At 46.6% G+C, this 61080-nt stretch overlaps 3 protein-coding genes across 3 annotated transcripts; 2 read left to right on the top strand and 1 right to left on the bottom strand.

Annotated features, from left to right (window-relative positions):
• Nucleotides 1-30266: 30266 nt before the first annotated feature.
• Leutx (leucine twenty homeobox) lies at nucleotides 30267-34674 on the bottom strand. Its single transcript, XM_051207698.1, has 4 exons — nucleotides 34644-34674; nucleotides 33484-33635; nucleotides 31977-32066; nucleotides 30267-30596 (listed from the first exon to the last, which is right to left on the bottom strand). The coding sequence occupies exons 1-4, from the start codon at nucleotides 34672-34674 to the stop codon at nucleotides 30267-30269; spliced, it is 603 nt and encodes a 200-aa protein (XP_051063655.1).
• Nucleotides 34675-49294: 14620 nt separating this feature from the next.
• Eid2 (EP300 interacting inhibitor of differentiation 2) lies at nucleotides 49295-51045 on the top strand. Its single transcript, XM_051207662.1, has one exon. The coding sequence runs from the start codon at nucleotides 49333-49335 to the stop codon at nucleotides 49972-49974; it is 642 nt and encodes a 213-aa protein (XP_051063619.1). The 5' UTR covers nucleotides 49295-49332; the 3' UTR covers nucleotides 49975-51045.
• Nucleotides 51046-58212: 7167 nt separating this feature from the next.
• On the top strand, nucleotides 58213-58990 carry Eid2b (EP300 interacting inhibitor of differentiation 2B). The gene has a single exon (XM_051207663.1). The coding sequence runs from the start codon at nucleotides 58230-58232 to the stop codon at nucleotides 58683-58685; it is 456 nt and encodes a 151-aa protein (XP_051063620.1). The 5' UTR covers nucleotides 58213-58229; the 3' UTR covers nucleotides 58686-58990.
• The last annotated feature ends 2090 nt before the right edge of the window (nucleotides 58991-61080 follow it).

Here is a 61080-nt window from a genome sequence, read left to right as displayed (position 1 = left end):
GTTAGTGTGCTCACAGCTGGTAGGAGGGTGTGTGGGATGAACCATTTATGTTGCCTCAGGTGTGTGGATCTGAGAAGTGGGTAGGAAACTCTGCCCTGGAGGGCATCCCTGTAGAATCTAGCAGACTCTGAGCTGAGAAGGGCTCAAAATTAGGTCAGGGGCATTATAGGCCCAATTTCTTTTTTCCCACAGTCATTCCTGTGAGCCAGACATAGTGATGGCAGGGCCAGCCTCTGCCTTCACAGAACACGCCAGTCAGTAGGAGGACAGCCCACTGGCAGACAGTGGTCAAGGCTGAGCTGGGGAACGGGCTTGGGTGGGGCATGGGGCCAGGATGGAGAGGTGTTTTTCTTTATGGCGAGCAGGCTGCCTCTGTGGGGTCTGTGTTCCTGTCTCACTGAGCATCTTGACAGAACCTGGCAATGTGGCCAGGCCTGCATTTTGACCATTTCTCCCTGCAACCAGACCCTGCCACTTTGCTGGCCCAAAGACAGCGCCCAGCAAGTCCCCATGACTTCCCACTTTTTCCCACGTAGGGCTGTCCTCACCCCTGGGCTGTCTCATGCTTACGGTCTCATTTCCGGCCTATGCTGGTATTGTCTTCACCAGGCTCTGAGGCCTAGTAAACACCCTGCCCCTGACGATCTTGAGCCCCGGCTTCTACATGCTGCCTCACTGCCCTATCGGAGTGGCCCTTGCAAGGTCACCAGAGAGAACCTGGACCTCATTCTGAACCCTTCTCCTTCACCGCCCAGCATGCCATCAGCCCACACAGCCTGTCCAGCGGAGCTTCCATCTCCCTTCTGTCTGTCACTCAGTGTCATCCACTGCCACCCTTTCCCATCCCATCCCCACCCCCCTTTTTGGCCCGTTTAGACTTGGTGTGATGAGAACTTCCTGAAGAAGTTGCGAATCGTTTAGCCGCCAGGAGAGGACCCTCCCGCCAGCAACTGCTTCGTTTACTACAAGGCTTGCTGCTGGGTCTGTCGTGGTTGGGCATGGTTAACACATCCACACTGAAGCTGCCGGCACATGCCATTCAGCTATCCTACCAGGCATCTTCTTCAGATGTCACCTAACTCGAGCCAGGCCCCTACCACGTGTCACAGCATCTGGAGTGGCTGATGGATTCCCTGCGTGTTGGCCCCCTTAGGGCGCCACTGTGGGGTCTGGCTGTGAGGACAGTGGGTCGGTGTCCACGAGCTGTCAGTGTGGCCACTAGAGCCATCTTGGAGTGGTCAGTGTGGTGAACACATGTTAACAGTGACTGCCTCCAGGTGTGGTGAATCAGGCCTGTGCCAGCACTTGAGAGGTAGAGGCAGGAAGATGACAAGTTTGAGGCCAGCTGGTCTCAGAACCACAAAGGGCAATAATAACTGCCTACCGTAAGTAGGCAAGCTCTCCAAGCCGGGCAGTCCTGGGCCCTTTGTAGGCTTGCAGTTACTGCCTCATTTTCCCAGAAGACAAGCTGAGAATAGAGTCCGGGCCTAGAGACTCAACCACACCACAACCAAGACCCAGTCACCTTGGAACAGCCCCTAGTGGGTAGTTCCCTTTGCCTTCCCAGGTTTTCAGTGAGACATTTGGGGTCTAAACGTATCACCTATTTTGTTTTGCTTAAGACAGGGGTCTTGGGACTGGAGAGGCGGCTCAGCAGTTAAGAGCACTTGCTGCTTTCATAGAGGACCCACAAGGAGGCTTAAAGCCATCCATAAGACTCAGTGCTCCCTGCTGGCCTCTGCGGGCACCAGGCACACATGTGCGCATACACCCAGGCAAGCAAAACCCTCATACACAGAACATACATACTTTTCCAAAGCTGGATATGGTGGGCCAGCCTTTTAATTCTAGTTTTTGGGAGGCAGAGGCTCTGAATTCAAGTCCTACCTGGTCTACATAGAGGATTCCAGGCCATCTGGGGGCTACCCAGTGAGACCTGTCTCAAAAAGAGAAAAGACAAGGTCTCCTGTAGCCTAGGCTGGCCTCAAGCTCACTGTGTAGCCTGACCTTGCCTCCTCCTCGCTGGGATGCAGGGCCAGGCTCAAGCTTGCAGGGTTCAGATCTGATGGCAGTTCTCTGAGCCCTGGTCAGCTGCCCTCCCCCACACCTCTGAGAGGAGGGGTCAGAGCTCTGGTTTATGGCTTCTCCCTTTAGAAGGAACTTCAATGCCTTCCTTCACCAGTGACTAACACTTTCCAGAGTCCTCAGTTGTCTTGAAGAAAACAGAATACTTCTTCATTTTAGGGAAACTTTGAGACACACAAAAGCAGAAGCCCTAACACCCCTGTGTCCCCCAAAGCTCCCTTTATCTCCTCAGATGTCAGAGCAAACTCATGTATGTGTCATAGAAGAAAGTATTTTTGTTTTCCTTTTTAACATGGACTCAGTGTAGTCCTGGCTGATTTGAAACTCCCTTCACAGACCAGGCCGATCTCGAACTCACAGAGATCAACCTGTCTCTGCCTCCTGAGTACTGGGATTAAAAGCGTGCACCACCAAGCCTGTCTAATGGATTTTTTAAAGAAAGGTTCACCAAGATTCTTTGCCCCCAAGTTACTCTGCTGGCCAGGCTGTGCCTCCCTGGTCCCTGGTCCCCTTTATCCTACTTTTCTGAGCATGGTGTCATGTCGCCCTGGAGATCTTCCTGTAATTTTATGCTTGGGTCCTGTCTCCTTGCCTCTGTACAGCTTGAAAGTGAGCCTTCTGAACCACGGGCCAGGTTGCTTGGCAGTCCTGTCCCCTGCCGTAGGACATTTAATCTGCTCATGGCTGCTTGCCACAGCTGTGGCCTCTTCCCTTATTTGGCTTAGTTTCTGGATCCCTGTCCACACTGGCCAGGTCAGGCCTCCTGGGATGCTCCTCGAGCACTGTAACTATGGGAGGCACATGGCATCCTCACTGATCAAAGGGCACATGGATGATCACTGTTGCCTGCCTGGGAGCTTCAACAGGACATAGGACAAGCCTGTCTGCCTGCTGTGTTCCCAGCACCACCCAGGTCACCCACCATGGGGCCTGGCACTCAGTGCTCAGGGACCATGTGTGGAATGAGTGACATTAGGATGATGTATGAGTGTGGATGGATGGATGGATGGATGGATGGATGGATGGATGGATGGATGGATGGATAGATGCCAAGCTCAATAGCTAGGCACTTACCACAAGAGCAATAGGCAGCCACAGAAGTGTTTGCAGCAGACCTGGCCCATCTCCTCAGTTTTGAATGTGCATTTGACTTGTCTGGGATCTGGGAAGGGCCCAAGATGCCATACTAGGAGGGGTCCAGGATGCAATAGCCTGGTATAGTGAGGGCCTTGCTGTGCTGCTGAGTCAGTGGCCACCAGGGTCAGTAGGGCTTGGAGCACTTGAGAATATGGCTTGTGTGAATTGAGATGTATTTTACGTGTAAAATACCCACCTGATTTGAAAGATATGGTACAAAAAAATAATTTTTTATATTGCTCACATGTTGATATGGTAATATTTTGGATATCTTGGGTTAAATAAAATATATTATTAAAATTAACTTATACTGTTTTTATTATGAGGCTACTAGAAAAATTAAAATTAGGGCCAGCAAAATGGCTTAGCAGATGAAAATGCTTGCTGCAAAGCCCAATGACCTGAGTTCAAGCCCCAGGACCCACATGTTGGAAGGAAAGAACCAGTTCCCTCGTTTGTCCTCTGACTTCCATACGGGTGTACACAAAATGTAAATTTTTAATGCAATAAATCTTTAATAATAAAATTACATCGGCTGCTTGTGTTTTGGATCTGCTCCTGCTGAGCCACGCTGGCCAAGGGTTCTCTGTCTGGATCCTCTGTCACCACAGATTTCAAGCTGTCCCCTCTGTTTGGTGCATTCCTCTCCCTTCTTAGTTCCAGGTGTCTGAATTTGCCATCATTCTGTCTCTTCCTGTGTAGGGGTGGCACATGCCTGTACTCCCAGTCCTCGGGGAGACTGGGACAGAAAGATGACAATTTTGAGGCTACCCTGGACTACATGAGTTCTTGTGTCAAAACAAAAGGTCTCATCCAGAGACTCCCCCACAGCCCTCCCAAGGAAGCTTTCAGGGGCTGCACGGGTTTCCACAGCTCCTTGAGTTCCTGACCCAACCCTAGCCATCTGTGTGTGTCTTCACGGGTGGAGGTACCCGTGCATTGTGTACATGAGTTGGCATCTAGGGCTCTCACTTGAGCCCAGAGCTCACAGATTCAGCTGCTCTGGCTAGACAGCTCGCTCTAGGACTTCCCATCCTGCCTCCCAGGCCTTGGGATTACAGGCAGCTGCAACAGACAGACAGCTTAAAGTCACCTGTCCGGTCCGTTAGGAGCTGGTTAAATGACTCAGTGTTTAAGAACACTGGCTGAGGGAAAAAAAAAAAAACACTTGCTGTTCTTGCAGAAGACACAGGTTTGGCTCCCGGTACCTACATGACTGTTAACAACTGTAAATCCATTTCAAGAGATCTGATACCCTCTTCTGACCAGAAGGCACGTATATGGTACACAGACATACATGCAGGCAAACCACTTACGCACATAAAAAATATCCATTTTTCCCTTTGATAGTCTTGTTAGTCATTGATGTATGTTCAGTGCATTCACTCTGTGTGTGTGTGTGTGTGTGTGTGTGTGTGTGTAAGACAATCTCAGGTGTTCCTCAGGAGCTGGCCACCTTATTTTTATGGATTTATTATTTATGTGTCTGTGTGCTTGTGACTGTGGAGGGCAGAAGAGAGCATGGGGTCACCTGGAGCTAGAGTTAGGCAGTTGTGAGCCACCTGATGTTGGCCCTGGGGAAAAAAACCTAGGTCCTCAGCAAGAGCTAAACACCAGCAGCCCCACCTTTGGGTGCCTTAATTCTTGTATGTTTCGATGGGTGCTGTCACTTTGCTTACTAGTATCCTTGCTACTCTGCAACCTGTGCAGGCTTTCATTTCATTTCTTTTTTTATGGGAAGATGGTATGCGTGAGAGAGCACATACAGGAGCCATGGCGGCCAGCCCCCTGGAGCTCAAGTTCCAGGAGGTTACGAGCTGCCTGGGATGTGCTGGGAACTGAATGCAGGCCATCTGGGAGTGTGCTCTAACCACTGGGTCGTCTCTCCAGCCTTACTTCAGTCTTGAAAAGCCTAAGAACCTGGAAATACCCAACCCAGAGCCCAACCACCAACAGCAATTGCAGTTGGAGAGGCAGGCCAGTTTAGTTAGCTCAAATGAAATCATCGACCTGCCGAGTGGGAGGTCTCACTGTGTGCATTCCCCCAAAGGATGCTCAGCTCACAAGCCTGAGCTTGTGAACCACTACCTTTGGAGCACGCCTTGGAGGCTGGGCTGACCTGGGGCATTTCCCGGGAGGACTGAGTGATGCTGAGTGGTCCTCTTGGTACAACGGAACACTATGCTGTGCGAGCTGTTTAAAAAGAAGAAATTCTTCAGCGTCTCAATTTTGTAGGCCAGGCTGTCCTGGAACTGACTAACATGGCTCAACCTTCAATTTGCAGTCCTTGCTCAGTTTCCAAGCCTCAACACAGGGCCTGCCACCTACAAGCTCCCCAAAAGGCTAGCTATGATACACTGACCTGTGGACACCAGTCAAGACCTGTTTGGCTATAGATAGAAGAACCTGACTCCAGATGGCTCAAACCAAACATTTCTCCACCCAGATAGCTAGACACGGGGCACATGATGTACAGATGAGCAGACACACAGATACACCCAAACACACACACACACACAGTAGGGTAGAGACATTGCTCAGCAGTTAAGAGCATTTCTTGCTCTCACACAGGACCTAGTTCAGTTCCCAGCACCCACACAGTGTCTCCCAACTGCTTGTTAACTCCAGTTCCAGGGTTCCAGTGCCCTCTTCTGACCTTAGAGGACACAAGGCACATGCATGGTCCACATATGCACATGCAAACGAACCAGCTATACACAGAAATGTAAAATGTTTTTAAATGTTTAAAAGATACTCAAGGGCCCTAGGGCACAGCCTGGGGTCTCTTTTAATGAGGTCTAAAGGAAAGAGGTGTTGGTTACTAAGGGGTACTCTCCCAAATGCTGGAATTAAAGGCTTACACCAGCATGCCCAGCCTGGGTGGTCCTCTATTTTGATTAATAGGTTAAGGTTATATGATAATTCCTCTACTGCATATGCCCCATGATGCATCTGATTTTAATCATATGCATGCTCCGTTTTTGCAGAATCATAAGTAACCAGAAGATGCTCCCTAGGAATTCACTTGTGAACACTTTTTTTTTTCCTTATCGCACATATACCAGAACCAGTTCAGGCTGGATAGGCCTTTCTGGTCTCATGCAAAGATGTAAGAAGACAACTGAATGGAATCTTAAGTATGACGGTCATGAAGGGAAGGAAAAATTTACCCCCTTGTTCAGAAAAGGGTTGTGCATGCAGCTGGACACAGGTGTGGCCCCTGTGCTGCTTGCAATTTGCATGAGTAATATAAACCTAGAGTCAGTTATTGGGGTTCAAGCTGAAGATCAGTTGAAGCAAAGCAGCCAACCCCTTGAGAGTTCTCACCTCTACCAATGCTCAGACTGAAGGGGCGAGCCACCAAACCTCAGATTGCATCTCCAGAGTACACTGGATTTGGTGCTCCTCACCAAATCTCAGACTGCTGAGACTGCACTCAGCTCCTTATATTCTCTCTAGTGCTGGAATTAAAGGTGTGAGCTCTGTGTCTCTCTTAGGCTGATTCACTCTCATGTAGCCCATGGTGGCCTTGAACTCAGAAATCCATCTGCCTCTGTCTCCTGAGTCCTGGGATTAAAGGTGTGCACCAACACTGCCCAGCTTCTTTGGCTGTGACTAGCTTTCTGATCCCCAGGCAAGATTTATTAGATCATAACAATATATTGCCACAGCTAGGTGCACATGCCATAAGAGCCTCAGGCTGACAAGTGCATTTATTGTTAGAGAAGGGGTATGGGCCAGGCGTTATCGGCGTACACCTTTAGTTCTAACACTCGGGAGGCAGAGGCAAGGGAATCTCTGTGAGTTCTAGGCCAGCCTGGTCTACAGAAACCCTGTCTCGAACCCCCCCCCAAAAAAAAAAAAAAAAAAAAAAGGAAAAGAAAAGGAGTTTGGCCCAAGCCAAATGAGTCCTGAGATACTCAACTATTCCCTATGCTTCCTTGCTCACCAGGAAACTCCTGATTTACAGAGCTGTTATGTAAGTCGGTGAATTCACAGAGGTTAAAAAGTTCAAAGCAGTGCCTTGTATGAAGTCAAGCTCAAAGGGAGATCAGCGATTTCCAGACTCGCTGGACAATGAGTTCGAATGAGAGGGCTTGTTAAAATACTGACTGCAACTGGGCACACTGTGGTCCTAGCATCCAGCTGCCAGAGGCAGGGGGATTGTGAGTCTGAGGGAGCCCACGAGTCAAAAAGAAAAAGGCAGGGATGAGAGGAAACTAAAAAAGGACAGGAGAAAAAGTAACCAAGAATACTTTACACACGCGTGTGTGCGCGTGTGTGCGCGCGTGCGTGTGCGTGCGTGCGTGTGTGTGTGCGTGTGTGCGTGCGTGTGTGTGTGTGTGCGTGTGTGTGTGTGTGAAACTCAAAATTTATTAACAGAACAAAAATATAAATTATCAAATAACAACAACAAAAACACCAGTTCTGGTAGCACAGTCCTGTAATCCTAGGTACTTGGGAATCTGAGGTAGAATGATCCCAAGTTCAAAGTCTGTCTGGCTGTAGACAGATTGAACTCATGAATATAAAGCCAGCCTGGGCACCTTAGGGAGACACTGGTTTGTTTGTTCGTTTGTTTTGAATTTTAAATTTTTTTCAGGCAGGATGGCACATGCTTTTAATAATCCTAGCACTTGGGAGGCAGAGACAAGTGGATCACTGAGTTCAAGGCCAGCCTTATCTACATATCTAGTTAGAGGCCAGCCAGGGTAGCATAGTAAAACCCTGTGTCAAAAACATTAAAGTTTTAAAAACCTTTAAAAATGTTTTCAAGGGCTGGAAATGTAGCCTAGCAGCAGAGGACCCGTCTAGGATTCCCCAGTGAGGGGCTGGGAGTTGGCTCAGTGGTAGAGCCCCTGCCTAGAATCCCCCTGTGAGGGGCTGGGGGTGTGGCTCAGTGGTAGAGCCCCTGCCTAGAATCCCCCAGTGAGGGGCTGGGGTGTAGTTCAGTGGTAGAACTTTGCCCAATATCCAGGAGGCTGAGTTCAGTCCCCACTGCTGGGAAGAAAGAAACCAAGAAGATAATGAAGAAAAGATTGATGCCCCTTCTGTTCCTCCCTAGAGGAAGCCTGGAAAAGCCTTTCTAGCAAGAGCTCTGGTCAAGCTCTGGTCCTGCTGACCCAGGAAGTCCCATGGGACAACCACAAGATGGGGTGCTCCAGGGCACTGGCCTTCAGCTGCCGCCGAGTGGCTCTCCAGTCACCTCGGGTGCTCCGCAGCCAATGTTTCCCCTGACTCAGGCCTCCGTCCCCTGCTCTCCCTCCCCTCTGGCATCAGCTGTCATGGTTGGATTCCCACAGCTGGTAACTGGAGCTCTGAGCCAGGCTTTCCACTGAGAGTCGCCCCAGCCTCCACCTGTTCAGGGCACCTGATTGATGGCTCCCGCCACCACTGCTCCTTTTTTGGCGGTTTTCAAAACTGTGTCCAGCTTTCTTATATAAGGAGACGCCTTTCTTCCCGAGCCCTGGGAAGCTGCAGTTACCACATCATTCCTGGAACACCAGCTGTCCCACCCCAGTCCTTATTTGATCCCCAGAGGACCGGCTAATTGAACCGTCTTAAATAAAGGGCCAATTAACCCCTCTCCAAGAAATAGCTCGGCCTTCCTGGCTGGGACGCGAAGGTCAGTATAGCAGGGGCTCAGAGCGCGAGCTAGGATGATCTGGTTGGGTTGCGGGTGGAATGGAGCGTGCAGGTTCTGTGGGTCTGTGGGCAGAGCTCCAGACTGAACCTAACAGTGGCCTCTCTTTTTCTTTCCCTTTTGTGTTCCAAGCATTTTACCTGCAGGTATGTCGGTAAGCTAGTGCAGTCAGTTCCCACAGAGGCCAGAAGAGGGCGTCGGATCCCCTAGGACTGGAGCTACAGATGGTTGGGAGCCACCACGTGGGTGGTGCGAACTGAACCCAGCTCCCCTGAATTGCTGAACTGATCCCCACGCCGTCATTTTGTTTTCTTTGGCTCTTTTTGTTGTTGTTTGGTTGGTTTGTTGTTTTGTTTGTTTCTGTTTTTTTCAAGCTAGGGCCCCTGGCCTCTGTGGGTATCTGATGCATTCAGATGAACACAACCACATACACACAATTAAAAGCAAACAAACTAAAAATATAAATAAACTTTTAAAAAAGTAGAACAAGTTGCAAATGTGGGGCTGAAAAATAAAACCACTGAGTCAACATTAAGGAGTTTGTGGATCCCTGGGGAAAAGACCAGAGACCAATTGGAATTAAAAATGTATTGATTGGCTGCTAGCAGGCCGAACAATCTCTGAGCCAAATTTGAGATTGCCATGGAGGAGGGGTATGGGGAAAAGATTTTTAAAAGGCAAAACCACGTGAAGACCTTCACTTCTATGCAAGCAAGTAAAATCCGTTCTGTTCTGCCAAGTGGTTATGGCAAACTCAAAACAACCTTTGGACGTCTGCGTAAGCAAGTTACAAAAGCAAAAAAAAAATAATAATAAATAAATAAAAAAGGTCATACCACAACAAGTAGATAGTCATGCTATACATTTTTGGTGGGGGTCACTGGTCACTGAGTCAGGGTTATGGGGAACTTACTTTCTAGGGACTGGAGTCAGAGACAAATGGCTGGTGGGTACCACAATGGACGCCTAGCAGTCAGTGGAGCGTCTTTAGCCATGGAGCAAGTTCTCTAGAGGCGTCAACAGTAGAAATATCAGGAAAATGTTATTCAAACTTCAAAATAGCACAAAGTCTAAAGAACCGAGAGAAAACAGTGATGGCAAATGAGCAAGCACTACCCCCAAAAACGTGGGTATCATTACGGAGAAGGAATTTCCATCCTGGGAGCACCAGGAGAGGAGAGGGAGACAGGATACACCTGAAGCAGAATGTGGTAGCTCACACCTGCAACCCTAGCAATTTCAGAGGCTGCAGGAGGAGGATTGCCCTGAGTTCAAGGTCAGCGTGAACTACGTATCAAGACCCTGTCTCCAAAATCATGATTTTAAAAGTGTAGCTGAACATCACAGATGGATTGAAGAACTTGGTTATAGCTACCTACCAAGATCAGTGAGCACCCAGGAAAAAAAGCAACGGAGGAGAGCAGAGACAGCTCAGAGGCTAAAAGCACTGGCTGTTCTTGCAGAGGAACTGGGTTCAACTTCCTGTCCCTTTACGGTGGCTCAAAATTGTTCAAAATGCCAGTTCCGGGGGCATCTGACACCCTCTTCTGGCCACTGCAACTACTCTGCAAGAGCAGTCAGTGCTCTTAACCACTAGCCATCTCCCCAGGCCCAGATTTGTGGAGCTTTATCACATGCAATTGATATACTACAGACCACTCACATCTGAAGTAAACGTTTTAGCGGCAGACTGGGAAACAACTCATCTGCTGTAACATTCACTGTCGTAAGTCAGGCATGGAGGCCTTTGTCTGTTCTCCCAGCACTTGGGAAGCTAATTGATACAGGATGATTGCCATGAGTTCCAGATCAGCTGGGATGCAGAATGAGACCCAACTCAAAAACACACAACACACACACACACACCAGTAAATTCCAGTTGTCACAGAGTCTTGCTGCCATCAGCAGTAATTTGCAGGTTGTCATTCTCTCCCGCCACCCCCCCACCACCACCACTCACCCAAAACAAATCCTGGACTCATGGGGCCGGTCATTCCCAATGCCTAGCCTGAAAGCCACATCCCCCGAGTCTGTGGGGTTACTTAAGGGTAAGTAACCTCAGTGAAATCACAGTGTAGAGCTGAGAGCATGAACCCCAAGCCATCACCACAATGAAAACCATGACTCTGAGCACATTCCACATTCTGGAACCTACAGCTTTATATGTCGGTATTCACCCAAGAAGGAGTAGACACAGGAACCGTCACCTTCTACCGTTGTCTGTTTTTAGTATTGTGTGAGAACTGTCACCCCTCCTGGTAGAGTAGTCACAGCAGGGGTCTTCTCTCTAATACTGTCTATGCCAGAGAAAAGACGTGAAAACCAAGTTCTAGTTCAAGTTCAAAAGCCATGAGCCGATGCTCTTGTTCTCAAAATGCTCCTGGAATCTTCTAGATCTCATGTTTCATTGTGGGGAAAATATAAGAAGTCAAACTGAAGACAGCAATGTTTTCTCTTCTCCTCCAACCCCCTGTGGTCGTAGGGATGGAACCCAGGGTCTTGTACTTGTAGGCCGGGGCTCTACCACTGAGCCACACTCCCAGCCTCTCACTGGGGGAGTCTAGGCAGGGGCTCTACCATGAGGCAGAAGGATCATGACTTAGAGATCAGATTGGACTTATACATTATGATATTGTCCCAAGAAGGGCAGAATGGATCTGAATATTCTCTGCAAACCTCCCAGCATGCCTCAGGCCAGGAAGGGATGTCAGCCTCCTAGATAGGGTAGAAAACTGAACATTAATTGTCCTGTTTCAAAAATGCCTCAGAAATCCTTCAGCATTATTTCTTTCCAATAACCAGGGCTGCCTAGGACCTTGGACAGGACCACCCGTAGCTGGGATGGGACATCTAAGGTGCCCATTTGCCCCAGCCTCCGTAAGTATGGGGAGCATATGGTGCCATTGACACTCTCTGAAATTATCCCCTCCTCTTTCTCTCCAGGTACGTGTGTGTGTGTGTGTGTGTGTGTGTGCGCGCGCGCGTGCGCAGTGGGCAGCAGACAAGCATCCAAGTGGAGGTTAAGATTCAGCATAGGCTGTCACCTTCAATAGGTCTCTGTTATTTTTCGCAGCAAGGTCTCTCACTGAACCTAAAGGCCACCAGCGCAGCTAACCTAGCTTGGCAGCAGCCAACAAACAGCCTCCTGACTCCACCCTGCTGCAGCTGTAGAACCAGGTGCAAGCCACACCTGGCTTTTATAAGGGTCCTGGGACTCCAAACTCTCCTGTTCATGCTTGCAGAGCAAGCTTTACCAGATGAGCCGTTTCTCAGACCCCAGTTAGTTGTTTTGAGTGATGGTGAAGATAGGACCCTGGGTTTGGTTTTGTTTGTTTGCTTGCTTGCTTGCTTGTTTTTGAGACTCTATAGCCCTGGCTTTTCTGACAGTACTCACAGTGAGTCCTCTGCCTCATCCTCCCAAGTGCTACGATCACAGACAGGCACCACCACACCAAGCTCCCAGCCCTTGATTGGTGTGCGGGTATTTTTTTTTTTTTAGGAGTTTTTTCTTGTTTATTTGTTTGTCTTTCAAGATAGGGTTTCTCTCTGTAGCCCTGGCTATCCTGAAACTCACTCCATAGATCATGCTGGCCTCGAACTCACAGAGATCCTCCTGTCTCTACATCACAGGTGCGGTGTGTGCCACTGCTGCCCAGCAGGATTTATTTATTTTATGTGCATGGGTCTTTTGCCTGCATGTGCATTTGCATTCAGTGCCCTCAGAGACCAGAGGAGAGCATCAGAGCTCCTGAGGTTACAATGCTTGTAAACTGCTATGTGTGCGCTGGAATCCAACCAGGGTCCTCTGCAAGAGCTGCCAGTACTCTTAACCGCTGAGCCCCGAGAAACACTATCTGGTTTGCAGCTCAGATTGGCCTCAAACTGGTAATCCTGCCTCCTCCTTCCCATGCTGGGATTACAGCCCAGCTGCAGTCAACTCTGGCTCTTGCCTCCCCATCCCATAACCCTTAAGAATACCAAACAAACGGCCACCTAACGGTAGCTCACTTTCCGCTTCTCTTAGATTCTGCCTGAGCATAAATGGGAGCTCCAACCGGACTTTTGGGCGAGTTCTCTATGCTTCCAGGTCACATGTTGCCTTTTGTCGTCTCCCAGTGGCCACCTTTGCACACTGCAGCTTTTCTAGCCCCATTCACTGAGCAGTGATCATGGGTTCCCTAAGCTGGCTAAGGAATCAGGACAGAGGTTAAAAACTGAGGTTGCTTTTGGATGGAATGTTCTATAGATGTCTGTTAAGCTCAATTGAGTCCTAACTCCTGTTAGTTCCTTTGTTTCTCTATTAAGAGTGGGGTATTAAAGTCTCCCTCTATTAGTATAATGGATTTTATGTGTGATTTAAGTTTTAGTAATGTGTGTCCTTGTATGTGGAACATAGATGTTTGGGATTGTTAAGAATTGATACCTTCTTCTCAGCACCCCATGGAACCTTCTCTAAAATCAACCACATATCTTGCAACATAGCAAACCTTAACAGATTTTTTTTTAATTGGAATGACCCCTGTATCTTTATTGGAACACCATGGTTTAAAGTTAGGATTCAACAACACCCCAAATTGCAGATAGTCTACAGACTCATGGAAATTGAACAATGCCCACCTGAATCTCTCCTGGGTCAAAGAAGAAATAAAGAAAGAAATTAAAGACTTCCTAGAATTCAATGAAAATGAATGCACAGCATCCCCAAACTTATGGGACGCTTCGAAAGCAATGCTAAGAGGAAAATTCATAGCACAAAGTGCCCACATAAAGAAACTGCAGAACTCCCACACTAGTGACTTAACAGCATATCTGAAAGTTCTAGAACAAAAAGAAGCAAACTCACCCAGGAGTAGATGCCAGGAAATAATAAAATTGAGGACTGAAATCAATAAAGTAGAAACAAAGAAAATGATACAAAGAATCAAGGAAACAGTTGGTTCTTTGAGAAAATCAACAAGATCCACAAACCTTTGTCCAAACTATGGAAAGGCAGAGAGAGAATGTGTAAATCAACAAAATCAGAAATGTAAAGGGGGACATAACAATGGACACTGAGGAAATCCAGAGAACCATCAGGTCATAGTTCAAAAAACTTGTACTCCACAAAATTGGAAAGTTTAAAGGAAATGGACAATTTTCTGGATAGGTATTACATACCAAAATAAACCAAGAACAAATAATTTACATAGACCTATAAACCCCATTGAAAGAGAAGCAGTCATCAAAAGTCCCCCAACTGAAAAAAAGGCCAGGGCCAGATGGCTTCAGTGCAGAATTCTACCAGAAATTCAAAGAAGAGCTAATACCATCACTCCCTCAAATTATTCCACACAATAGAAGCAGAAGGGTCATTACCAAACTCTTTTACAAGGCTACAGTTACCCTGATACCCAAGCCACACAAAGACACAACTAAGAAAGAGAACTACAGATCAATATCCCTCATGATCATTGATGCAAAAATACTGGCAAATCGAATCCAAGAACACATCAGAGAAATAAATCATCCACCATGATCAAGTAGGCTTCATCCCAGAGATGCAGGGATGGTTCAACATATGGAAATCTGTCAACATAATCCACCATATAAACAAACTGAAAAAAAAAAACTACATGATCATCTCATTAGATGCTGAAAAAGCCTTCAACAAAATCCCCATCATGATAAACATCTTGGACAGACTAGGGATAACAGGAACATAAAATAAAGGCAATATACAGTAAACCAACAGCCAACATCAAACAAACTAAATGGAGAGAAACTCAATGCAATTCCTCTAAAATCAGGAACAAGACAAGGCTGTCTACTCGCCCTGTATCTCTTCTACATTGTACTTGAAGTTCTAGCTAGAGCAATAAGACAGCAAAAGGAGATCAAGGGGATACAAATTGGAAAAGGAAGAAGTCAAAGTGTCACTATTTGCAGATAATATGATAGTTTATATAAGTGACCTGAAAAATCCTACCAGAGAACTCCTACAACTGATAAACACCTGCAGTAATGTAGCAGGATACAAGATTAACTCAAAAAAAATCAGTAGCCAGCTGGGTGTTGGTGGTACACACCTTTAAACCTTTAATCCCAGCATCGGGAGGCAAAGGCAGGCGGATCTCTGTGAGGTGGAGACCAGCCTGGTCTACAAGAGCTAGTTCCAAGACAGGCTCCAAAGCCACAGAGAAACCCTGTCTCAAAATACCAAAAAAAAAAAAAAAAAAAAAAAAAAAAAATTACTAGCCCTCCTCTATATAGATGATAAACGAACTGAGAAAGAAATCAGAGAAACTTCACCCTTCACAATAGCCACAAACAACATAAAATATATTGGGGGTAACTCTAACCAATCAAGTGAAAGACCTTAAAGAAGATACTAGAAAATGGAAAGATCTCCCATGTGCTTGGATAGGTAGAATCAACATAGTAAAAATGGCAATCTTGCCAAAAAGCAATCTCCAGATTCAATGCAATCCCCATCAAAATCCCAGCACAATTCTTCACTGACCTTAACAGAACAATACTCAACTTTATATGGAAAAACAAAAGATCCAGGATAGCCAAAACAACCCTGTACAATAAAGGAACTTCAGGAGGCATCACCATCCCTGACTTCAAGCTCTACTATAGAGCTATAGTAATGAAAACAGACTGGTATTGGCACAAAAACAGACAGGTAGACCAATGGAATCGAATTGAAGACCCTGATGTTAATCCACACACCTTTGAACACTGATTTTTGACAAAGAAGATAAAATTATACAATGGAAAAAAGAAAGCATCTTCAACAAAGGGTGCTGTCTTAACTGGATGCTGACTTGTAGAAGACTGCAGATAGATCCATATCTATCACCATGCACAAAACTTAAGTCAAATACCTCAACATAAATCCAGAAGAGAAAGTGGGAAGTACTCTTGAACGCACTGGTACAGGAGATCGCTTCCTGAACATAACACCAGTAACACAGACACTGAGATCTATAATTAATAAATGGGACCTCCTGAAACTATGAAGCTTCTTTCTGTAAGGCAAAGGGCACAGTCAACATGACAAGATGGCAGCCCACAGAATGGGAAAAGATCTCACCAACCCCACATCTGACAGAGGGCTGATTCCCAAAATATATAAAGAATTCAAGAAGCTAGTCATCAAAACACCAAATAATTCTATTAAAAAGTGGGGTACAGAACTAAACAGAGAATTCTCAATAGAGGAATCTCAAATGCCCAAAAGGTACTTAAGGAATTGTTCAGCATCCTTGGCCATCAGGGAAATGCAAATCAAAACAACTCTTACACCTGTCAAAGCAAAACCACTAATGAAAGCTGGTGCTGGAGGGTGCTGGAGAGGATGTGGAGAAAGAGGACCACTCCTCCATTGCTGGTGGGAGTGCAAACTTGTACATACACTTTGGAGATCAGTATGGTGGTTTCTCAGGAAATTGGGAATTGATCCACCTCAAGACCCAGCAATTCCACTCTTAGGCATATACCCAAAGGATGCACACTCATACAACAAGGACTATGCTCATAGCAGCATTATTTGTAATAGCCAGAACCTGGAAGCACCCTAGATGCAACTCAACCGAGGAATGGAGGAAGAAAATGTGGTACATTTACACAATAGAATACTACTCAGCGGATAAAAAATAATGTCATCTGAAATTCGCAGGCAAATGGATGGAACTAGAAGAAACCATCCTGAGTGAGGTAACCCAGTCACAGAAAGACAAACCAGCCTACAATCCACACCTCCAGAGAAGCTAGGAATCAAGGAGGACCCTAAGAGAGACACACATGGACCCCCAAGAAAGGGAACCGGACAAGATCTCCTGAGTAAATTGGGAATGTGAGGGAGGGAGGGAGGGAGGGAGGAGAGAGGAAGGAAGGAGGGGAGTGGACAGAACATGAGGGATCAGGGAGGTCGAGTTGGGGGAAGGACAGAGAAAGAGAGCAAGGAAAGAGATACCTAGATAGAGGGAGCCATTTTGGGATTAACGACAAACCTGACACCAGGGACATTGCCAAGAATTCACAAGGATGATACCAACTAACAATCTAAGCATAGTGGAGAGGCTACCCCTATAATCCCCTATAATGAGACTGATGACTACCTTACATGCCACCCTAGAGCCTTCATCCACTAGCTGATGGAAACAGAAGCAGACTCCCACAGCTAAGCACTGAGCCAAACTCCTGGAATCCAGTTGCAGAGAGGGAGGAGGGATGAGCAAAGGGGTCAAGACCTTGCTGGAGAAACCACAGAGACAGCTGACCTGAGCAACCCAGCATAAGACTGAACTAGGCCCCCTGAACGTGGGTGTCAGTTGGAGGGGGGGCAGTCTATAGGGCCGCTGTAAGTGGAACCAGTATTTATCCCTGGTGTATGAACTGGCTTTTTGGAGCCCGTTCCCTATGAAGGGATACCTTGCTCAGCCTAGATACAGGGGGGAGGGCCTTAGTCTTGCCCCAAATGATGTGACAGGCTTTGATGATTCTCTATGGGAGGCCTCACCCTACCTGGGGAGTGGCTAGGGGGTGGGATGGGGAGATGGTTGGGTGAGTGGGAGGAGAGAGGGAGAGGGAATTGGGATTGGTATGTAAAATAAATTTTTTTTAATTTTTTGTTTGTTTGTTTGTTTTTGTTTTTTCAAGACAGGGTTTCTCTGTATTGCTTTGGAACCTGTCCTGGAACTAGCTCTGTAGACCAGGCTGACCTCGAACTCACAGAGATCTACCTGCCTCTGCCTCCCCAGTGCTGGGATTAAAGGTATACAGCACCACCACCTAGCATAAAATTGTTTTTAATCTAGATTTTTTTAAAAAAAATTCTCAACAAAAAAATATTAGAGATAAGCAAAAAAGAATAAATTTATAAATCTTGAAAAAAAATTGAGTTTGCTCCCAACCCTGACAAACCTAAAAGAACCACTTTTAGCCAGAAAATATGATATTCAAGGTAAAACCAAAGTGAATTAAGCATTAGACACTGATGCTCCCAGGACTCCAGAAGGTGTTGGTTCCCACAGAGAAGTCAGGAGTCAGTCATGGGAATAGAAGCTGCTAAAATACAACAACCCACCCACTGCTCCAGTACACCCAGGAACAGACAATTCTGGAAGAGTGAGGTCAGTGTTGACAGCGGTAACAAACCCAAGCAAAGCCACAAAACTGGGTATGGTGGTGTGTGCCTGGCATCCTGGTACTTTGGGGGTGAAGGTAGGAGAATTAACTCAAGGCCAGCCTCACCAACATTGAAAGTTTGAAGCCGGCCTGCAATACAGGCTACTCTATCACAAAGTTAAATCTGATAGCCAAGCTCAGTAGCACACACGTCTAATCCCAGCACTTGAGAGGCAGAGGCAGAGGAATCTCTGTGCATTCCAAACCAGCCCGCTTTACATACAGAGTTCCAGGACAGCCAGGCCTGTATAATGAAACCATATCTAACTAAATAAATACCAAATACACAGGTAGGGGCCCGAATAATTGAAGTCGCTGGAATTTGAAATCTTGTTCCAGGCTGTCCTCTGCCCCAGAAACAGGAAGACACTGGGAAAGTGAGCTTTGCAGCCTTGAAAACAGGACATGTGGGGCCCCTCTGGTCCAGACCTTGATGATCGCAACTCATATCCCAACGAGAATAATGGTGGGGATGGGAACTTGGAATGCTTCCCGGGATCCCTGTGCGCACCGGTCAGTTGTTGCTAAGAATGGACACAGCCCCAGGAGCCCCAGGAGGTCTTTTCCTTGGGATAATGGAGCACACAACGGTGCTGACAACTAAAGCTCTGACAGATATTCTCTGTGTGTCCGTGTCGTGGGTGAGCCTGTGCGTTCCGGTGCCGCGGAGGATGTCACATTCCCTGGAATTGAACTTGCAAACAGCTGTGTGCCACCTTGTGGATGCCGGGATGCTCACGGGGCTCTCTTCCAGAGCTGTAATCCCTCTTAGCCTTTGAGAAATCTCACTAGCATAAAACTAATTTTTTGTCTTGGCTTTTTTTTTTTTTTTAGGGAGGGGGCGGGGTTTCTCTGTGTAACCTTGGCTGCCCTGGAACTCACTCTGTAGACCAGGCTGGTCTTAAACTTGGAGATCCACCTGCCTCTGCCTCCCTAGTCCTGGGACTAAAAGGCATGGGTGTTACTGGAGTTTCTCTTTCCAGCATGGTCCAGCAACTGTTTAGCCCCCAAAGAACACACAGACATGATATATTAATTAATAAGCTGTTAGCCAATGGCTAGGGATTTTTTTACTAGCTAGCTCTCACTTAATTACTAACCCATAACTACTAATCAATGTATTTCTACATGACCTCATCTCACCAGAGAATGCCTGGCTAGTCTTATCTCCCTGCTCTCTACATGGTGTCTCCTCAGAGTCTCTCCCTGACTACCTTTCCCAGAATTCTCCTTGTCTCCTAGTCCCACCTATCTTGCTGGCTCTACTGGCCAAACCGTGTTTTATTCATCAACCAATAAGAGAAACATATATACAGAAGGACATCCCCCCATCACATGGGCCACCATGCCTGGCTCTGTTTCAGATTTTTGAGACCTAGTCTCCTGGAACTAAGGATAACTTATGATCACTGCATACCTGAGGATGACCTTGGACTCCTGAGCCCCTGTCTTCACCTCCCAAGTGCTGGCATTGCAGGTATGGACCACTGTGCCTGGTTTTGTTTAAAGACTTGTTTACTCTTAATTCTTAACTCTGTGTATGTGTGGTGGGGAACAGAAGGCCAGACTGGAACTCGGGTTACAGGCAGTTAAGGACCTGATCAACATGGGTGCTGGGAACTGAACTCATCAGGTTCTGGAAAAGCAGTGTATGCTCTTGAGCACGGAGCAATCTCTCCAGCCCCCTGCGACTTTTAATAATTCTAATTATTCTGACCTCTGTGCACTGGGCACAATTCTACACAGTATTCCTCCTCAGCTTAATACACTAAGTGCTGTAGGCCTTGCTCCAGATGGGTTCCATGACTTGGATGGATGTGTGAAGTCGGCCCCATAAAGAAATTGTGAGCATGTTGTTCAAACAAGTGGCCCCAGATGGCTTCTGCTGTCTTTATTTATAGAGTCCAAAGGTTTGCATGAACAGTTTTACAATCAGTTTTGCTTCCAACGGTTTCTAAAAATGAGCACAATAATTACCTTCTTTCTTCTTCTGTCCCCAAACTCTCCCACTGGTAGCCATCACCTTTTTGATCTATAGCTCTACTGTTGCAAGCCTAAGCAAGCCTTGCAACCCACACAGGGAGTTTTCTAACTGGGCACACCTATGGGTGGGACAGCTTATGCAATTACAGCGTCACGCAGGGTGAGAGACAGTTTTGTCTCTAGCGGTTAATATTTACATCTGATAGGGTCTGGGTTCTCATGATCAACTCACCAGCCAACGCTAAATCAATCCATTCTACATTAATTACCGCTCTCTCTCTCTCTCTCTCTCCTCTGAAGATATACCAGGTTTTCCCATTTATCCTATAGGCAACATAACTTACTCTTAAGAGTTGGCACTGTTTGTCCTTACGTCCTTGTCCCTTAACTTCTTAGGGTATTGGCACAGTTATTAGAAATGAGGGAACTGTAGGTTTCTATGATCCTACTTCATTCCCTGTTCCTAGACTCTTCCCATTAACTCCTCATAGTATCTACTTAATACCATTTCTCCAAGACTCTAGTGTTATGATCAGTTTTCCTACCAGCCTGGTCCAAGAGCCATGTCAGCCCCAAATAACACAGAGACACTGTATTAGGTATAAAGCTGTTGGCCAGTTACTAGCGTTTCTTATTGGCTAGCTCTGTCTTAAATACTAACCCATTTCTATTAATCTAAGTGTTTCCATGTGGCCTTATCTTACCAGGAAGAGGGTCCGGACCTCTTCCCTCAAACCCCTACATCTTGACTTTCCTCAACTACATCTCCCAGAATCCTCCTTGTCTCCTAGTCCCACCTATCTTGCTTTCCTAATGTCCAACAGGGCTTTATTCATTAACCAATAAGAGAAACACATTTACAGAATGACATCTCCCATCACTCTCTTTCCAGAACAGTTATGCTACTGTGACTCTTTCAAACCAATAGTATGGCTAGCACAGAGAAAGCCAGGAGAGCAGGTAGGACACACGCTGCCAGGGTCATGCCCAGAATCATGGAGCAAACTGTCCACTTGTCTTTGCCAAATGGGTCAGGGTTTGCCACAAGGAGAGCCATCCTCGCTAGCCTCAGGCCTTGTTCCCCAAAGAAGTCACAGGGCTCCTGCCAACTAAGTTTTAGACTTTTTGAGACAAGATCTCACTATGTAGCTGTGGCTGGCCTGGAATTCACTATGTAGACCAGGCTGGCCTGTAACTCAAAGTTCTGCCCGCCTCTGCCTCCAATATACCAGGGTTAAGGGTATATAACACCCTTTGCCTGCATGCATGTGTGTACCTGGTGCCCACAGAACTGGAGTCACAGATGGTTCCAAGACACCATGTGGCCTCTGGAAACCGAATCTGAGTCTTCTGTAAGAGTAACTGCTGTTCTTAGCCACTGATTCATCACTCTAGCCCCTAGATTTTATTGTTTCATGTATATGGGTATTTTACCTGCAAGTATGTCCATGTACCACACGCATGCCTGGTGCCCATGGAGGTCAGAAGAAGGTATCAGACCCCCATGGCTGGCCACAAGCGCAGATAGATAGCCTTTTGCTTCTGCCTCCTGAGAGCTGGGATTAAAGGCATGTCCTAAAGCTCCAGTAAGTCTGGTGATACAGCCCAGTGGTTTAGGGAAATGGCTTCTCTTTCAGAGGACCTGGGTTTGAATCTTGGCGCCCACACTATGACTCCCAACCATCTGTAACTCCAGTTCCAGGGGGTCTAACACCTTCCTCTGCCCTCCACAGGCACCAGACATACATTCTGCCCACTTTGGGCTTCCTGTCGTGTAGCCAGTCATCTCTGCAATGCTCTTCCATGTGTAACCTTACTTACTAAGACACTTCAGCCATTTTCTGCTCTAACCACTTGTCTCTCTCTGTCTGGTGGGTGTCACTGAAAGACCTGCAGAGCGTGCTCCCACTCAGGAAAGGCGACACCCCAAATCACTCACGAGAAGCGGTCTCGATGCAAATAGCATGAGGAGTTTTTATTCCAAGTGCACTGGGGTCCACAGTCATACGCCACGCAGGGGTAGAGGACTGAGGACCCCGAGGGCAGAATTGAGACAGCTTTTATAGGATTTACATCAAAGCGAACAAGGCCAGTTTCAAAGCTAGCCTGTTATTTTCACTAGGCCTAAAAGCAAGGTCATGGGACAGTTCAAAACTTGGATGGTTAATAAGGTTTCCTAGGTTACAGAGATTTCATAGAGTACACAGTTTTTACAAGGGGGGATTGTTTAGCGCACCTGCAAGGTTAGGGGATTTTCTTTCTGTAGGACCAACGGGCTCAGTGGCCTTGTCCTTAAGATAATGGGGGGCAGGGAGAATGTCCCCTCCAGTCAGGGAGTTATCTACATCTATTGGCAGAAGCACTTATTCTTTCTAGTTTTCCCTTCTTGCCACGAGTCCCGTCTCTTTTATTAATTTTCTTTGTGGACGGGATGACCCATAACAATTCCCAGGCTGTTGTTGTGGATAACAACATTCCTCAGAAACTAGGTGATTATGAATAACAATAATGATTTCCAGAAACCGGTCATCATGACCATGCTATTTCATGTATTTTTCTTTTTCCTGAGCTTTGCATGCAGCTAAGGTGATTTTTAAATACATGCTGGTGGACTTTTTTAAATTTCTTACTTTTAGAGAGTGAGGCTGTATTTTCATCCTTTCGACCCATCACCAAGGAGCTCCCTGCTTTGTCTGCTTTTGCTACAGAAGCCACACCGGTGTGCCAGGAAGCTTCCTCCAGCCCTGCCCAGATCCCCATCGCTCTCCTCTGTGATTTGGGACATTTCTCTCTGATGAGTCTTTGTCCACTTGGGGGATGCTCTGGATTGACATTCATGACACTAACCCTCCGCTCCCGCATGGCTCCTCCTCGCATGTCCTTCCAGAACTTCCTCACCTCCTGCTAGGCGCTGCCTACACGCTCCAGGTTCTGTGACCTTACCCCTTTCCCTGGAACTACCTGTTGCCTCTCCTAGTGCCCTCCTGGACCTATATGCAGAGATTTCCCTTGCCTCCCAAGAGGAGCTGCCTGATGAGCCCCGCAGCTTTCTTAAGCCCTTCTGGGCCTCTGTGACTGTCCCTCCTGTCTCTCAGCTCCATCCTGGAAGTTCCACAGCTTCTCTGTGCCCTCCTGGGCTTCTCTCTTGTTACAGGAACTCCCTCCAGCGGAGTTAGTTTTGCAGCCAGGGACTGGGATTTTAATAAAGCCTCATTTGTTACTCCAAACACCTTGGCCTCATTTTGATGGCCTAAATTGGCATGCTTTATTTTCTTTCTTCCTTTTTTTTTTGTTTTGTTTGTTTGTTTGTTTTTATTTTGTTTTGTTTTTCCAGACAGGGTTTCTCTGTGGCTCTGGAGGCTGTCCTGGAATTAGCTCTAGCTCTTGCAGACCAGGCTGGTCTCAAACTCACAGATCCACCTGTGTCTGCCTCCCAAGTGCTGGGCTTAAAGGCGTGTGCTACCACCGCCCGGCTAGCATGATTTATTTTCAATGGTGGCACTGTACAAACAGATTATCTGGGAAACTTTTATAGATAAGCTTGCTCTCTCCTCCTCTATCTTATCTTAATAACACTGGTCCAGGGAAGCTCTTACCTATGAAGACCTCCCCACACACCTCTAACCAACAGCCCCTTCTAATAGAGTCAGAAAATTGCTTTATATCAGGCTGTCCAAGGCTAATTTGGTTCCCTATAACTCCCTTACTCATCTCTCCTTCACTGGAGCTTACCCCCAATACCAGTCTTCTGTCTTTTTGTATGACAATTCCTGTCTTGAAGACAAAAATCGTAAAAAACAAAAACAGGGTTTATGATAAGATTTTAAAAAGACAATGCTTGTTGCTGGGCGGTGGTGGTACACGCCGTTAAGCCCAGCACTCAGGAGGCAGACACAGGTGGATCTCTTTGAGTTTGAAGCCAGCCTGGGCTACAGAGCAAGTTCCAGGACAGGCTCCAAAGCTGCAGAGAAACCCTGATTGGAAAAACCAATTAATAATAATAATAATAATAATAATAATAATAATAATAATAATAAAATTTTAAAAACCAATGCTTGTTTAATAAGGTATTAAAGCCACAACTCCGAGTACTCATACAATAATGTACTTCATACTGCAACTGAACTTTGTAATACGAGTCACGTAGGTGGTATTAATTTAAAAGGACAGAAAAGGATCATTGAGAGAATCTGAGAGGACACTGTGTAGCAGGACTGAAGTTACTAAAGAGAGCCCAGGAGAGATCGTCGGTGTCTAAGAAAGTCTGAGGATAGCAAAGCTTAAGAAAATTCTGAAGGTACAAGAAAGTTTTAAGGTAACGGAAGATGTCGCACATTTCTTTCCTCTATGCTATTGTTATGTCAAGATTTCAAAGGTTCAGGAAAGCTATACTTAATATTTCTACCAGACCACTCACATGGTGGGGTCTGGAGCCTGCTCACCAGAAGGTTGCCAAAAGGAGACACTTGTCCTGTAACACCTAAATTGACTTCTCAAACACCTGTCCCCTACGCTGGCTTTCTCTCTATGATCAAACTAGAGATCACTGTCCAAGTTAGCCAGAGACTTATAGAGGCTGCCCTTATTGGGCCTGTAGGAGCCATGAGGCATATTCAGGAAGGTGTTCTGCCTTTTATGCAAAATGGGCATTCTTGTGCATTCTAATGACTCATGGCACCCCAGATGAGAGATGAGGGTCGTTGGAGAACTTTACTATAACACTTTTCATAGCTGTCCATCAGGCATGACCAAAATGCAGAGGGTACACACCCCACTCTCTCAAAAGCTGGGTACAGGCGGTAGAAGCTCCCCATTGGTCCTTACATCTTTAGTGCCACCCCTTGTAGATGATATTAATCCCACCTCCCTGTCATACCACCCCTTATCTCAGACTTCAACCCTGAATGTCACCTATTGAATAACTCTCTGCCTGACCACTTTGAAGCTCCATGGCTGTGTGTCCCTAGGTCAAACTCACGACCACCATTTGTGGCCTCACCCATTGCCATATTAGATCCTCTCACTCGCCTCTCATTAAATGCTCTAAACCAAATATCACATCACCCCTTACCTCTCCCACATCTCTCTTCGGTATCGCAGGCTGCTTTAACGCCTCAGGAACACATTTTGTGGGCACCCTGGATTCTGCAGACAGAAATAATATCATACCCTTAATATTACCACCCAGCCCCTATGTCCAGACATTTTCAAAGCCTCAGTTCTCTGCAGCACTCAAGTTTATCACTGCCTACCTCCTGGGTGGCCTGGGACTTGTGCACTAGTGTGCCTTTCCCCAAAACTAGGGGGTGGTACCTGGTGAAGAACCCTTGCCGATTCCCATCACAGGGTTCATAGCGGCATGGCGTGACAAAGGGGCAGTTGGGGTCATGCCCTTCCTAGCGGTCCTGGGTATGGGTGCTGGCGTCGCCACTGGAGAGGTGAGACTGAATACCTCCCTAGCTGTTTACCATTGGTTTCCTCTCAGTTCATCCGACAGGTGGCTCAGACCATCCTTACCCTTCAGGGCCACCATAAGTGCTGCAAAGCCGGTGAGGATTAGGGTTGCTTACAGCAGAAAGAGGTGGTCTCTTCCTCAGGGAGCAATGTTGCTTCTAGGTCAACCAGTCAGCGACAGTAAAAGACAAGATCTGACAACTCCAGATGTGCAGATGGAGTTTATGTCCCACCTGGTCCCACAGCTGTTTAGCCTCAAATAAACACACAGAGACTTGTATTAAGTATAAACTGTTTGGATGATGGCTTAGGCTTTGTACTGGCTAGCTCCCTCTTAATTATTAACTCGTAACTATTAATCTATGTATTTGTACATGGTCTTATCTTACCATGTAAGACCTATTGGGAAGGTCCTGCCTTCCCAGCAGCTATATGACGTCTCCCTAGCGGCCTCTCTCTCCGTTCTCTCCCCAGAATTCTCCTGGTCAAGTAGCCCCACTATCCTTCCTGCCTGGCTACTGAACAATCAGTGTTTTATTCATCAGCCAATAAGAGAAACATATATACATCGTCTCCTCTTATGGCTAAATAAAAAGAAATGTTTTAACTTTAACATACTAAAAGTATATATAAAAAACAGTTATCAAGTAAGAACTATAGCTAACAATATTTAGTTCATTAGCATTTAGCAAACTTTAAAGAAAATATTCTATCATTTATCCTATCTTTGTGAGTCTAAAGTTTTATGTATACCTTAGTTTTTATCACAACTAAGGAAAAGCTCCTGGCATTGGTGGGGCACACCTTTAATCCCAGCACTCAGGAGGCAGAGGCAAGTGGATCTCTATGGGTTTGAGACCAGCCTGGTCTACAGAGCTAGTTCCAGGACAGGTTCCAAAGTAATACAGAGAAACCCAGTCTCGAAAAACCAAATACATACACACACACACACACACACACAGAGAGAAAGAGAGAGAGAGAGAGAGAGAGAGAGAGAGAGAGAGAGAGAGAACCATAACTATATGTCTTTAACTCCATCAAAGACCTCAGAAGGATAATATATAAAACTCTAGAATTGACAGAGACATCTCACTGCCTGGACAGTCACCCAAAGTTCTTCTGTAACATTGGAGCATCCATCTTCAGCCCATAGACCACAGTGTGTCTGTCAGATTTCTCAGTGAAGCACGAAATTTGAAACTGTCCACCTGTATTGCCAGTTTGTCAGTTATTTTTCTGTGTCCTACAGAATGTCTGCCAGTCTCTTCCATCAAGCAGGAACTCTGAAGGACTCTCCCGTCTTGTTTTGGCAAGTTCAGCAGTCACTTTCCTGTGGGTCCTGCATGTCCAGTTTATACAGCATAAAGTCAAGAAGTCCAGGCAAGAGCGGTTTCCTGTCCAAGTGGCTATTCCTGTCATGTTGAAGGCAAACTCCATAATGAGTTTCTTTGATGCCCATCTTCCTCTCTGACATAACTGGTGTTACCAGGAGCAGTTGTGTCTCATTGTCATGAAAAACACTAATAAACCACTTTAAGTGCCATATTCTGCAGGTCTTTGAAAGGTTTGAAGAATATGGTGTAACACTGGTGAACATATTTATTAGTGGAGCTGAACTCGCAGAAATGCCATAAGGCAATATCCCAGAATACTGGGAGAATTACAAGCATCCAATATCAACATGGATTGCCTGAACTTTCATTGATTGTCCCAAAAAGAATTATGAAAAAACCCTATTTAATCTGAAAAGGCTGACTTATGGGTAAAGGAGCAGGAAGTTCAAAGACTGATGTTTTCCCAGGATGGCAGACCCTGCTTTCAATATCCAGCCCTTGAGAAGGAATTTGTGGATTATTCTCCAAAAGCAACTCCTGACAACTGATAACTCACTCATCTAAGGACACCACATTCTCCCAACTGGAAAGAAACGAATAACTAGTCTGTACTTTTACACTGATGTAAAAATAAATAAATAAAATAAAAATAAAAACACAGCCAGCTGTTTCTGTCATTTCTCACATTTTTTAGAAGTCACATGCTCGAACTTCTGTTTACTCAGTTAATATTATTTCCTTCTTGGGTCTCTGAGGAGGTTGAAGACTAAATAACATAGTTATAGTCTTCCCTGTTTACCAGAATCAGTAAAGAAACTTACTATATATGCATTAAGTATAATAGGTTTAAAAGACATTAAAAGATAATTTGATAATACAAATTAGAATAGAAAGTAAAGTAGGTACAAGACTTTGGATTCATCAGGAAAGGATAGTGTAGTATTTTCTTGGAATTTGTCATATGTTTATGTACTAGAAATTGTTATTGTACTTATTGCCATGTATTTATTAATATAGTTATTGTACTTATTTTACATAGTTTTTCTTATATTAGTTATAACCTTTTTTAAATTTTACACAAAAAAAGGTGGCTATGTGGTGATATCTTGCTTGTACAAATAAAACCTGTCTAGGGGGTCAGAGAATGGAGTTTGCCACTAGCTAACCATACAGATGAATCTCCAAAAAAATATGAGAAACAGTTTGATGCCTCTGGCCATGGCTCACTGACAGTCCAACATGAAGCTGAATAATACCCTCCTTAGTCCCATTTCTCCTCCTCTTAATCCTACTAGTTGTACCTTGCCTTATAAACTTGCCTAGATTTCTCCAACAACAGATTTGAGAGATTTCTGATTTGGTTTTTAATTGCTCTGTGTAGCCCTGGCTGTCCTGGAACTCACTCTGTAGACTAGGCTGCCCTCAAACTCACAGAGATCTGCCTGTCTCTGCCTCCTGAGTGCTGAGATTAAAGGGGAGCACCACTACCACCTGGCCAGGTACAAAAGATTTCTAACCAGACTTTTGATCTGTTGCTTTTACAGGATTACCAGTCCCTAGCCACAGAGCCAGAGGCCAGTGACTACTGACTACACCCTGATGGTGAAGATCAAGTTCACCCAAAGGACTCTGATGCCCTGATTCAACAGGAAGTAGTCAAAGATAACATCGTTCCCTTCCCCATGACCTGATTGTTTATCACCAGTAAAAAAGGGGGGAATGTAAGCCCCTTGGAGCCACATGAGTAGCCAGGCCCCTCCCCCCAGGACCTGTAATTGCTAGGTTCCATGCACAGAATACTCTAACTGCCCTAATTGCTGGACCCTGACCCCATCCTACAGAGTAAAAAGCCCCCACTCTCTGGGCTTGAAATCCCACCAATCTCCATCCTGGAAAGCTTCACCCTGAAAAGTTCCATCTCTCTCCCCAAGAAACTCTCCATAAGCCCTGCCTTCTGTTCAGTTCTCTGCTGTTTCATGCCCAGAGGCAGCCACCCTTCTGGGCCTTTCCCTCCCAATAAATCTCTTGTGTGAGGTTTGTTGTGCAGTGTGACTTTGTGGTAGTTTGCTTGCTTGTTTCAAGACAGGGTTTCTCTGTGTAGCTTTTGGAGCTTGCCCTAGACCTAGCTCTTGTAGACCAGGCTGGCCTTGAACTCACAGAGTGCCTGCCTCTGCCTCCTGAGTGCTCACGCACCACCACTGCCCAGAGATTTTGTGGTATCGTTTGGCTCCCAACTGCCAGGATACCTTTCTGTTCAAGCTGTAATACTTACACTATCCCCTTTTAGATTTAGGTTTAGGATTCAGTCTCTCAGATTGAAGCCATAAATGTCAGGACTTTCAGAAATAAACACGTTCCAGGAATAATGAATGGGTATTAGAGTCATGGCTCAGTGGTAGAGCCCCTGCCTAGACCCGACATGAGGAGCTATATGGATGAAAGTTTCTGTCTAGCATGATCCCATGGCCATTTAATCCCAAATAAACACAGAGATTTATATTAATTATAAACTGGCTGACGGCTCAGACTTATTTGGCTTCTTCTCTTGATTATTAGCCTGTTTCTATTAAAATGTGTAGCTCCACTTGTCTTGGCTTACCAGTCATGCCGGCTTCCTTTATTCCTCAGCAGTCACATGGCAGCTCTCTGGCGACTGTGTTCCTCTTCCCAGCCTTCCACTCTGGTCATCTCACCTGTACATCCTGTCTGTCCATCGACTAAAACAGCTTTATTCATCAACCAATAGGAGAAACATATACTCACAACATACAGGACATCCCCCATCAGAGCGCGGGGGGGGGGGGGGGGATGTATATCTCCATAGTAGTATACCCATGTCTAGCATGCTAGAGGCTTTGAACTTTTGCCTCAGCACAGGAGAAAAATAAATAGAAGGCAAGTGTCTTAGTTACTGTTCTATTGCTGTGAAGAGACACCATGACCAAGGCAACTCTGATAAAAGAAAGCATTTAATTGGGGCTTGTTTATAGTTTCACAGTTAGTCCATAATTATCAGGGAAGCAGACAGGCAATGTCTGATCAGCAGGCAGCAGGCCAGAGAGAAGACTGAATCTGTCATGGGCTTTTGAATATTCAAAGCCCACCCTCAGCGACTCATCTCCAACAAGGCCACACCTCCTAATCCCTCTCTAACAGTTCCACTAACTGGAGACCAAGCATTCAAACATTGGAGCCGATGGGGACCGCTTTCATTCAACCACCACAGCTGGTTTAATCAGTACACCTGTTTCCTATGCTTGAGCTAGCCAAGGAAGATATTCCAGGAATTGTCCAGCACCTGCTCAGGCATGTGGGGTCTCTACTGTCCCTGAAAGGCAGTTTGGGAACTCAGCCAGGAGAAAACTGTGAGAGTGGAATTCTGGTAATCTCCCTCTGAAAAACTGGGAGCTTTGAATTTTCAGGTCTTTCTTCAAAGCTATGGATGGGTTTGTAGGTCAGTCAAGGCACCCTGGGTAGAGATACTTATCAAAGTCTTGGGGGTCATCATCCCCAGGCAAGTCATACATTTTCACTAATGTATCTATGTCAAAGGCCAGAGATACCCAGGGAGGTTGGACCATCCTCGGGCTGCTTTGATAGATGCCCAAAAGCTCAGAATGCTCCACACACTTCGCTGTAGAGGCAGCATCTTCAGGTTGCTTTGCTCTAAAATTCTCCCATGATTCCAGGTCACTGTTGTCTGAGCCCCTGGTACTTGGCAGTTGAGCATAGTCAGCCTTGAGCACCAACACCTCACCGACCTCATCATCTTTCAGGGATTTCACCTGCTTAGATGGTTTTCTTCTCATTGTCTTGGCCTGGTTGGATGGCGCACCCATCTCTCTCGGTGCCTGGTTGGATGCTGCACCCATCTCTCTCGGTGCCTGGTTGGATGGCGCACCCATCTCTCTCGGTGCCTGATTGGATGGCGCACCCATCTCTCTCGGTGCCTGGTTGGATGCTGCACCCATCTCTCTCAGTGCCTGGTTGGTTGGCGCACCCATCTCTCTCGGTCCATGGTTGGATGGCACACCCATCTCTCTCGGAGCCTGGTTGGATGGCGCACCCATCTCTCTCGGTCCATGGTTGGATGGCGCACCCATCTCTCTCGGTCCCTGGTTGGATGCTGCACCCATCTCTCTCGGTGCCTGGTTGGATGGCGCACCCATCTCTCTCGGTGCCTGACTGGATGGCGCACCCATCTCTCTCGGTCCATGGTTGGATGGCACACCCATCTCTCTCGGTCCCTGATTGGATGCTGCACCCATCTCTCTCGGTGCCTGGTTGGATGCTGCACCCATCTCTCTCGGTGCCCGGTTGGATGATGCTCTTCCCACACTCTTGACTGGGTTGGATGATTCTTTTCTCACTCTCTTGGCCCGGTTGGATGGCGCACCCTTCTCTCTCAGTGCCCGGTTTGATGGCGCACCCATCTCTCTCGGTGCCCGGTTGGATGCTGCACCCTTCTCTCTCGGTGCCTGGTTGGTTGGCGCACCCTTCTCTCTCGGTGCCTGGTTGGATGGCGCACCCTTCTCTCTCGGTGCCTGGTTGGATGGCGCACCCATCTCTCTCGGGCCCTGGTTGGATGCTGCACCCATCTCTCTCGGTGCCTGGTTGGATGCTGCACCCATCTCTCTCGGTGCCTGGTTGGTTGGCGCACCCATCTCTCTCGGTCCATGGTTGGATGGCGCACCCATCTCTCTCAGTCCCTGGTTGGATGATGCACCCATCTCTCTCAGTGCCTGGTTGGATGATGCTCTTCCCACACTCTTGACCGGGTTGGATGACTCTTTTCTCTTTCTCTTGGCCTGGTTGGATGATGCTCTTCTTACTGTCTTGGTCTGGCTGGATGATGCCTCCACCTCTCTTGGTGCCTGGCTGGATGATGCCTCCACCTCTCTTAGTGCCTGGTTGGATGATGCCTCCACCTCTCTTGGTGCCTGGCTGGATGATGCCTCCACCTCTCTCAGTCCCTGGTTGGATGATGCTCTTCCCACACTCTTGACCGGGTTGGATGATTCTTTTCTCTTTCTCTTGGCCTGGTTGGATGATGCTCTTCTTACTGTCTTGGTCTGGTTGGATGATGCCTCCACCTCTCTTGGTGCCTGGCTGGATGATGCATCCCTCTCTCTAGTAGCTTGGTTGGATGGTGCTCTCCTCACTACCTTGGCCTGACTGGATGTTGCCAGAGGTGACCTCCACTGATGGTTTTGCTGCTGTGTCTGAAGTTTGTCTCGTTGATTTCTAAACCACATCTGAGAATAAGAAAGGATGGTTTTGGATCTTTTTAAAAAACCAACTCATCTTTTTTAAAAGATACTTTAACATATACATTATATCAGAATATATTTTACATATTGGGGTTTTTTGGGGTTTTGTTGTTGTTTGTTTGTTTATTTTTTGGTTTTTTGTTTGGTTTTTGTTTGTTTTTGGTTTTGACCCAGGGTTTTTCTGTGCTGTCCTGGAATTCACAGAGACTACCTGCCTCTGTCTCCTGGGCACTGGGATTAAAGGTGTGTGCCACCATGCCTGTTTTGGGTTTTTTTGTTTGTTTGTTTGATTGGTTGGTTTGGTTTGGCTTGGGGATTTTTGTTGTTGTTGTTGTTTTTAATGATGTCTTCTGTGCACATGAATGCAGTGTCAACCTGGAGTTACAGGTGTCTGTGAACCACCATATGGGTGCTGGGAGTTAACCCCCCCTCTGCTACAGCAGCAGCAAGTGCTTTTAACCAGTAACCCAGTGTCCAGTCTGAGTCATCTCTTACTGGCTCATTTTTTTGAGACAGGATGAGTGGCTCCTGTGCCAGGGATAGAACTCAACTTTGTGCATTCAAGGCAATCACTCTACCAGCTGAACCCATTACCATGAGTCTGAAAGCACATTAATAAAGGGACCAGTCCAGAGGAGAAATGCATGATCCTAGAGAATGCTGTTTGGGTGTGAGAAAACTAGCTACTAGTCTCCTCAGGGTTACCAAAACCAGTTCTTTCTAGCCTCTCGTCCTGGATCCTGGAAGGTAGGTGCTGTGGGACTCTCAGTGGCCAAAACAGGCAGCAGCATCTAACCCTGGATCACAAGACACTAAGACTGTTCAGACTGTCAAGGACAATATTCTGGGCCGTATGTCTGTCTCAAGAATAATATCAACACCTGCTTGAAAATCCGGCATAGGACGGCACATGCCTACAATCCCAGCATTTTCAGAAGTGGAAAATCTGGAAATCAAGACTAGTCTCAGATACTGAAAGGGCCAGGTGGTGGTGCACACTTTTAATCCCAGCACTGGAGAGGCAGGAGGAGGTAAATCCCTTTGAGTTCAAGGCCAGCCTTGTTTATAGAGTGAGTTCCAGGACAGCCAGGGCTACACAGAGAAACCCTGCCTCAAAAAAACACAAACAAACAAAAAACTGGAAGGAGAGGAGGGTGCAATTGGACAGATGGCTCAGCGGTTAGGAGCACTTGCTGCTCTTACAGAGGACTTGCGTTCCACTCCTGCACCCACCACCTGTAACTCTGACCCCGTGGGACATGACAACCTCTTCTGGCAGTCTCAGGCATGCGCATGGTGCACATACAAACAAGCAGGCACACACGGTAAATCATTGACAACAGCCAAGCCCATGTGAAGCCCTTCTTAGTTGGCTGTTGTGAGCAGCTCTTCCTGTACAAACCTTCACCACCAGCTCCTTAAGCTGGAGCCTTGAAGCCAGTTCCTGGCTTTCCTCCTTCGACGGGAACATGTTGCTGTCAAAGGCCTCTTGGAGTACCTTAATCTGTTCCAGGCTGAATACGGTGCAGTATTGATGGTCATGTTGTGACTGTCCTGCTGGAGAGGCAAGAACACTTGTTTTAAGGCATTTTTGGGGGGGGGGGGCTGGGTTTTGGTTGGTTGGTTGGTTTGGTTTATTTTTCAAGGCATCTATAGCTCTGGCTGTCCTAGAACTCGCTCTATAGACCAGGCTGGCCTCAAACTCATAGAGATCCACCTGCCTCTGTCTCTGCCTCCCAAGTGTTGGGATTGAAGAAAAGCATCACCACCACTGGGCACATTTCAAAAATTCTTAAATTACAAGTCAGGTGGTGGCGGTGCACACCTTAAATCCCAGCACTCGGGAGGCAGAGGCAGACAGATCTCTGGGAGCTCGAGGCCAGCCTGGTCTACAAAGCTACACAGAGAAACCCTGTCTTGAAAAAATCAAAATAAATAAATAAAAATTCTTAAATTACATTCATTTATTTATTCTTGTGTGTGCATACACACTGCACAGCACATGTGTAGGGGTCAGGAGACAATATGCAGGAGCTGGTTCCCTCCTTCTGCCATATGAATCCCCAAAACTGAATTCAGGTCACCAGGCTTGGTGGCAGAACATTTACTCACAAGCTATCTTGACCCTTTTATTTTCAAATAAATATCCCAGTGTGAGTGAGCAGAGTATAGCAATACATGCCAATAACCACAGCACTTGGGCGGCTGAGGCAAGCATCTCTGAGCATATGACCAATAATCAATAGAGAAGCATTCAGCATCTCTAGCCACCAGGAAAATACAAATGAGAACTACAATGATGGGTTAGAGAGATGGCTCCCTGGTTAACAATACCTACTTGCCCTTACAGAGGACCAGAGTTCAGTTCCCAGCCCTGACTGGGTGACTCATACTGCCTGCCTTTTTTTAGCCTTCATGGGCACCTCACTCACAAACACACACTTAAGCACAGACCTGCATATTAACATAGTTAAAAATAATAAAAATTGGGGCTGGAGAGAGGCAAACACTCTAGCAGCTCAGCTACTTGCTGTTCATGCAGAGGACCCCAAGTTTAGTTACCAGCATCGACAATGGTGGCTCGCACAACCATCTATAACTGTGGTTGCAGAAGTTGCGATACTTATGGCATGCACAGACATGGCTGCAGGCAAACACTCTATACAATCATCTGATTGATAATCTTGGTGTTCAACTTGATTACATCTGGAATTAACTAAAACTCAAGCAGCCTAGCACACCTGTGAGGGATTATTAGAGACCCATCCGAAATTCAAATCACTTGAGATTAGAAAACCCATCCTGGCCAGGCAGTGGTGGCACACACCTTCAATCCCAGCACTCGGGAGGCAGAGGCAGGCGGGTCTCCGTGAGTTTGAGGCCAGCCTGGTCTACAGAGCGAGTTCCAGGATAGCAAAGTTACATACTGAGACTGTCTCTGTTTTGTTTGAGACAGACCCACTGTAGCCCTGGCTGACCTGGAACTCAGGGATCCACCTGCTTCTGCCTCCCTAGCGCTGGGATTAAAGGACCAGCTAATGAAAATGGGAGAGAGAGAGAGAGAGAGAGAGAGAGAGAGAGAGAGAGACAGGGAGAGAGGGAACAAATGCTGGTGAGGACGGAGGGAAGGGTCTCTCTACACTATCAGTGGAAATGTAAACCAGTGTGACCATTAGAGAAAGCAGTATGGAAATTCCTCAGAGCAGGAGAATTAGGATTACTGTATGGTCCAGCTGTATCATCCCTCGTCTCGGGCCAAAGGGATCTAATCTAATCAGAACGCCAGAGGGTTACCTGAGCGTCCTGGGGACTGTAGTTGTAGTCACAGTAACCAAGGGATGCAATCAGTTTAGAGGTCTATCAGTGAGTCGGTGGATGAAGGAAATGGTGAGGCTGGGTTTTCAACTTGGTTGCACTGGATAAGACTGGGAAGTATTATTGGGGACAAGGGAACTGTGTTATGCACGGGCAACTGAGTTGAACTAGAGACCATTCCATTAAGCTAAATGAGCCAGACTCACAAAAACATCAATTCTCTCAGAAGAAACTAAAAATAAAATGAAAAAAGTTTAGGGAAACTAAAAATAATTATAAATAAGTGGGGCATGGTGGCACACCTTTAATCCCAACCTGGGGAGTAGGGGGCAGAGACAGGAGGGTTGATCTGATCTATAGAGTGAGCCAGGACTACAGATAAACCTGTTTATCTTTCTTTCTTCCTTTCTTTGTTTTTAAGAAAGAAGGAAGATTATATATATATATATATATATATATATATATATTTTTTTTTTTTAAATAGAGTTGTAGTAATGGCTCTGTGGTTCAGAGCACTTGCTGCTCTTACAGAGGACTCTAGTTCTGTTCCTAGCACTCAAACCAGCGGTTCACAACCGCCTTTAACTCTAAGGGCACCGGCATAGATCACACACTCCCCTCTTGCAAAGGAGTCCAGTTCAGTTCCCAGCACCCATGACCTCTGGCTCACAAGGGATCACTCCCTTCTGGCCTCCATGAACACTCGAAATCACACAGACACACATACTTATAATTCATTAAAATGTTTAAACAGAAGGCATGTGGGGCATGGCTCCACAGTGGACCCCTGCTTAACACATGCAACGCCATGAGTTCTAACCTCTGGAGGTAAAGAAAGTAAAAAGAGGTAACACGGTAGCAGAGGTTATGAAAGATGTGGAGAAACAGAAACCCATGTCGGGACCTAGTTTTGAACCCCAAATTGAACATTTCCCATTTGAAGCAGCCACGGCCGTCTGCATCCCCACCCCCTTTCCTACCCGGGCTCCTGCCCTTAGCTCACCTGACATTGAAGCCTTCAGAGCAGGAGATTCTTCCCAGGACTGCGTCCACAGCGATGCAGGACTTGGAAATTTAAACAAAATCATCTCAAACACTGTCTGGGTGGGTTAACCTGCAGTTTTGGCTTGGGTCGTTTCGTGGGATGCAGGGCAAAATGTAAACTCTAGCGATCAATGTCGGACTACGCTACAGAGTGAGACAGCCTGGGTTTATGTTGTGATGGCTTCCCAACATAATTTTCTTAAATAAGGGAGCTGGGCAGGGCACACACGCCTGTAATCCCAACATCCGGGAGGCAGAGGCAAATAGACCTCTGCTTGACCCAGCAGTTAATACGGAGAAATCCTTTCCAAAAAAAAAAGGAAGATTGATTAAATGCAGAAAATGTAAAAAAAAAAAAAAACTTTAAAAATATTTAAGTTTTAAGTCTTAAGAAACTTCACTGGAGACAGGCAGGGACTCACTATATAGCCCTATGTGACCTGGAACTGGAACTCTCCTCATAGCCCAGGCTGACCTCAAATTCACAGAGATCCTCCAGCCTCTGCCTCTAGAGCTCTGGGATTAAAGGTGTGGGCCACAATGCCTGGCGTGATGCACAGTTTTTAAAATTTCTTTGAAGCCCAGTTTGTCTGTTTTTTGTTTGCTTCCCCCGGTTCCGGTGTGCTTAGTGATATGTCTTTTTGCTTCGTTTTTGTTTTGTTTTCTAGACAGGGTTTTTCTGTGTAGCCCTGGCTGGCCTGGCTGGCCTCCAGCGCTTGGATTAAAGGCATGTGCCACCAACTGCCCTGCCCCGCCCCACCCCACCCCATCCTGGGAGCTTAGTGATATGACTAAGAAACTGCACCAAATGTTCCAAATCCAGGATGTGATCTATCCTTCAGGGATCTGTGCGGCTCGGGCTACCGGAAGACCAAGTTCTCAGCACAAAGGAGATGTCTTTGCCACAGAGGAAGAGAGGGCAGGAATTAAGAGACAAAGACCGGAGACGGGATGAGAGAGAAGGGAAAGAGGACAAGGGAAAGAGAGAGGGTTATTTATTCCCTGGAGGACAAAAGACTGTCTCTGGACGGAGAGGAGACAGACGTGCAAAATAGACAAACGGCAGTTTATAAGAGTAAGATGGGAAACCGCGATTAGGATGAGGTGTTTAATTTTAGTTGGGCATGTTAATTAAGGCAGCCAAAGGGGGCTTTCGATTACTGGATTTCAATACTTTGTTAGCAAGACCTTGCTCATCAGCCTCAGGAGGATGAAGTGGCCAGATAAGGGAAAAGACCTTGGTGGCTAGCTTTAGGAAGGTAATCTAACGGTTTTTTAGCAAGGCGGAGGGAGTGGGGAGAAGTCTGTGTTTGTCATTCTTGGACTGGCTACAGTCCCTTCAATATATAATAAAAACAAAAGTGCTCCTTTTCCGGGAATTGTTGGAGTATTCTTAAAAACTGCCCAGTCTTGTAAAAATTTTTTACTACCCCGGTTGTTTTTACAAGATAAAGGATCTTAGGAGATAACTGATAGTTCTGATTTTGAAAAAAAAAAATTGCTCCCTTGCTCAAGATAACTGAGGGACTTCTGCAAACATCCATTGCAAAGTCAAGTCCTGTTTACACAAAACAGAGTATGAGCTAACCCAACCGCAAAGCTGTAACTCTGTGCGGTTTGCCATTAGAAACTCCTGACTGACAGAGCTGGAGGTTGCCTCTTGGGAGCATTCTCAGGTGGAACCCTGGTGGCAGATACAAGTCAGCCATGGTTCCAATATCTATGTAAAAGCCTATTATTTGTTTAAATTTTTTCATGGTGAATCTCAGAGCAACCCCTAACCCGTAACATTGCAAACAATTTCTACCCCCTCCTTATAAAATGGAAGAAAATGAATCAAGCCCTGTTGGCTCAGGGCTACCCACAGCTACCCTTCAAGGTCACGAGGAGAAAGGGCTTCAAGGCCTTGATCTCCTTGAACCGGGAGATCATTGGAAAGAAAAGAACAGTTGATTTTAAAATGGCTCAACAGGACCTTCAGAGAGAGGAGAGGCATCCCTAAAAGCCTGGAGACCAGCCTCATTCGGAGTGAGAATGAAGGACTGGAGAGATGGCTCAGCCGCTAAGCGCCCTTGCTGGTGACCAGAGTTTGGCCCCCAACACCCACATCAGAGGCTTACAACCATTGTTGGCTCCAGCTCCAGAGGACCCAATGCCTCTTGTGGCCCTGGTGGGCACTTACATGTGTGTGGGCAACATACATACATTCATGCTCAAGCACAGGTACACACGCACACACTCACAAATATAAAGTATTCTAAATTACACAGAATATTGTGTGTGCACATGCCCAAGTATTGATACCCTGGAGTTACAGGAAAGTGTGTAAGCTGCCTGAATAGCACATACACGCTAAACTGTTGAGGCATCCCTCTAGTCTTAAAAAATTAATATTTTTAGCTGGGTGGTGGTGGTGCACACCTTTAATCATGGCACCTGAGAGGCAGAGGCGGCCAGATCTCTGAGTTCGAGGCCAGCCTGGCCTACAGGGTGAGTTCCAGGACAGCCAGGGCTAACCCTGTCTCCAAAACAAAACAGCAACAATAATATTTTTAAAATGAAAAATAGGGGAGTGTGTATGTCACCACGAGAGGAAGGAGGGCACTCAGAAAACTGCCTTCTGCGAGATCCCCCAAAGGAAATAGCTGGCTGGTTTTAGTTTTGGGGAGCCCGGTGGGAGGTTTTTTTCACCATACAATTTAGTTCAACATGGTATGCACAATAACAAGCATGGAGGAACTAGGTACCACAAATTAAGAGCTGTTAGCCACAGGAAGGGTACTTTTTGGGGGTGGGAGGTTCAAGACAAGGTTACTCTGTGACCTGGAACCACTATCTCAAACACAGAGATCTGCCTGCCTCTGCTTCCCAAGTTCTGGAAGTAAAGTCATGCACCACTAGGGAGAGAGTGGCAAAGGGTGTGGCCTGATTTCTTCAGGCTGTGAGGTCTGGCTGCTTCTCATTATCATCTGTCACCTACCTACAAGGTCCTGGTGATGAGCCAAGTCATGATTCCATCAAAATTCAACCTGGGGAGCCCATGAATTTATTGGGCTCATTTATAGAGCGTGGGTGAAGGGTTGCTTACAAGAGCTAGGAGATCCCAAAGCTGCAGCATGACGAAGTCTCCCCTAGCTGGATGATGGCTTCTCTCCATCCCTGAGGATGGAGTTCATTTCCACTAACTTCACACTGTATACTCCAGACCTGCTGAGACCCAGAAGACCCACAATTAGGGCAGAAAGGCAGACAACTGTCTGGAAGGATCAGGTGTCATCTCAGGCCAGTGTCTAGTGACTCTCCTTAACGCCTTCGTGTCTGAAGAAGCCTCAGTATTGTCAACGGGTCCACTCTGATGGGTTCTAGCCATGAAGGTCTGCACGAGTGTGTGTAAGCGTGCACACACAAGAAGGTCAGAGAACAACCTGCAGAAAATTCTGCTGTAACAATATGCTGAGCTTTTTCAGTCCTGCCCTTCCGAACTGGGCTCCCTCGGTGACGCTGTCCATGGTGCTGACTGGCTGGGCCTCTGCTTCCAAGGAATAGGTAAGGGCTGGAGCAACAGTTGTGCAGCTAAGGGATGCTAGAAACCAGCTATTAGTGGAGACGCACACCTTTAATCCTAGCACTCAGGAGGCAAAGGCAGGCAGAACCCTGTGAGTTCCAGGACAGCAAAGGCTACACAGAGAAACCCTGTCTCAAAAACAAAAAACAAAAAACAAAAAAAAAGAAGAGAGAGAGATACTGGAGACGTGCTCTGGCAGAGGACCCAGGTTCAGTTCCCAGCATACATATCAGGTGTCTCACAACCAGATACACTGCTGTCTTCTGGCCTCTGAGGGCACCTGCACATATACGGTACCCATAAACTCATGCAAGCACATACACACATATAGATAGATGATAGGTAGGTAGGTAGGTAGGTAGATAGATAGATAGATAGATAGATAGATAGATAGATAGATAGGCAGGCCAGCTGGTGGATGGATGGATAGATAAGAAATATATAAAAGGTCTCCATTTATAAATGCCATCTACAACTTTTTTATTTAATTAATGTATTATTTATTTGTTGATTATGTATGTGATATTCTGCCTGCATGTTTGCCTACATGCCAGAACAGGGCACCAGATCTCATTACAGATGGTTGTGAGCCACCATGTGGTTGCTGGGAATTGAACTCAGAACCTCTGGGAAAGCAGACAGTGCTCTTAACCTCTGAGCCATCTCTCCAGCCTGGTCATCTACAACTTAAAGATGTCTTCACCGTAGTGTGATCTCCCCATTCCATAGAGATTCCCCACCTCACAGAGGTCTCCCTGGTTTTGTTTCTCCAGTAGTGAGACTAGAATTCATGCCTCATGCTAAGCAAGAACCCTGCCACTGAGGTATGCCCCAGCCCCTATGTGAAGGGCTCCTTCTCTGACCCTGGGTTGGGCACAAACCATGCCCAAACCGCTGTTTTCACAGAGATCCTTTATTAATGGGGAAGAAACGTTAAAGCGTCTGCTTTCTGATTCAGGCAGAAAAGACCTCAGCAAAGGACCGTGCAGGTGTGAGTTTTAAGAGAAAGAGTGGAGGTCTGTGTTAGAGTGGGCTAGGACTCAGTGGTGAAGGAGATAGGGGACAGAGGAGAGGGAGCTGAAGTGTCTGTCCCAGAGGTACAAAGGACTGACTCTGGATAGGGAGGAGACAAACATGGCACACAGGAAAATCACGATTTATAAAGGTACCCTGTGTTAGGATGAGGTGTTCAATTTTTTTCTGTTTTGGTTTTTTCAAGACAGGGTTTCTTTGTGTAGTTTTGGAACCTGTCCTGGAATTCACTCTGTAGACCAGGCTGGCCTCGAACTCACAGAGATCCGCCTGCCTCCACCTCCCAAGTGCTGGGATTAAAGGCATAGGCCACCATTACCTGGCACGGTGATTAATTTTAATTGGGCATGTTAATTAGGTGAGCCAAAGGGGACTTTTGATTGCTGGACTTCAATACTTTGATAGCTGTACCTTAGTATCAAATCTCTAGAGAAGGACGTGACCAAAGAAGGGAATAGACCATGGTGGCCAGCTTTAGGACGTAATCGAAGGGTTTTTAAGCAAGGCGGAGGAATGGGGAGACGGAAAAGGCCTGCCAGAGCCACATGCAGGACCGTCTGAGGCCAGGAAAGTGTCGTCTGTAAGGCTAGACCAGGGTGTAGATTTTGAGGAGACAGATAGGGTTGGCAATGGAGTTGTCTGGAGTTGATTTGAAACCTGTTGGGACAGATAGACTAGGAACAGAGGTGAAGTTAAGGAGCTCAGGGGAAAAAAGGATCTTGTATGTACTTTTGAAACTGTTAGGCTCACTGTTAAGTAGTTAAGTAGTGGGAAAAGGAGTCCCAACAAAAGAGCTGGGGAGAAATCCCACCCTTAAGATTGAGCAGTAGGCAGGAAAGCTTACACTGGTGGTTGACAGGAGGCTTCTCTCAAATGTCAAGAGTTCTTGAAAGGAGCCAGGACAATTTAGATCGAAACAACCAGCATTTGAAAGCTGGTTGTGTTGGAGAGAATACATTTTGAGAGGCTTCTGTTACAGTAGAATAGTTTTTCCTTTTGTAAGACCCTAATTCTGGAGTCCTGATGGGCCGATGGGAGAGCCCCTCAACACAGATACCAAACCAGGAGATGCAACAAGCAAGAGGTGTTTACTGAACGAGTGCACTCAGGTGACAGCAATCTCGGGGAAAGCTGCACACTCCTTAGAGGGTTCAGGCTCTCTTTTTATAGAGAAAGACAGCAATCAGCATACATGCATGGGGCACAAGGTGATCGATTACAAAGTATGATCTCATGTTTGAGAGATCACCCAGGTGTGACCTGTTCTTCTTTAAAGGAAAACCACAGAATGATTTGGAAAGACCCCAGACTGTCCGTTGGCCAGGTGTGACCCATTTGTGCCAGGGTTGGGGGCCTATTTCCTTGCTGTGGGCCAAGACCTGTGAGAAACTTCTTTCATACTCTGGCTTTCTCTTGACTGTACATTTAGAACCTTCAGTTATTCCACAAAGGTTTGATGATTCGGTAACTAGCCCTATTTAACAAGATCAGTCTAGCATATAACCACTAGCCCCATCACCATAGTAACCTTTCTTGTTCTCATAATTCCTGATTTTTCCACCCATGTCCACATCCATTCTTTGTGATTTTCTATATTATGCTTGCAAGAACTATTTTTTTTTTTTTTTACCTTTCCTACATCCTTGTTCTGCAGACTAAAATCTTTCACTTTGGTGTTCAGGTAGGTTCTAAAATTGAAATATTTTGGAAACATGGGTAATTGGGAAGGTTTTGAGCAAATGGTGAGAGGGATTGGGTAGAGAAGTTGAAAGAATCCATCTTTGGCTTCCAAAGGGGAGCTCAGATGGCAGGGATCATTAGTGGGGGTTGGGACTTGGTGTCGGAAGCCTCACCATCGAAAGGAACTGTGGTAGGGAGGGCATTGAAGGGAGGTACAGAGAATGCAGTAGGAGACATTGACGGAGGCAGGGGACAAGAGAGGTTTGGGGATTTTTGAGGAAAGGAAGAAGAGGGACAAGGAAGTGTCCTGGAAGCTGTTGTCAGTGAGTGTGTGGGGGGGAATGATGGGAGATGTCATTCTGTAAATATATTTCTCTTACTGGCTAATGAATATAGCCCTGTTGGCCAATAGGAAAGCAAGACAGGTGGGACTAGGAGACAAGGAGGACTCGAGGAGAAGTAGGGAGGGAGTCAAGATGTAGGGACTTGAGATCCTCTCTCCAGTAAGATATGACCACGTGGAAACACTTAGATTGATAGAAACAGGTTAATATTTAAGACAGAGCTAGCCAATAAGAAATGCTAGTAACAGGCCAACCGCTTTATATCTAATACAGTGTCTCTGTGTTATTTGGGGCTGATGGGGCTCTGGGAACAGGCTGGCGGGAAAACTGCTTGTAACAAAATGGGGCCCAAGAAGTTTCACTTAAAACTTGACAAAAGCTTACAAAGGGATTTTAGAAACAAAAGAACAGAGACAAGCAAGGCTTCTTGGTAGAAGCGTTTTTCTCGGTTAGATTCTGTTTTGCTAGAGACAAGCAGAGATTTGCGTGGCTCCTTTAAGGGAGGTTTCCTGACTCAGCATAAGCGGCAACCCTGCTAACAACTGAATGGTGTGTATGAGAGCTGGCAATGGCAGTGACCACATCTCCAAGCCGGCAGCATGCTGCTGGATGGCAGCGTAGACCAAGGCTGCACAGCTCTCAGTGCTGGTGGTAAATGTACCCCGCCATCTTGGATAGACCATGGCTAATACAGCTGTGGCTTTATTTTTAACAATGTTGTTTAACAGATAAAAGAGTCATGGGCAGAAAAGATAAAGATTTACAGTAAAGACAGATTCAGGTTTTAAAAAACCCTCTAAAGGTTTACAGTATGTTTTTATAATATACGTAGGCTTGGGAGAGGGGGGGAAAAAAGCTGGATAAAATGGTTTTAAAAAAACCAAAAAGAAATAGAGTAGCTGAGTGTGGTGGCACATGCCTTTAATTCCAGCAATTGGTAGACAGAGGCAAGCAGATCTCTGTGATTTCAAAATGAACCTGGTATGCAGAGTGAATTCCAGGACAGGCAAGAGTTACACAGAGAAACCCTGTCTCAAAAAATAAAAAAAGAAGAAATAGAGTAATTAAAAAAAAAAAAAAGCCATGTAAAGATAGAAGGCACACAGAGAGTCTGGATACTGTATGCTATTGTATTGTCTTTGTATTGTTTGGCTGCTATGGAAATAGCAACAACTGTTAAAAGAAACGCTGCTAGATTAATCGAATTTATATATATATTAAAAATGCTCTGACTTCCAAATTTAAGTCTAAGGGCCGGTTACTGGGGAAAGGAATTACTATTTTTGTTACACAGAAAATGAAAAGCTGTGGATTACTTCCAGACTAACATGATTTGGTCAAGCAAGACCCCCTGAAGCAGTGTCCCAGGTGATCCAACATTCAAAACAGCTGGGACAAGGCAGCCTTGCAGACCAATACAGCCAGGATTTCTGTGTCTTCTTAGGATTCCCAAAAGAGTATCCCCTACCAGCAGGAAACAGCTTGGAGAGAACAACGCCCAAATTCCCAAATATTGTCTATAAATGTTTGCTTTCATTTAAATGGGCTTGGTTATAAATGGTTAATGATCACAACCAATCTCTTTTTAAAGGTAAAAAGGGGATTATGGTATGGAAATGAATACTTTGTTTTGGAATGGATTTTCATTTATTGATACAAATTTAAGATCAATTTTATGATGTGTATTTCTCCTCTTATTTAGGTATTGAGTTTAAATAGCTCATTTAAAAATGTAATATATAACTTAGTACAGACTATAGATAGTTACTTATAATAGTCAAAACTTATGTTAGTTAGGATTTCTAGATATCCAGAAATATATCTGAGATGGATAAATATTCTTCAAACCTTTCAAAGACCTACAGAATATGACATTTAAAATGGTTTAGGGTTTTTCTTAACAGTGAGACATAACTGCTCCTGGCAACACCACCTATGTTAGAAAGGAAGATGGACATGAGAAACTCGTTATGGAGTTTACTTCGAATATGGCAAGACTAGCCATTTTGGCAAGATACTGCTCTTGTCTGGACTGTTTGACTTTATGCTGTATAAACCAAACATGCAGGACCCACAGGAAAGTGACTGCTGATACAAGATGGACATTGTAGTAGGGTTCCTGCTTCGTGGAAGAGTCTGCCAGACAGTCTGCAGGACACAGAGAAAAGTGACTGACAAACTGCCAACACAGGTGGACAGTTTAAAGTTTCCTGCTTTGCTGAGGAGTCTGTCAGACACACTATGGCCTATGGGCTGAAGATGGAACATGACAGAAGAACTTTGCGTGACTGACCAGGCAGTGAGTTGTCTCTGTCATTTCTAGTGTTTATATACTATCCTTCTGTGGTCTTTGTTGGAGTTGAAGACAGATAGTTGTGGTTATAGTTTTCCTTAGTTAGGATTAAAGATAAGTTACATATAAGACTTTAGACTCACAAAGTGTTGGACCCTAATTCCGGGGTCCTGATGGGCCGGTGGGAGAGACCCCAGACTGTCTGTTGGCCAGGAGTGACCCAGACAGGGCTGTTCATCTGGGACCATTTGTTCCAGGGTTGGGGACCGATTTCCTTGTTGTGGGTCAAGACCTGTGAGAAACTTCTTTCATACTCTGGCTTTCTCTTGACTGTACACTTAGAGCCTTCAGTTATTCCACAAAGGTTTGATGATTCGGTAACTAGCCCTATTTAACAAGATCAGTCTAGCATATAACCACTAGCCCCATCACCATAGTAACCTTGTTCTCATAATTCCTGATTTTTCCACCCATGTCCACATCCATTCTTTGTGATTTTCTATATTCTGCTTGCAAGAATTATTCTCCTGCCCCTTTCCTACATCCTTGCTCTGCAAACTAAAATCTTTCAAAAGATAAGATAGATGATGAAATATTTTCTTTAAATCTTGCCAAATGTTAATGGACTAAATATTGTTAACTATAGTTCTTGCTTAATAACTGTTTTGTTAAATGTTTTACTATGTTAAAGTTAAAACCCTTCTTTTTATTTTAGACAGAAAAGAGGAGATGAGTCTATGGCTATACCATCTTATCTATCTTGGAAGCTAAGCAGGTTTAGGCCTGGTTAGTACTTGGATGGTAGAAAAGAGGAAACGATGGGAGACGTCATTCTGTAAATATGTTTCTCTTATTGGTTAATGAATAAAGCTCCGTTGGCCAATAGGAAAGTAAGATAGGTGGGACTAGGAGACAAGGATGATTAGGGGTGAGGTAGAGATTCAAGATGTAGGGACTTGAGAAGGTCCGGATCCTCTCTCTGGTAAGATAAGACCAGGTGGAAACACTTAGATTGATATGAATTGGTTAATATTTAAGACAGAGCTAGCCAGTAAGAAATGCTAGTAACAGGCCAACAGCTTTATATCAAATAGAGTCATCTGGGGCTGAGGAGGCTCTGGGACCAGGCTGGCAGGAAAAATGCTTGCAACAGTGCGTGGTGGGGGAGGCAAAACTCATATCAGTCCTAGAGAGTTCAGCCTTCCTAGTAAGAGAACAAGAGAAGGAGAGGGGAGGAGTCTGAAGTGGTCTGGGAAACCAGTTATGTATTCTGACTCTGGGTAAAGGTAGGTGGGACCCAACAGTGCCATAGAGAGAGAGAAAGACATCTGAAACAACTTTCTTAAAGTTTTATTTATTTTATGTATAGGAGTGCTCTATCTGTATGGATGCCTTTATGCAGAAGAAAGCATCAGATCCTACTCTAAATGGCTGTGAGACACTCAGTCTCACAACCATTTATAGTAGTTGCTGGGAATTGAACTCAGAACATCTGGGAAAGCAGCCAGTGCTCTGAACCACTGAGCCATCTCTCCAGCCCAGTCTTTTTTGGGGGGAGTTGAGACAGGGTTTCTCTGTGTAGCCTTGGCTGTCCTAGAACTCACTCTGTAGACCAGGCTGGCCTTGAACTCACAGAGATCCGCCTGTAAGATTATGGGGATCAATTACATTCAAACTACTACAATTCTCCAGCACCCCATCTGCCTGAATGCTGCCATACCCCCGGCCACCATGTCCTTCATGAGACCTGTGTGTTCATGGTGTGTCCTCACAGCAAGAGAAATCCTAACAGAGACAGGTGGTATCCATACTGGCCTGTTGTACGCTCCCTGTCTGGGATGAGTAGACATGTGTGTGCTGAAGGGACACTAGTTTACTCAAGCATGTGGCTCTGGAACGCTTTGCCCTTCTCCCCAATTCCCTCCGCCTTGCTGAAAAAACCTTAGGTTACATTTCTAAAGCTGGCCACCCTTATTTGGTCATTTCCTTCTCCTGAGGCCAACTACCAAGGTCCAGCTATCAGAGTGTCGAAGTCCAGCAATCAAAAGCCCCCTTTGGTTCATCTAATTAACATGTCCATCACAATATGCCATCAAGTGCTAGCCCATCCTAACACAGACCTCCCTTATCTTTTCCTTATCTTTAAAAATTACACCTGTTGCCAGGTGGTGGTGGTGCATGCCTTTAATCCCAGCACTCAGGAGGGAGGCAGAGGCAGGTGGATCACTGTGAGTTCGAGGCCATCCTGGTCTAGGTCTATAAAGTGAATTCTATAAGCTCCAAAGCTACATAGAGAAACTCTGTCTCAAAAAACCAGAAAGGAAGAAAGAAAGGAAGGAAGGAAGGAAGAAAGAAGGGAGGGAGGGAGGGAGGGAGGGAGGGAGGAAAGGAGGGGGCAGGAGGGAGGGAGGAAGGTGGAAGGGAGGCAGAGGAGAGGGGGAAGGAGGGGAAAGGGGGAGAGAGGGAAAATAAAAAAAGAAAAAGCAGCCACTTTAACTTCTCTTGTCTTGTAATAAAGGATCCTCTGTGAGAACAGGTGTTTGGTGTGGTTTGAGTCTAATCAGGGGTTCCCTACTGTGTGTGTGAGCTCATACACAGAATTACCAAAGCCGCGGAACCATAGCGTCCTCTTCTGTGTTGACAGCTTTCCTGTGGTGTGGGAGAAACAGGTATCACCCCCTGCATGTTCCTCTAACCGCCCTTCCTTCTCATCTGTCAACCCTTGAATTATGCCTGCTAGGCTAGACTTAGCCTCAACATGCCGCACGCGCGGCAAACTCCAGTCAGTCTGGGGTGGGGGAACGCTAGTTTCCAAAAGTGTTTTCTCAACTTGGGGTCTGACTTTGGGAAAGACTGATATGTTTAAAAGTCCACAAAGGAAAACAGAATTAACTAAGGACATGGTGATGTCAGTGAAGGGAAAGGCTACAAGTATATGCCAAGCATTTGTTTCTGCAGCTTCACCGGAGTTCTAGAGTAACGTGTGTGCAGCAGACTCTCAGGAGACATCGACTGCCTCTTAATGTTCAGTTTGTTTGTTTCATTTTTTTTTCTTTTTTCTTTTTTCTTTTTTTTTCCCCCTTTTTGTTTTTCAAGACAAGGCTGATCTGTAGACCAGGCTGGCCTCGAACTCACAGAGATCTGCCTGCCTCTGTCTCCCGAGTGCTGGGATTACAGATGTGCACCACCAAGCGCTAAGCATGTTTCCCCTGGATGTGCAGGAACTCACTTTGTAGATCAGCACGGCTTCAAAACTCACAGAAATCCACCTGTTTCTGCTGGGATTAAAGCGTGGGCCACCACTACCCGGCTCGGTTCTTTTCTTAACATTTATGTGTGTTTGCACACGAGAAGAACAACTTTTGGATATCAGTTTTCTACTTCAAGGTCATCCTTGGCTGTCAGGGCTTCATGGCCAGCTGCTTCAAAAATACAACCAAGGGGCTAAAGACGTGGCTCCAAAGTTACGAGCACCGGCTACACTGGCGAAGGTTCAGTTCCCAGCACATGGTTCCCAGAACTCCAGCTCCGGAAGATCCAGCGCTCTCTTCTGGCTTCCTTTGGCATTATATGCACAACGGTGCACTTTTACAAGCACGCAGGCGAAGCACTCATACACACTAAATAAATAAATAAGCATATAAACAAATCTCTGAAAACAACCTAAAAAACGCCAAGTTGAAATTAGAAACAGGTTGGTAGGAACGTAACACAGCCCCACCCTACAACCGAAAGGGTGCGACGGCTCTTCTGGCCGCTAGGCGGCACCCTCCTGGCTGGCCCCCAAAGCGCCCGGGGGAGGCGCATGCGCACCGCTCCTCGGCTCCGCCGTTGGAGCTACGGCTGCGCGGGCTGCGGGGCGCGCGACGTTTCCCCGTGCGCACTGCGCTCGCTCGGGTCCGCGGCGTCGCGTGCACGCCCCGCGCCTCGGCGTCCCGTTACTCCCGGCGAGCGGCGGTGCTGGCCCCGCGGTCCGACATGTCCCAGGCGCCCGCAGTCAGCAGTGTCCCGCAGACGGGCGCGCCGAGCGGCGACCGCGGGCTCCCGCAGGCCGAGGTAGGCGGCGGGCGCCGTGCGCTCCCGGGCCCGGCGCGGCCGGAGGAGATCCGGGGAGGCCCGATGGCGGCGGCCCGGGAAGGCCCCGCAGCCCCGGGGGCGGCGGCCAGGGGGGGCCGGGCGGCGGCGGCCCGGGGCGGCCCCGCGGCGGCGGCGGCCCGGGAAGCCCGGATGGCGGAGGTGGCCCGGCTGCTGGGCGAGCCTCTGGAGGAGGACGCGCCCGAGGGCAGGCCCCGGTCCAGGGCGGGCGGGCTGGCGGCGCTGCCGTACCTGCGCCTCCGCCACCCCCTCAGCGTCTTGGGCATCAATTACCAGCAGTTCCTGCGCCACTACCTGGAGAACTACCCGATCGCCCCGGGCCGGATCCAGGAGCTGGAGGAGCGCCGGCGGCGCTTCGTGGAGGCCTGCAGAGCCCGAGAGGCCGCCTTCGACATAGAGTACCTGCGCAACCCGCAGAGGGTGGATTTTGACATTCTAACGTTTACCATAGCCCTGACTGCGTCGGAGGTGATCAATCCTCTCATAGAGGAGCTGGGTTGCGATAAATTCATCAGCAGAGAGTGAGGAGGCCCCGGCACCAAGAAGACCTCGGCATCCAAGTCAAACCCCATCCTGCAACTTGGTTCTCGGAAGTCAAGAGGATCTTGAGAATAAGGCAGTGCATTCGTTGGAGGGGGAAAGGCGACAGAAGATCGGGGGAGGGGGGGATTGTCCAAAGCATCGTTAGACTCCTGTAACGTTTCTTGAGTTGATGATTGGTTGAGAGTTCTTGTGTTACGGAAGACGCCCATCCACGGGGCTTCGTGAATGAGTCAAGGATGGTTTTGCAAAAATTTTGAGACTTAAAATTGCCAGTGGTAGCCCACGATGGAAGAAGATCAGCATGAAGAGTTTAAACTGCCTTTAGGACCCAGTTCCTGTCAAGAACTTGACCTTTGCAGAGCTCGCCTTCTCCTCATGTCAGAGTCAACGGGAGTGTGGAGTATGTAAGACTGATTTTGTGTTTCTGGGACGTTGGGAATGGCAAGCATCATAAATGTTGTATATAGTATGTGATAAATGGTGTTTTAAACGATATCAAATATCTGGAATTCTGTTATCCATTTCCCAAAGTTGTTTTTGTAAGTCATTATTCATAAGCCCCAAGAATATGAAGCCTGGAGGATTTTGTCCTTCCTCCCTGTCTCCATACCTAATGCTTCCCATGACGGCAGTTTCCTTCCTAATTTCATTATGTATACACAATGTTTTTTATTTATTTATTTTTTGTTTGTTTGTTTCTTTCAAAGTTGACATATTTTGGTTTACATATTGTGATTTCATGAAGAAAACATCTTGAAGGACCTTCCGGACCAGTATACTTACTCCTTAAAGCTGTATTTCTTGGCATTGTGTGGTTAGGCTGTAATGCTGATGGCGGGTTGGGCTGTTTGGAACCCTTTTCTCCTGGCAGTATAAAAGCCCCCTCTGATAGGTCGTCTGTGAATACCACCTGGCTCTGCATTGGATCTGAACAAAATGCATTTTTCGTGTTTGCCACCTCAAGTTGGAATCCGTCTTATGCTTGATGGTGTTACAAATCATTTTTTTTTTTCTTTTTCCTTTAAGTTTCCATAAAACTGATGGTGCATCTCACTTGCTTCTTAGGCTTTTTATTCTAGGTAATATCTGTAGTCTGACTTCTAGAAGTGATACTCCTGAGCCAGAAGTTTGCCTTTGTTAACTTTACAGATACAGCCAACTGACCTCTACAGTCCCACCAGTGATTGGTAAATGGATGTTTTCTGATTGCCTAGCCAGCGAGCTCAACCTTCACATGTGGAGGGCTCACCAGCCTAATGGTAGAAAAAAGGTATATCAGTTTTTAAGGTTTTTAATGTAAGTAGTCTTTTCATTTAAAAATGAAAAGAGGCCTGGATATATGTCAGTGATAGCACACTCACCTAGAATAGCCTAGTGATAGCACACTAACTCCAGTGAGGGGCTGAGGACATGCCTCAGTGGGAGACCCCCAACCTAGAATCCCCCAGTGAGGGGCTGGGGGCATGGCTTGGTGGTAGAGCCCCTGCCTAGAATCCCCCAGTGAGGGGCTGGGGTGTGGCTGAGTGGTAGAGCCCCTGCCTAGAATACATAAGTAAGTCTCTGGGTCTTGCCCCCAGAACCAAGAAAACTAACTTCTTTCCCTCACATGACTGTCCACATTCTTTTTTGTTTTGTTGTTTTTTGAGACAGGGTTTCTCTGTGTAGCCTTGGCTGTCCTGGCACTCACTCAGTAGACCAGGCTGGCCTCAAACTTTGAGATCTGCCTGCCTCCGCCTCCTGACTGCTGAGATTAAAAGTGTGTACCACCACCACCCAGCAGACTGTCCACATTCTTTATCCATTTCTTCCCTCAATAATTTCTTTAATGACTATAGTAGTTGACTATGTATTAGTGGCATTAGGTATGACAATGGTTTATGATGTGCGTTACAAATATATTTTTCCAGTTATTTGGCTGGCTTTTCGTTAGAATTTTATATTTATCCTTGATGTGGGTTCAGGGGCTCAAACTCCGGATCACCAGGCTTGTGTGGTACCCACAGAGTCAACACACCTGCCTGGATTATTTATCCTGTTTTCTCTAAATTGTGCAAGATTTTAAATCCTGGTTTCCTTGGTGTGTGTTTAGGATTTCCTTTGTCTTGAACCATTTGTGATTAGTTCAGAGAAGTAATAGTATAAGGTTCGACTTTTCACGTAGCAAATGAGCTACTAGAGAGCTCGGGTTTCCTGATGCTGAACCCACTCATGGTTTCTGGTTATTTTTGCTCATGTTTACTGGGGGCAGGGGGCAGTGTTGCAACGGGTTGTCTGTGTAGCCCTGGCTGCCGTGGAATTCACTCTGTAGACCAGGCTGCTCAAACTCAGAAGTCCACTTGCCTCTGCCTCCAAATTGCTAGAATTAAAGGCATGAACTACCACACACAACATTACTATTATTTCAGACAAAAACAAAAACCTTTTTATTAGAGTCATATTACATATAACCCAGAGATAACTGCTGTCTTTGAGATACTGAGTCATATTTTAAAGATTTTCTTTATCTTTAATATGTGTGAGCTGTTGGCTGCATTTATGTATGTGCACCACGTGTATGCAGTGCCTCAGAAGGCCAGAAGAGGGCAGTGGATCCTTTGGAAGTAGAATTATAGTTAGAAGTCACTATATGGGTGATAGAAGCCAAAATCCAGGTCCTCTGCAAGAGCAACAAGTGCTCTCAACCCCTGAGCCACCTCTCCAGCCACTGAATCTGTCTTTTGAGGTGTGTTTAGTCATGTTTGCTTTAAGACAGACTCTCACTTCTAACTTGTGCTGGCTGACCTGGAACTTCAATGTTCTCTGTCTCAGTCTCCCAAATGCTGGCTACAGGTATGAGCAGCCTCACCTAGAAAGGAAAGGAATGCTACTAGCCAGGTGGTGGGGACAGTCCCTCAGTCCCAGCAGAGGAAGGTGGGTCTCTGTGAGTTTGAGTAAATTCCAGGACAGCGAGGGCTACACAGAGAAACTCTGCCTTGGAAAAAGAACAAAAATAAATAAAAAGATACAGAACTCTATCCAAATAAGCTGTTTTCATATTTTGTTTCCCGAGACATTTTCTTTGTGTAGCCCTGCCTGTCCCAGAACTCTGTAGACCAGGCTGACTTCCCCACTCAAAGCTCACCTGGCTCTGGAGTGCTGGGATTAGAGGTTTGTGCCACTAGACCCAGCTAAACACGTGGTGGAAGCTCATGCCAGTAATCTCATGAGAAGTTTGAGGTCAGCTTGGGCTAAATACCCAGGCTCAAAAAAAGTTAGGGCTGGGAGTCAGAACAGCCTGCAAAATGCTTGTTTCGAAAGGACGATGACCCAGGTTTATCCCCAAAACCCACATGGAAAACTACAGGAGGTGACGTGCTGTAGCCCCAGAGCTGGTGATGTAGAGAGAGAATCCCTGCAGTTCACTGATGAGCCAGCAACCTGGGACCACTGAGAGGCCTTCGGCAGAAAACAAGGTGGCGCTCTGTCACAAAGAACACTAGCAGATGACCTCTGACCCCCACGAGTACGTGGCACCTAGCACACACACAATGAACACAAGCACACACAAATTTTAAAGAAACATTTTTGTAGCCTTAAGTTGAGTGTAAATGTTTATTTGGGGAATATTAATATTGTTAAATGAACTTCCCTAAAATTGGTCTTTCGTGGGTCTAGACATGTCTGCATGTATGTCTGTGCATCTGAAAGCTTGGTGGTCAACGAGGCAGGAAGAGGATGCTGATCCCCTGGAGCTGGAGTCAGAAATGGCTATGAGCCACCATGGAGGCGCTGGGTTTCCGGACCTGGGTCCTGTGGAAGAGCAGCTGTGCTCCCAACCACTGAGTTTATTCCTATTATATATTTTGAAGATTTCTTTTTCTCTTCAAAATGATTAGTTTCTGCTCACCTCACCTCTCGGATAGACTGTCAATGGACTCCATTGTGTTGGTTAGCACTTGTTCACATGATTCTCTATGACTTTTGAGTGTATGTGTCTTCTGTGTGGTGTACACACATGTGGGTATGTGTGTCCATGTGCATATATGCAGAGGCCAGTGCATTCCCTCTCACTTGCCCTGAGACAGTCACAGAACCTGGGGCCAGGCGGGTGGCCTCCTTCTGTCTCTACCTCCCACAGGGGTGGGGTTATAGATATGTGACCATGTGCAGCTTTTTCCAAGGATGCTGAGATCTGCTTTTCAGGCCCTTATGGTTGCAGAGTGAAACCAATCCTGATTGTCAACTTGATTTACCCGGAGAGAGGAGCCTCAACTGAGGAATTACCTCTAGCATATTGGCCCATGGGTTAGTCTATGAGGCATTTCCTTTATTGCTAATTGATGTAGCAAGGCCCAGCCCACCATAGGCAGTGCCTTCCCTAGACAAAGTAGCTGAACAAGCCAGAAGAGAAAGCCGGTAAGCAGCAGCCCTCCATGGCCTCTGCTTCAATTCCTGCCTCTGGGTTCCTGCCATGATTTCCTTCCTAGATGGGCTGTGACCTTTGTTTTGGTCGGTATTTTATCACATCGACTAGAACACCTGAGCCATCTGTCTGGCCCTCTGACACCTCTTTACTGGCTCCAGTATAATGCAGTGAGTGATCATGATTGGTTAAAGTTCTCTCCATAGTCTTCTCTCTGTCTCTCTCCCTCTCCCTCCCTCTCTCTCCCTCTCCCTCTCTCTCCCTCTCCCTCTCTCTCTCTCTCTCGTGTGTGTGTGTGTGTGTGTGTGTGTGTGTGTGTGTGTGTGTGTGTGAAAGGGTGGATGTTGGAGGGTGTTGGAGCGATGACTCAATGATTAAGAGCATTGTTGCTTTTGCAGAGGACCCAGGTTCAATTCCTAACACCTTGGCAGCTCAGTCATAAACATCTGTAACTCCAGTTTCAGGAGCTCTGATACCCTATTCTGTCCTGCACAGGAATCACACACACAGGTGGAGCACATACATACATGCAAGCAAAACACTCATACACATAAAAAGAAACTAAAGGAATGGCTGTTGGGGTGGGGCTGGAGAGAGGACTCTGCTGCTAGGAGCACTTACGGCTCAGTCAAGGGATCCAGTCCTCCTCTGGCCTCCAAGGTCAGCCCCAATACACATTCACATAGAAACATAAGCACATCTAAGAGAAAACATCTTAAAAAGAAAGGTGGCTGGGCTCTGTCAAAGGCCTGTTCTTCCGGCTATGAGCATGCTGGACTTGGTACACACCTCTAATCTCAGCACAGTGAAGACAGAGGCAGGAAGACGCTAGATTGGAGGCCAACTTGAAGATGGAGATTTCTGTCCTGTCAGCCCAAATAAGCACACAGAGACATAATAATGAAACTGTTGGCCAGTGGCTATGGCTTCTTACTGGCTAGCTCTTTCTTAATTACTAACCCACAACTACTAACCTATTTCTACGTGGCCTTATCTTACGCACCTGGTGCGTCCCATCTTCCTGGTCTCTACATGGTATCCCATCTGGGTTACCAGAATGCGGTGAAGCTGGGTGCGGTTGAGCCACAGGTGGATCGAGGGGGCGCTAATTGAAGGTGGGGTTTAAATGGGTTCATCAGATCCAAGATTTAAATGAGAAAAAGATAAAAGATAAACCGTTGTTTTGTAAGAAGTAAAGTTTTTCTGCCCGCTGCTGGTCTTGTCCCACCGCTGCGCCAGCCCCAATTAACACACAGAGACTCTGTATTTGATATAATGCTGTTGGCCAGGTACTAGTTTCTTATTGGCTAGCTCTGTCTTAAGTATTAACCCATTTCTGTTAATCTACGTATCTACATATGTCCATGTGCTTTCTTCTTACCGGGGAATGGGCTGACATTGCGCTCTCCCTGATCTCTCCATCTTGACTCCTCCTTACTACTTCCTCTTTCCTCCTTGTCTCCTAGTCCCTCCTGTCTTGCTTTCCTATTGGCCAACAGTACTTTATTCATTAACCAGGATGAGAAACATTTACAGAATGACATCTCCCATCAGTGTTTTATTGGGCAGCAACTTGCACAGATAAGGATAAATAGCCACCCGCTGCCTTCCTGCCCCAGGAGATGCAGTCTCTGCCCTTCCGGTGCTCTCAGCGACCCAAGAGAGAGAGCAGGTGCGTGGGCTCACAGCTTTTCTACTTTAAAGGGGTCACATCCGCACCTGAAACCATGCCCAAAAGGGCGTGGCCACTAGTACAAGTTCATTGGCAAGGTGAGATGCCACTACACCAACATGTGCTATGTAGCAAGACTGTCAAAAACAAAACAAAACAGAATCTGCTGGGCAGTGGTGGCCCACGCCTTTATTCCCAGCATTCAGGAGGCAGAGACAGGCAGATCTCTATGAGTTCAAGGCCAGCCTGGTCTACATATAGAGTTCCAGGACAGCCAGGGCTACATAGAGAAACCCTGTCTCAGAACACAAAACAAAACAACTTATGAAAGTGATCTTAGGTTATGTCAGATCCACCATGATGAATTATGAAATCATGTTGAGAAAAACTAATACTACCTGAACTTTCTATTTTTCAAATTTACTAACAAGCTGTGTGTGAGAGAGAAAGGGGGGAGTGATTGATTGATTGATTGATTGATTGATTGATTGATTGATTGATTGATAGGGGTGTATCACTGTGTAGCCATGGCTGGCCTGGAACTCATAGAGTCCAGATCATCACCACTGAGCTATACCCCAGTCAGTGTGTGTGCACATGTCACAGGATGCATAGGGTCAGGGGACAACTTGCAGGAGCTCAAGCAAGACATCATCACCTTTACCTACTGAGGCATCCCTTGGCCCCTGACCCTACTTTTAGTTACAAAGTTACAAAGTTTCCCAGACTAGCCTTGAATTCAATTCTGTATCCCCAGCTGGCCTTGAACTTTTGTCTTCCTGCCTCAGACACCTAGCTACAGTTACAAGCTTGAGCCAGCAGGCTCAACTGCTACAGTGTTAACAGGTTGGTGGACTCTGGATTCATCAAAGGCACAAGAAGACAGGTGCAGAGATTATTAAAGGACCATGGTACAGCTGCATTTCAGCCAGAAACTGGGCCTTTCAAAGGTGATTGGATGCAAATGCCTCTCACACACTTTAGACAGGTTTTCACCTAGCCCTGGCTAACCTAAGCCACGGATGAATCTTCCCACCTCCACCTCCCACATTCTTGGATTGCAGGGTGTGCCACCAGAGACAGCTCTCTTGTAAATTCTTTTAGATGATTAACCAAGGGAAAGCTCCAAGACAACAGTGTATTACACTCAAGTAAATATGGTGTCTCTGGCTGGTGAAGAGAGGCCATATGGAGTACCAAGAAAGATGGCTGTGAACCATGAGGGGAGTGGAAAATGAAGGTCTCTTCCTGAGACTCGAGAAAATACATCAGCCGGATGGATCTCTGGGTAGAGGTGCTTGCTACCAAACCTGAAAACCTAGGTTCAATTCCACACGGTAGGAGCAAACTGCTAAAAGTCACATTCTAATCTCCGTACACGCCACGGCTTGCACATGTGTGCACACACAAAATTAAAGCAAATGTCGCACGGGAGCCAGAGGAATGACACAGGAGGTAAAGAGCTTGTCAAGCGAGACTAGCAACCTGAGTTCAACAATCCAGACCCACATAAGGGTGGAGGGAACTAGCTCCGCAAAGTTGACCTTGACCTATACAGGCACTCAGTTCTGTTTTACACATACTAATAAAAACAAGTGATAGGTTAAGTAAGAGCACTTTTTCTTGCACAGGACCCAGGTTCAATTACCAGCACCTTTGTGGTGGCTCAGAGCCACCTTGTAACTCCAGTTCCAGAGGAGCAGATGCCCTCGTCTGACCCCCGCGGAACTCAGGCAAACATGGTGCACATATACAGCTATGTGACAAAACACCCATACACATTTTTTTAAAAATGAGAAATTAGTCAGGCGTGGTGCCGTAGGCCTTTAATTCCCGTTCTCTGGACGCGGAAGCCGGCAGATCTCTGAGCATATATATGAGTTCCAAGCCAGCTAAGGCTACGTAGTGAGACGCTGTCTCAAGCAAAACAAAAATAATTGTTAAAAAGTACCGTGATGTTTAGAGCTGCAGGCGGCCGCGGAGGTAGTGGCACACGGCACCGCTAGAGGACGACAGAGGTCCGCGCACGGTGCCTGCGCATGCACTCGGTTTTCCAGCGCGCCGAAGCCCGCGCACGCGCACGGGCTCACTGCCGCTGGAGCGGGCTGCTAGCGCTGCTCGGCTCAGCGCTGCCTGGTGACCTAACGGACTCAACGATCGGCGATGTCCGAGCAGCCGGGAGAGAGCAGGGTCCCCGACCTGAGCCCCACGACTGGCGTGGGCGACGTCCTGCAGGGGGGAGTGGGCGGAGGCGGCCGGGTCCCCGAGGCCCAGGAAGGCCCGCTGGCCGCAGCCGCGCGTTTCATGGCACCGGCCCCGGGCCCGCTTCCCAGGCGACTCCCCGGCGTGGCGGGCCTGATGGCCGTGCCGCACGTCCACGCGCCGCTCCGCCTTCTAGAGCTGCACGAGCAGCGGATGTTCCAACACTATCTGCACACCAACCCCTTGATCCCCACCCGGCTGCTCCGCGACATCGAGGAGCGCCGCCGGCTGTTCGTGGAGGGCTGCAGGGCCAGGGAGGCGGCCTTCGACGCCGACCCCCCGCAGATGGACTCGGACGCCCGCGCCTTCACGCTGGCGCTCACCGCCTCCGACGCCCGTGGCCCCACCGCCCACTGAGTGCTGGTCTTGACCTCTAATCCCAGCCCTCAGGAGGGAGGAGGCCGGAGAATCGGGAGTTCACGGTCATCCTCGGCTACATAGCGAGTTGGAGGCCAGCCAGCCTGGGCTACAGGAGACACTGTCTTTTAAAAAAATAAATAGAAATAAAGATTGGTGGCCAGGAAGTCAGGGTGACTAAGGGTCAAGGACAAAGGCAGAAGTCTGGGCAAATATCATGAGTTGGGAAGTCCAAGCAGAGTATAGGGCATGGGCAGGGTGGAGCGAAGCGGGGCCAGAAAGAGGCAAACACTCGAGGCTTGAAGCTGGGTGGGTGACAAAGGATTTTCTGACTTCTGCCTTGTGGCCCTTAGCGTTCCACCCCTGCGTTGGTGGAAACTCAAGGTTGCTTCACTGTAAAGAAGGATGGTTTTGCAAAGATGAAGTCTAAGAATTACCAATGGAAAAAGAAAAAAAAAAAAAAAAACCTAGAAATAACTGAGATACAGGGAGAACCCAGGGAGATTGGTTCACAGTTGCTCCTGGGTTTTACTGACACCGGAAGGCTATAAAGGCAACTTGGACACTTCAGAACTGAGGGGTCAGGCTCGTTGTCGGCTGACAAGCTCAATGTGCTGTTAATTCTTGTGTTTGATGTTCAGTAGACAAGTTGTAAATATTCAGATAGGGAAATTCATGTATGTGTGAGATGAGTATTTCTCAAGACCATGTGTAATTGTATCCATGTGGGAATAGATTTCATAGCTAAATGATAGGTGTTTAGTCACATGATGCAGAAGTAGCAAAAGATGCTTTGGTAAGTTAAACTTTTGTCTCTGCCAAAATGAAAACTATCTAAGCAAGCATCCGTAGTGATTTGGGGTGGGGAGATTGTTGTTCCCTGTAGGGTTTTCAAAGTCATTTTCTAATGCATATATAAGTTGAGACCATCCTAGCTCTCTTCCCCTAATCCTGGATGCTGAGAATGGAACCTGGATCCTTACACAAGCTAGCCCTGCCCTACAGCTACACTTGAATCAAGGTAGGGCTGGCACATGGTTAAAAAGTGTTTGCTGCTGAGCCTATGTGGTCTTCTGACCACCACTCATGCACACACACATGCAATGTTATCGGCGTCTTGGGTTTTTATATTTTCAGTTATACTGGAAGTAATTCTATATTGTTTCTTGCTTTTTTTAATGACTACTATTTATGGATGTATCTTAACATATTTAATGAACTAGTTGTCTTCTGGACATCTGGAAAATGGTTTTCTTTTTGTTCTTTTAAAGATTTGTGTGTATGTGAGCTTGTATGAGTACCTCTGTACTATGTGGGGGCAACAAGAAACTGAGAGGGTCAGGAGAGGGCATGGGATCCCCAGAACTAGAGTTACAGGCAGCTGTGAGCCCCGTGTGGCTGGGACCTGGACCCACTCCACTGAGCTCTCTCTCCGTTCTCTATTCCTTGTTTGTTGGAAACAGGGTCTCTGTATGTATAGTTCTGGCAACTTGCTCTGTGGTAGACCAGGTTGGCCTTGAACTCACAAAACCCTCCTGCCTCTGCCTCATGCCTAGCTTTTCTGTGTTTGTTGCTTTGTTTGGCGAAGGGGCTGATCATGAAGTCCTGATCTGCCCCCATGTTCTGGGACTCTGGGTGTCGTTGGGCATAGCATTGTTTTTGCAATGTTCTGTGCATGCCATGCGTGTGCTTGCTCTTTTCATGGAGAAAACTTATGAATGGAATCAGTTAAAGGGCAAAGGGGTTGGCATTTTTCATGGCTCTTCCCAGCCCTCTCCAGGCCTCTGGTTACTTCCATACTTCCATTTGCTCATGGACTCTGTGCCTCTTTCTCTACACCCAGCCCAATCCTTCAGACTCCTAACTGTGAAAATGTGTTTGCATTTCTCCACAGGGGGGAGGTGCTGTTTTCCATGTGTAATAGCCATTTGGTTTCATTTTCTGGGAAGCACCTGTCTATAGCCTTTCACCAAATCTACAAGTCAACAAAGTGTTTGTCCTTGATGGGTGTGATGGCACACACCTGCCACCTAAATCCTTGGGAGCCTGAGACAAGCAAGCCCAACTGTGCTGGCACATTCCTTTAATCTCTGTATTCAAGATGCAACAGCAGGCAGATCCCTGTGAGTTTGGGGCCAACCTGATCTATGTAAATTCCAGGACAGGGACTACAAAGTGTAATCTCAAACAATAAATGGTCTAGATTCTAGAGTTGACACCAACCTGAACAATTTAGCACAGGGCTGGCAAGATCGCTCAGCGTGTAAAGAGCTTGCCCAGGAAGCCTGTGATTCCTGGAACCATAAGAAGCTAAGAGAACAAGCCCCTCCAGAGGTATCCTCTGACCTCCCCATGACCTAATCTCACACAATAAACCTTTTAACAAGTTCCCCCT

This window comes from Phodopus roborovskii, unplaced genomic scaffold (assembly GCF_943737965.1).
Source record: "Phodopus roborovskii unplaced genomic scaffold, PHOROB, whole genome shotgun sequence".
Lineage (NCBI taxonomy): Eukaryota > Metazoa > Chordata > Mammalia > Rodentia > Cricetidae > Phodopus > Phodopus roborovskii.
Note: the sequence above shows the minus strand (reverse complement) of the source record. Positions and strands in the feature narration are given on the sequence as shown.

Coding starts and splice junctions, on each gene's coding strand:
- Leutx (XM_051207698.1), bottom strand. CDS start 34,674: ATGGTTGTGCGAGCCACCATTGTCGATGCTG. Junction 33,636..34,643: donor AGCCACCATTGTCGATGCTG/GTAACTAAACTT, acceptor CCTCTCCAGCAG/GACAGTCACAACATGACCAT. Junction 30,597..31,976: donor CAACATCCAGTCAGGCCAAG/GTAGTGAGGAGA, acceptor CCATCTAAGCAG/GTGAAATCCCTGAAAGATGA.
- Eid2b (XM_051207663.1), top strand. CDS start 58,230: ATGTCCGAGCAGCCGGGAGAGAGCAGGGTCCCCGACCTGAGCCCCACG.
- Eid2 (XM_051207662.1), top strand. CDS start 49,333: ATGTCCCAGGCGCCCGCAGTCAGCAGTGTCCCGCAGACGGGCGCGCCG.